General features: G+C 41.5%; 3 protein-coding genes, 1 long non-coding RNA gene and 1 pseudogene across 5 annotated transcripts; 3 read left to right on the top strand and 2 right to left on the bottom strand.

Moving 5' to 3' along the window:
- The first annotated feature begins 884 nt into the window (after positions 1-884).
- On the top strand, positions 885-7,321 carry TM2D2 (TM2 domain containing 2). The gene is made up of 4 exons (XM_007516725.3): positions 885-1,196; positions 2,274-2,361; positions 3,429-3,544; positions 5,295-7,321. The coding sequence occupies exons 1-4, from the start codon at positions 970-972 to the stop codon at positions 5,506-5,508; spliced, it is 645 nt and encodes a 214-aa protein (XP_007516787.1). The 5' UTR covers positions 885-969; the 3' UTR covers positions 5,509-7,321.
- Positions 7,322-8,039: 718 nt separating this feature from the next.
- Positions 8,040-29,296, bottom strand: HTRA4 (HtrA serine peptidase 4). 2 transcript variants are annotated; one of them, XM_007516724.2, is made up of 9 exons: positions 28,577-29,296; positions 26,991-27,090; positions 25,266-25,470; positions 23,172-23,366; positions 22,720-22,752; positions 21,626-21,740; positions 20,907-20,964; positions 18,056-18,151; positions 8,040-10,494 (listed from the first exon to the last, which is right to left on the bottom strand). In XM_007516724.2, the coding sequence occupies exons 1-9, from the start codon at positions 29,046-29,048 to the stop codon at positions 10,329-10,331; spliced, it is 1,440 nt and encodes a 479-aa protein (XP_007516786.1). In that variant the 5' UTR covers positions 29,049-29,296; the 3' UTR covers positions 8,040-10,328. The 2 variants fall into 2 exon arrangements, with proteins under 2 accessions (XP_007516786.1, XP_060038323.1); XM_060182340.1 differs by lacking the exons at positions 22,720-22,752; positions 23,172-23,366.
- On the top strand, positions 10,493-19,856 carry LOC132535644 (uncharacterized). The gene is made up of 2 exons (XR_009547369.1): positions 10,493-11,330; positions 19,552-19,856. It is a non-coding gene; the product is annotated as an uncharacterized LOC132535644 (long non-coding RNA).
- An 84-nt stretch (positions 29,297-29,380) lies between the features above and the next one.
- On the bottom strand, positions 29,381-60,744 carry PLEKHA2 (pleckstrin homology domain containing A2). Its single transcript, XM_060171508.1, has 8 exons — positions 60,700-60,744; positions 58,718-58,948; positions 57,974-58,120; positions 56,545-56,613; positions 55,730-55,800; positions 47,435-47,498; positions 34,494-34,571; positions 29,381-33,484 (listed from the first exon to the last, which is right to left on the bottom strand). Exons 1-8 carry the CDS (start codon positions 60,742-60,744, stop codon positions 33,125-33,127), a joined length of 1,065 nt encoding a protein of 354 aa, XP_060027491.1. The 3' UTR covers positions 29,381-33,124.
- LOC132537356 (small nucleolar RNA SNORA70) lies at positions 54,136-54,243 on the top strand (annotated as a pseudogene).
- Positions 60,745-62,906: the final 2,162 nt, after the last annotated feature.

A 62,906-nucleotide genomic window follows, 5' to 3' on the forward strand; every position in this document is an offset into this window, starting at 1 on the left:
GCAGGTCTGCAGTTCTCTTTCTCTCTCCCTCTTTTCCCTCAATTTCTCTCTGTCCTATCTTATATTAACAAAAAAAAAAAAAAAAAAAAAGGAAAAAAATGCCCACCTCCCCAGAGCCCTACCCCACTAGGGAAAGACAGAGAAAAGCTGGGGGTATGGATCGACTTGTCAACGCCCATGTCCAGCGGAAAATCAATTACAGAAGCTAGACCTCCCACCTTCTGTGACCCTTAGAGATCTTTGGTTCATACTGCCGGAGGCATAAAGAATAAAAAAATCTTCCAGTGGAGGAGAAGGAATATTGCACTCCGGTGGCGCCATCTGTATGAATTGTATCCCTCTTATCCCATAATCTTGTCGATCATTATTAAATCAGCAACAATAAATGAATAAATTGAAAAATGGCCGTCAAGAGCAGTGGATTCGTAGTGCCCCACCCCAGCGACTAAAAAAAAAAGGAATCCGAGCTCCATCTCATCTGCAGGTCAGGTCTAGGTCTCCTCCTCGTGGGCCAGCTCCATCATCTCCCAGCCCCTCCGAGACCCCAGAGCTGGCCGGCTGCGCGCACCCGGGCACGAGCACGTGCTCGGCCCTGATTTCATATTCCGGGATGGGCTCGCCCCCTATACCACGCTCTCCCAGCGGACCTCCCGAACAAAGTCTTAAGTGCAGATAAGCCCCGCCCACCCATCATTGGTTCCACCCCCTTAGCTCACAGACACGCCTACTTTTTAAGGAAGGCGGAACCAAAGGAAGGAAGCGTGACTCCAGAAGGGGAACTGAGAGGGAGGCAAGAGAAGTGCGACCCCGCCCCCTGATCAGCCTTTTCTGATTGGTTGGAGGGTATGGGGCGGGGCGTAGAGATGCGCGCCCATTGGCCGCTTGAGAGGCCTGCCCAGGCTGGGTTGAGTCGGCCGTGCGCATGGGGATCGAGCTGGAAGCTGGGTCCTGTCCCCCGGCTCAGAGAAGATGGTGCTGGGCGGCTTCCCCGTGAGTTACTTACTGCTGTGCGGTCAGGCGGCTTTGCTGCTGGGGAATCTACTTCTGCTGCACTGTGTCTCTAGGAGCCATTCGCACAACGCGACGACAGAGCCGGATCTCAGCTCCGCTGGCGCCGCCCATCCGGAGAGCTCTGCGGGCGCCCCGAGCTGGGAATATGGCGACCCCCAGTCTCCAGTCATCTTTTGCTCTTACCTGTAAGCTACCCAGTCTTCCAGGCGGGTGGGACTGGAGACTGGCTTAGGGATGTGGTGCGACAGTTTAGTGAGAGGGAAAGGGAAGTAGGCTCTTTTTTTTGAGACCCTCTCCATTTGAGCACCTGATCATCAAAACGCAGGAAGTAAATAAAACAAGGTCCTCACGCTTCTCAATCGTGCAGGGAGGGGGGGGAAATACTATGTATCGGTGAAATATCATTTTGGATCTCGAAAGAACAGAGAAGAGTGACATCATGTAGCCATAAATAAATACCTCTAGCAGAAGAATCCACCCTAGGTGTTGGTCCTGAGTGAAACACAGATTTAGTGACTTGTGAGCCCTATCTGCAAGGCGTTTCCTTTAAAAAAGACAATATCATTACTGTTGTACAACAAAGCTATTTCCCTTTTTTTTTTTTTTTTAAGTAGATTGTACCGAAAGAAACTGAGAGGGAAGGAGATAGAGAGAAACCTGCAGCATTGCTTCACCACTTGTGAAACTTGCCAGCCCTTCCTGGTGGGGACCACCTGGGTCTTTGTATATAGTAATGAGTGTGCTCAACCAGGTGCACCACCCCCTGGCCCACCACAAAGCAGTTTTTTTAGTATCTCTTTTTAGTCAAATAAAAAGAATGGGAAAGTCTTCAAGAGAGGGGATGGGATACGGAGTTCTGGTGGTGGGAATTGTACTCTTATCCTATGGTCTTGTCAACATTTCCATTTTATTAATTTTAAAAAATTAAGAAAAAGAAAAAGCATTTGAGAAAAACAGAAAATTTGGACTCATTCTTAGTTAGATTTTGCCCCCTTAGCCTTGTGGTCTGTTTGCCTTGGAAAGAAATGAAGCCATGGCAGAAATAATATCTGTGTAGCATTGAGATCAGGAAAAAAAAAAAAAACCTTCCCTAATGAAAGAATTATTTGGATAACTTATCAACTCGGCCTGCTGCCTTCATTCATTGGCCCCGTGTCTTGTCATTAGAAAGAGTCAGAATTAAGCCCCAGAAACCATTTGATTATGTACATGTCAGTGGCAAAGTCCAGATGATAACAATCAAATTTACTGGCAATTTACAGACCTGATGAATTTATCCTATGTGAAGACCCAGTGGATCATGTTGGAAATGCAACTGCATATCAGGAACTTGGTCACGGTTGTCTTAAGGTGAGTTTTTGTTTTGTTTTGTAATCAACTCTTGCTATACCCATGTATAGGGAAATATTTTCAGTACAGTGAGATTTTGTTCTTTTAAGAATTTTTTTTTTTTTTTTTTTTTAGTAATCATTGCATAGTGATCACTTAGAAAAAGCAGGTTGATCCTATCACTCAGAAGTCTTAGAGACCTTGCGATAGACAGCTAAGCCCAGTGAGAACATGAAGAGTAAGCATTTTTATTTACTAGCTTCTTCCTTTTAAGGAATGTTCCAATGAAAATAGTATTGAAGCATCCCAGGGAGTGGGTACAACAGATAAAGCACTAGGTTTACAAGCATGAGGTTCTGAGTTCAATCCCTGGCACCATGTATGCCAGAATGCTCTGTTTCTCTCTCTTGTGAAATAAGTATATTAAAAGAAGAAGAAGAAGGAGGAAAGAGTAGTGAATACTTAAAGTCCCGGTAGAAAAAGTATAGATGTCCTGCTAGAATGAAGTTACATAAAGAGGTCCTGTTCTGAATTTTTTTTTTTTTTACTGGAGTTTAAATTTGTTTTACAGATGTTCTGTGTATACCTGACAAATCACACATTCATGACCTAAATAAGGTCCAGTCAGGGATGTTCAGAGTTCTTGCCTAATTATTTTGTTTATAATTTATATAAGACAAAACTCTAATACACATTTATTTTGGAAATACCTATTCTCAAATGTTCAGAATATACTCTGTTTTCTGTCATTATAGGATAAAGTACAGTGTCCATCTATTTTAATTGACATTTAATGAAACTACAAATTTAATTTTTATAGTATTTTAAAGAAGTCAGTCATAAAGAAGAAAAATAAGTTTATTAAAACAATGTACACTTAAGACCAACTAACTTAAAAATCACTTGAAGTATGCCAATAAATTCCTTGCTCTTGAGCACAGCTTTACCCCCAACTTATTAGAAGTTATCTTCCTGAGTCAGATTTTATTAATAGAAAGATAGCTTTTGTTTTACGTGCTTTGGCAAATTTGATTTTGTTTGTTTGTCTGTTTGTTTGCTTGCTTGCTTATTTGGTTGTTACTTCACAGTTCGGTGGCCAGGCCTACAGAGATGTGGAACACACTTTGGTTCAGTGCTCAGCCTTAGACGGAATTGAGTGTGCCAGTCCTAGGACCTTCTTACGAGAAAATAAACCTTGTATAAAGTAAGTACATTGAATGGAGTAGTTAGTCCTTAGATAGAGGTTATCTCTTATTGCGATTTTTTTTTTTCATTTTACTTGAAGTATAAAAGGGGCAAGATTGGGAGTCGGGCTGTAGCGCAGCGGGTTAAGCGCAGGTGGCGCAAAGCACAAGGACTGGCATAAGGATCCCGGTTCGAACCCCGGCTCCCCACCTGCAGGGGAGTCGCTTCACAGGCGGTGAAGCAGGTCTGCAGGTGTCTGTCTTTCTCTCCCCCTCTCTGTCTTCCCCTCCTCTCTCCATTTCTCTCTGTCCTATCCAACAACGACAACAACAATAATAACTACAACAATAAAACAACAAGGGCAACAAAAGGGAATAAATAAATAAAATAAAAGGGGCAAGATTACACAATTACTTCTGTGCATACTCTGTAGACAGGAGCCATATGCTTATAATAGAGAGGATACTGAACTTGAGACCAGAAACTATAAATTCCAAAGGCCACTTTCATCAACTAGCAAAGTACCAGTGGGTACCCCAAAATCTGTTCTGTTCTTTCAGCTACAAAATGAAGGAATTGAAACTGACACCCAGTTCTAGATTCCTAAATAGGTATAAATCCTATGATAGTAGTCTTGGTATTTCAGATAGAAGATTCTGTTATGAAATTGGAGGACTGTCTCACAAATTAACTTAAAGTTAAATAATGATAGCCATTTCTATAAGTTCTGTTTGGAGGCATAAAATTTACTTAACCATTTGCTTAAGGGGACTTTTTTTTAAATCTGTTTACTTATGATATTAGGGCAACTGAAATTGAATGTTACCATAGTACATTAGATAGACCTCCCATTTTTAGTTGCCACAGAGAACTACATTAACTACATTAAGATCCACAACTGGGTGGGGGTAGATAGCATAATGGTTATGCAAAGAGACTCTCATGCCTGAGGCTCCACAGTCCCAGGTTCAATCCCCCACACCACCATAAGCCAGAGCTGAGCAGTGCTCTGGTGTTTCTCTCTGTGTCTTTCTCTCTCTGCATCTCTCTCAAAAATAAAATAAATAAAAGACTTTAAAAAAAAAAAAAAATCCACAACTATAGAAAAGGAATAGGACAGGAGGGGGGGGAGGTAGAAATACTTCACTACTGCCAGGGTGCCTCTTTTATAATGTGCTTGATAATTTCTTCTCCAATCCAACTTTATAACTGTTTGGAAAATCTTTTCCATTCCTAAATGGGAATAAATGGAATGCTTATTCTTTTAGTCCTCCATCTTTTAGCATGTCCTCCTTGTTTTAAGATAACAGACCAACAGAAGAATTTTCTTTTGCAGAGTTGGGGCTAGAAGAGTCCACACAGGGACTGCTATGCCATCTTTCATCTTTTCACTTATGTTAATTAATCATTGTGGTTTTTTTTTTTTTAATATTTATTTATTTATTCCCTTTTGTTGCCCTTGTTGTCTTATTGTTGTAGTTATTATTGTTGTTGTTATTGGTGGTGTTGTTAGATAGGACAGAGAGAAATAGAGAGAGGAGAGGAAGACAGAGAGGAGGAGAGAAAGATAGACACCTGCAGACCTGCTTCACCACCTGTGAAGCGACTTCCCTCCAGGTGGAGAGCCAGGGGCTCGAACCAGAAACCTTACGCCGGTTCTTGTGCTTTGTGCCACATGCATTTAACCCACTGCGCTACTGCCTGACTCCCTCATTATAAGTTTTTGTCGTCATGTGGTAAGCATCTTTCTTTTAATTCTTTTTGTCTAGGTATACTGGACACTACTTCATAACCACTCTGCTCTACTCTTTCTTCTTGGGATGTTTTGGAGTGGATCGTTTCTGTCTGGGACATACTGGCACAGCAGTAGGAAAACTGTTAACACTTGGAGGACTTGGGATTTGGTGGTTTGTTGACCTAATTTTGCTTATTACTGGAGGTCTGATGCCAAGTGATGGCAGCAATTGGTGCACTGTTTACTAAAAGAGCTGCTGTCAGGACCCAGAAAGACCAACCTTCTGAGTTCATCTCCCCAGGCTCAAAAGTCTTTAATATCAGACAACCATTGCTTTTACTCTTTGGAGTGACTGAGTTTGTTTAAGACAGGTTGTTGGAACTTTGGATTTTCAGCCCCAGTGGATGCTAGAAGTGACAGAGTTGTGGGCCTCACAATTATATCATCTCTTGTGTACAAAGCAAAGGATAGTGACAAATTTACAAGCTGCAAAAAAGACTTCCTTGTTCTTTATTTCTGCACATTGCAATACCTTGAATCCTTTGGAGCAAGTGGTCCCAGCAGGAATAGCAAAGTGAGTATGTTTAGCCTTTTGCCTTTTGTGACCCTGAATCTTCATGGAGAGGCAGTCTGAAGCTGAACCAATGAAAATCATCAGCAGAAATAGAAATGTTCGTGGACTTTAATATATACTGAAATTCTGATTTACTGACTTTAAAATGCAGAATAAATTCCATCCACCTAGATTGTTATTTGAGTATTTCCAGTTGATCAGGTGAAACTCAAAATTATATTGGTTTTGTTAAAAAAAAAAAAAAAAAAAAAGTTTGAAATAAACCACCTTACTAAGAAGCCTAGTTACTTCATTGTTATGTTTCAAATATATATAAACTACAGTCATTTCTTCATTTCAATTGTTTTGAAAGCCAGCTATATCAGATGTGTCTGCGTTAAGCTACCTTCTTGATGGAATTTTTCTGCTTAAAACATAGTGTTTACCAGTTTAGAAGATTGACATTTATAGGCAGATAAAAATTATTTCAAATAACTGTAAAACTGTTCTTCTCAAGTAGGTAACATGAAAAGCCTCATATAAAAAACAAACAAAAAAACGCCTCCTATTATTACATTATTACTGAGTGTCCGGTAAATTTAGGATGTGATTTATGAGAGAAAAGTGAACCTACGTACATCCTGTCGAAAATATGCATTGTACCAGAAGTTCTCACTGAGTTACACTAGCAAGTCACAGAAAAGTTATAGTCAAGTTACATTCCCAGACTACTGTGAGTAAAGGAAAATAGTACACAAGTACAAGTGATTTTTAAAATTTAGTTCTAATCCTTTCCACATTAAGTTGAAAAGAACTATTAAATTGGGGCCTTTGTAGACAAACCTAACTTAGAGCCTATTATTCAGTATAACAATAAGTCCTAGAAATAGTCAAGGTCTGGGAACAGGCAGTGGCACACCTGGTTAAACACACACATTACAGTGTACAAGGACTCAGGTTCAAGCCCCTGTTCCCCACCTGCAGGGGAAAGCTTCACGAGGTGTGAAGAGAGAGATGCAGGTGTCTGTCTCTTCCCCTTTATCTCTTGTTCCCTTCTCAATTTCTCTATCTCTAATAAATAAATAAAGATTTTTTTAAAAGACAACAACCAAGGTCCCCTGATTGACTTAAAGGCTGAAAGTCACTGTTGAAATAATTCTGGATTATTTAGTGCTCTATCATTTAGAAGCTGCTTTCCTAAGAGTTTCCACTGTCAGAAAACGTCGGGTAGTCAAGCTTCCTAAGAGTTTCTGCTGTATTATCATTGATTACTATGTTTCCTAAGAGTTTCAGTTATATTACCCCTGATTACTATGGTCACTGTTCTTATATTTAGTGGCAATTGTGTACAAATTAAAAACATTCTGGGGGAAAAAACAAACAAAAAAAAAGCTTTGTCCTATTTTGCCTTGAAAGTTATGTACCACATTGGCCTTAACCTTGTCTGTAACAGTCATAATTGGCAATTTCTCATTCATACTCTTATTTGTAATATATTTATTCTAAAGTATTTTTAAATTGTGGGTCATGAAGAAGCTTGACCCCCCCCCCTTAAAAATTATACATACATAAAATTTTGCATACAAGTGAACGAGTGTGTGGGTGTGTGTGTGTGTGTGTGTGTGTGTGTGTGTGTGTGTGTGTGTGTGGCTTTTGGTGGTGTGTGTGTGTGTGTGTGTGTGTGGCTTTTGGTGGTGTGTGTGTGTGTGTGTGGCTTTTGGTGTTTTGGGGAATTGACTCAAGGACCTGAGTCTCAGGCATGAAAGTCCTTACCATTGTGTATAACCATTGTAATCGCTCCCCACCTACACCATCTATCTCCCTTTCTTTCTCTCTTCCTTTCTGTTTGCCACCAGAGTTATCACTAGGGCTTGGTAAACCCACTATTCCTGGTAAGCATTTTTTTCCCTTTTGATGGAGAGAGACAGATAGAAGGAGATACCCACAGCACTGCTTCACAACTCAGAAAGCTCCCTCTTGTGGATGGGGAGCAGAGATTTGAACCTAGGCCCTTGCACATAGAATTGTTCACTCTACTAGGTAAGCCACCACCTGACCCCACTCACTATGTATTTTTCTGAACTGACTTCTAAGAAAAATCTGGAAAAAAGAAACTAAAAATATAGTCTTATTCAAAATACTGCTTTAAGTCACAAATCCTGCTTCATCTCATTTTTTTTTCTTGTTCCCAGCTCCTAAAGATTTTATTTACTTATCAACACAATAGAAAGGGAATCACTCTGGCACATACAGTACTGGATAGGATACTCAAGACTCATGCTTCCAAACCTAATTATCTGGCCACTGTGTCACCTCCTAGGCCACCATTCTATTTCTTTTTCTTCCTTTTTTTTTTTTCTTCTTAGTGGTTTACAATATAGTTTTTTTTTCTTACCACTCCCATCACCAAAGGTCTATGTCCCCATTTCCACCCCTATAGATAACTACTATAGTTCTCCCACAGCCTTAGATATAGATTGACTTTTTTTCTCAAATTTGTATGTTCAGTTCTCTATATTCTGTGTATAAGTGACACCATTTCTGTAGTTGTCTTTCACCTCCTTACTTGCTTCTAAGCAAAATCATCTCAAATTCCAAACACTTTAGCCTATATTCTTTTTTATTGCTGAGTAATACTCCATTAAATATATGTCCCATAACATTTTTATCTAGTCACTTGTCAAAGGGCATTTTGGTTGTCTCCCAAGTTTTTGCTGCTGGGAATAAAGCCACTGTGAACATAAAGGGTGCATACTTCCCTTCAAATCAGTTTTATATCTTTTGAGTATATGCTTAGTAGTGAAATTGCTGGAGCATATTTCCATTTGTGTTTAAGGATTCTCCATATTGTTCTCCTTAATGACTGCACAAATTTGCACTCCCACCAGCAATGTAGTAGAGTTCCTCTCTCTCCACATCCTGTCCAACATTTATCTTCTCTTGTTTTATTGGTGGTGCCCATTCTCACATGTGTGAGGTGGAATCTCAGTGTAGTTTTTTCATTTGCATTTCTCTAAGGATGTGTGAATTGGAACATTTCTGTGTATGTCTGGGGACATGTGTATCTCTAGAGAACCACCCATTCATATCTTCTGCCCACTTTTATTGAGCTGTTCTTTTTATTGAGCTGTAGAGTTCTTTATAGATGTTTGATATTAACCACTTGTCTGAAGTGTAGTACGAAAATGTCTTTTTCCATTTGCTGGGTTTCCTGTTTATTCTTACGGAATTTTCTTCTGATGTGTAGAAGCTTTTCAATTTGATATAGTCCCATTTGTTCATTCTTGTTTTTGTTTCCATTGCCTATGGGTTGGAGTCTCCAAATACACCATTATTGAAGGTTCTTAAATGCTTCATCAATGTATTCTTCTGTGTATTTTATAGTTTCAGGTCTAATATCCAGATCTTTTATCCATTTTGAGTTAATTTTGGTGCATGGTGTTAGGTGATGGTCTAGTTTCATTTTTCTGCATGTGGTTGTCCAGTTCACCCAATGCCATTTGTTACAGAGACTTTCTTTTCCCCATTGGGCTGTTTTGGCCCCTTTATCATATAGAATGTGCCTATACATGTGTGGGTTTAGTTCTGGGCTCTCTATCCTATTCCATTGGTCCATATGTCCATTTTTGTTCCAATACTATACTATTTTAGCTACTATTGCTTTATAATGTAACCTGAAGTCAGGAATTGTCATATCACAATTTTTTTAATTGCTTTAAATGATTTTACTAATCCTTTAAAAAGTTATCTCCTTTTAAAAATGAAAAAAAAAATCCTTGGCAGCTTTTATACTTAAAATCATTAGTGATATCAAGAAAAAAAGTTGGGGTAAAAAGGTTAAAGTTTTTAAGTTATTGAAATAGCTGTTTTATAGAAAATATCCCTTGTCTACAAAGCCAAAAAATTCCCCACTGTACAATGATAAGCTAAGAATCTTTAATTTTCCTCTATGATAATATGCAGTTATCAGTTTCAATTTGACTTTTAAAGGATCTCCATCCTTTTTTGCCCACAAGCTCTGGCCAAATATGACACAACCTAAAAAACTGAATAAAGAGATTATTTAAGTGTTTATTTCCTTTGTACCCTGAATTCAGATTGTTCTTTACTATTTAGAAAATAGACCTATTGTGTGTTATGTCTGGTCTGTGACTAGGCATTACTAAATAGTGAAGTGGCATGTTTTGTTAAGTTAGAAACTGCATGTTTTTTCACTTGTTTCCTATCTTTGAATGAGATCAAATGCATTCAGGGTTGTATGGCTGTAGTGCTTCCTATCTTGTCAGGTTGATACCCTGGCCTCCTATTTGCTTCTTAGCCACAGTATAGCACCCATAACCGAAATGTCCCTAAAGTGTGTAAGTGTGTGTGTGTGTGTGTGTGTGTGTGTGTGTGTGTGTGTGAAAACATTTTTTTTATAAGGGTCCTGAAACCCCTTATCTTTGACATGTCTTCAGTACAAACCAGGAATAGAGTTTTGGCTTTCTTAGATAATTTCTCTTTAAAGTAAGATACTTAATTGATTATTTCAGGTGTGACTGTCAAAATCAAAGTTTTACTTCCCCGACGAACCATGATGGAAAGGAATTCATTGTCTTTAACAGCATCAATAACATCCGTTGTGGTGGAAACAGGTTGCCCATTTATGCTGACAATTACATCATGATCTCTCAATCCAGAGCTTGGAAGAAGAGGAGGGAAAAGGCCACGTAATTAAAAGGGTTTTACTTACCATGATGCCAACCAGACATCCCTGAACAGACAACCCAATTGTTGTTGACACAATTGAACAACCAATGTGTCCTGGAACCCCGCTTCCCCAGAGCCCTGCCCCACTAGGGAAAGACAGAGATAGGCTGGGAGTAGATATCAACCTGTCAATGACCATGTTTGGCGGGAAAGCAGTTACAGAAGCCAGACCTTCCCCCTTCTCCACCCCATAATGACCTTGGGTCCATACTCCCAGAGGGATAAAGAATCGGAATTCTATCAGCGGAGGGGATGAGATACGGAGTTCTAGTGGTGGGAATTGTGTAGAGTTGTACCCTTCTTATCCTATGGTTTTATCAATGTTTCCTTTTTATAAATAAAAAAATTTTAAAGGAGGGAGGGAGTGGGTTTTACTTAGCCAGAATCAACTGTCTATCTTTTATAGCAATACTATTTTGCTCATATTAAACATAAGGACTATGCTAGATGTGCTACAAAATCACTTTGTGACAGTCACTGAACTGGAAGAGATTGATATTCTATCAGAATAATGTAAGTGCTTTTTCTCCCATGTATTAGGTTTAGTTTGAAAGAAAGTTCAGCTTTTCATTTCTGTTAGTCTCTAACCTCTACTAACCTCAAGCATATTCCAAGTCTTATCAGTAAACTGAAAAGCCCAAATAATATATCTTTCCGCAGACAGTTGCACCAAAACAAGCTTGATTTTGACAGTCCATCCACCCGCCCCATCTTCACTCAGTTTATGGAGCTGTAGAGTATGCTGAATCAAGACAAGCTCTACTTCTAGTAAGTAAAAAAAAAAAAACAAGCAAAAAAAAAAAAACTGATCATTCTTCCAAGTTAAATATTTAAATTTCTAATTCTGCGCTACCTTTCCCCAAAGTTGTAATTATATTTAGGCTCCAACATTTATTTCACTTAGAATATATGTTCTAGTGGTCAGGTAAGTAACTCATTGAGCAAGGTACTGGACTTGTATGTATAAAGTTCAAGGTTCAGTTTTTATCCCTGGCCCATATGTATAATGCCATAGTGGAATGGTTCTCTAGCCTGTCTTTCTTGCTCTTTCTCTCTCACTCATAAAAATAAATACATCTTGGGAGTCAGGCAGTTGTGCTGTGAGTTGAGCACAAGTGGCATGAAGCACAAGGACCAACTCAAAAATCCCGGTTCGAGGCCCAGCTTTCCATCTGCAGGGGAGTCGCTTCATAGGCAGTGAAGCAGGTCTGCAGATGTCTGTCTTTCTCTCCCCCTCTCTGTCATCCCCTCCTCTCTCCATTTCTCTCTGTCCTATTCAACGACAACATCAATAACAACAACAATAATGACTACAACAATAAAACAAGGGCAACAAAAGGGAAAAAATAAATATTAAATAAATAAATCTTTTAAAAAGAACATATTCTAGAAACAAAAACCAGCTCCAAATCCTGCCACTTACATGTCAAATAAATCCATGTTACTGACTTGCACGGAAGTTAAAAATAAATTCGAGGAATATTAACTTAAATGACTCCAGGAAACACCATTTAAGAGAAATGGTAAGTCCATGGAAGAATGATGTGGGAGTATCACCAAGATATGTGGAGTTTATTTAAAAAAGGAGGAGGAGAAAGGAAGAAGAGGAAGAAAAAATGAAAAATCTTCAGGAAATTTAAAGTAAGAGAATGTTAGAGAAATCTTCCAAGGGAAAGTTCAAAATAAGTTGAACTGAAGAGGATAACAGAGACAGTGCATACCAAATTTAAGTCATGGTCATTCTGTAAAAAAAAAAAAAAAAAAAGGAAGGTGCAAATTATTACTGAGTTTTGTAAACTATCCACCAACATGAGGAAATGAAGGTCAGCTAGGACAGATAACCTTTCTCATGTCCCACAACTAGTAAGAAGTTAAAGTAGGACTTAACTTGGGTCTTTCAGACTTGAAAACCCATCTCTTGCTACTTAGTCCCTTTGCCTCTCAGAAACAAGAGCAGCAGCCACAAACACAGAATAATACAGGTGTTAAACTAGGTTCCCATATCCCTGACTGCTGGCTGGCTATGTAATTCTTGAACTAACTAACTCTGTACCATAGCTGTTTCCTCTCTAACAGTATCCTTATCAAGATATAACAGGGGGTTCAAACAAGTAGGTAAAAAAAACACTTAAAGTGGTGCCTGACATTATAATTAACATACTGTCTATTGTTATTCTGATAATTTTATCTGGCTTTCTTAAATTTTTTTTTATTTAGTTAGTGGATAGAGACAGAAAGAAATCAAGAGGGAAGGGAGAGATAGAGAAGGGGAGAGACACTTATAGCACTGCTTCACCTTCATGAAGCTTCCCCCTATAGGTGGGGAATAGGAATTCTACTCAGGTCCTTGTACATTGTAATGGGTGCTTTACCAGGTCCACCACCACCACCTGGCCCCAAGAATTAAATGAGTAAAATTCTAAGTAAGTAGAGTCAGGAAGACTAGATCAGATTTTCAGTTTATCAGTGACTTCAAGTAAACAGGAAACGCCACGTTTTACTGTGCATGGTAATCTTGTTTATAATGCAGATTGGGATTCAGGACATGGTTTGCTTTTATTTATTTATTTTTCTATGTTCCATCTCATGTTACTACTACTAGTCCAAAGTCCACATTTTGAGAAGCTAGGATCTGGAAACCAGAAAAAAAGTAACTTTGGCCTTGAACCTGAAGTCAGAGATGCAGGAACTCAGAAAGTCTAGAAAAATCTATGAGAGTTGAACCTAGCTATTCTGAACAGTTAGTACCCTATGATTTCTTCCCCCTACTAAAAGAGTTGCCATAATCTAAGCCAAATGAACTATGTAAAAAAACAAATGAAAACAGTAAAAGAGCAATATTAAAGAAGTATCAGAGAGAAACCCAGAAAAATCATTGTGCCACAAGTTATCCCCTCCCTCAGTTATTAGTATAAATGTTTCAAAACAAGAGTAAATCAATTGGAGAATCTTCAGAGACCTACTCTAGTCTTCACTTTGCTGACAAAATGGTCTTGATTCTGTCTTCTGATGCTGCCAGTCAGAGTTTAAAGAGAAAAGGGTTCTAAAGGGCCTAACATATTTGCTTAAACTTTAAACATTGGATTCTTTTCATTGTTATTAGCTAAGATATCAAAGGGTTGGTTTGGGAATTCCTATAAAGATTAATTTTAAACCTATACTATTAGCTCATATCATCAGTGCTTAAGCTACAGAGGACTCTCCCTCCCCTCTCTTAGCCCCTCCCCCCCAAAATTTATAAGTTCACAAGGGTAAGTCCTCAGCACATGCAGTAGAAATGTAAGACAAGCCATTAGTGATTTAAATTTTTCTAGCAGCTACATTTAAAATATATATATATAATTAATTTCAAGGGAAATAGCAAGGGCAGTAGCATACCAGGTTAAGCGCATCAGGTTAAGAGCACATAGTACCAAGCACAAGGACCTGCGCAAGGATACTGGTTCAAATCTCTGGCACCATACCTCAGAGGGGTTGCTTCACAAGCAGTGAAGCAGGTCAGCAGGTGTCTATCTTTCTCTCTCCTCTATCTCCCCCTCTCTCAATTTCTCTCTGTCTTATCTAATAATTTTTTTAAAAATGGCCGACAAAAACAGTAGATTCATAGTGCAGGCACCCAGCCCCAGCGATAATGCTGGAGAAAAAAAAAAATTAATTTCAATATATCTAAAATACCTTTTTTATTTTAAGTTTTTAAAATTTTTTTATTATCTTTATTTATTGGCTAGAAACAGCCAGAAATCAAGAGAGAAGGAGGCAATAGAGAGGGAGAAACACAGAGAGACACCTGAAGCCCTGCTTCACCACTCCTGAAGCTTTACCGCTGCAGTAGGGACTGGGGGCTTGAACCCGGGTCCTTGAGCATTGTAATATGAGCACTCAACCAGGTGCGCCACCACCCAGCTCTGTCTAAAATATCTTCTAAAACATAATGTCTTTTAAATTACTAATAGGTATTTTATACTCATAACTCACTGAAATTCACTAGAAACAACCTCATTTGCTAATAAATAATAACTACCTTTAGGAAGACAACTGCCAGTCCATCAAAGCTACTCCCCCTCCCCCCAACATAGACACACACATACAAATACAAAGACATTGCAGAGGGCCTACAGTCAAAGTCTTTTCTTAGCCAAACTTAAAGAAACTAATTATCCCCAGAAAAGTAAGCAGTTCCAACACAAAAAAGGAAGAAAGAAAGAAAAAGAAATTATTCTAGCAGAGAGAAGTTCATCAAGGAAAGGACCCCCTCCCCAGTACAAACCACTGAAAAAACAAATCATAATTGGGAAACAGAAAACTTTTTTACCACCAAGAGGTCAAGACAGAAGCCCTGAAAGGAGAGTCTTTTTTTTTTTTTTTAATATTTATTTATTCCCTTTTGTTGCTGTTGTTGTTATTGATGTCGTTGTTGTTGGATAGGACAGAGAGAAACGGAGAGAGGAGGGGAAACAGAGTGGGAGAAAGACACGTGCAGACCTGCTTTACTGCTTGTGAAGTGACCCCCCCCTGCAGGTGGCGAGCCAGGGGCTCGAACCAGGATCATTACACTGGTCCTTGAGCTTTGCTCCATGTGCACTTAACCCACTGTGCTACCGCCTGACTCCCAAGAGAGTCTTTACAACAATGATGTTGGGAAAATTGGATTGAAACACAGAACGAATGAAATTGTACCATCACATATCACCAAGAACAGAAGTCAACTCTTAAGTGGATTAAAGACATGGATATTAGGCCAGAAACTATCAAATACATAGAAGAAAACATTAGCAAGACTCTTCACAACCTCTGTTTCAAAAGCCTTCAAGGATTCCAATCTAACAACAAAGAAAACAAAAGCAAAAATAAACCAATAGGACTACATCAAACTGAAAAGCTTTTGCACAGCAAAGGGTTATCAGCACCCAAACAGGAAGACACCCCACATCATGGGAGAAGATCTTTACACAAAACACCTCAGACAAAGGACTAATAATCAAAATACATAAATAAAGACCTCAGCAAGCGTAACACCAAAAACACAAACAGCTCCATTAGAAGAAAGGGATGAGGTGGTCCACAGGTGGCATAGTGGATAGAGCATTAGACTCTCAAGCATGAGGTCCTGAGTTCATTCACCGGCAACACATGTACCAGAGTGATGTCTAGATCTTTCTCTCGCTCCTATCTTTCTCATGAATAAATAAATACTTTAAAAAAAAAAAAAAAGGGAAAGAAGAAAGAAAATAAGATGAGCAACCTGACATCCCTAGGCAGATTACCCCACCAATGTGTCCTGGAACCCCACCTCTCCAGAGCCCTACCCCACTAGGGAAAGATATAAACAGGAGGTGAATATGGATTGGTCTGTCATCGCCCATGTCCAGTGGAGAAGCAATTACAGAAGCCATAACTCCCACCTTCTGTAGCCCATAGAGATCTTTGATCCATACTCCCAGAGAGATAAAGAGTAGGGAAACTGTCAGTGGAGGGGATGGGATACAAAACTCTGGTGATGGGAACTATATGGAATTGTACCCCTCTTATCCTACTATCTTGTCAAAAAAAAAAAAAATGGGGCAAGGTCATGAACAGAAATTTCACTGAGGAAGAAATTCAGAGGGCTGATATATGAGAAGGTGCTCAAACTCACTGATCATCAGAGAAATGCAAATAAAGGTATCAATGAGATACTACTTTACACTTGTAAAAATGGCATTCACCAGAAATGGCAAATGTTGGAGAGGATGTGGGGAAAAGGGGGCACTTCTGCACTGTTGGTGAGAGTGCATTGTGAAAAGCAGTCTGGAGACTTCTCAGCACACAAGAAATGAACCTACCCTACAACCCAGCAATTCCTCTTCTGGGGATTTACCCAGAGGAAACAGAAACACCTCTCAGAAGAGATCTGTGTATACCTATGTTCATAGCAGCACAATTTTTAATTGCCAGAACCTGGAAGCAACCCATATATCCAACATCAGATGAGTGGCTAAAAAAATTGTGGTATATATATCTATGATGAAATACTACTCAGCTGTCAAAAGTGATGAGGTCATCTCCTTTGTATCATCTTGGATGAAACTTAAAGATACATGTTAAGTGAGATAAGCCAAAAGGAGGATAAATGCCAAAGATCTCACTTATAGCAGGACTTAATATGTGGGGAAAGAGAGGACAGGAACAAGTGAAATGTGGACTGGACAAGATGTATTATATCAAAAGAAAAGATTCTAGGGAAGTAGGGGAAGGGATAAGTTCTCCACTATAAACTAAGTTCACAAAAGAAAAAAAAATATGCTAACCTAACACCACTATGTTGCTTTCACAAGACACCTGTCATCAATTTTTATTGTATTAAAATATTGCATTTAAAATTTTATTTATTTATTTATTATTGGATAGAGACAGAGAAATTGAGAGGAGAGGAGAGACAGAGAGAAACCTGCAGCCCTGATTCACCACTTGTGAAGCTTCCCCCCTGCAGGTGGGGACAGGGGCTTGAACCCAGGTCCTTGTGCACTGTAGTGTGTGCACTTAACCCTCAGCTTAATAAAGGGGAATCCAGGAAATACAGTGTCACACAAACCCAAATATGTATACACCAAGATATATAATAATTAAATTTACAAAAACAAAGAACAAGAAAAAGATCCTGAAGGCTACAAGAGAAAAACAAAGTATCTGTTGTGACCCCCAACAGGAGTTTGGGACTGTTAGCATAGGAATGACGTCAGCCTGAGGCGGGACACACAGAGACGGGAATGTATAAAAGCATGGACCTGGAACAGCTGGCTCTCTTTTGGCTGCTGTTTCTTCTCCTGGTCAGAAGTACCTCAACGAAGATGCTTCAGGTATCCGCCATGGCTACTTCTCCTGGGAACTAAACGTGTGACTTTACTAGCGGGTAAGCTCTTTTAAGACTCTTCCAGCCATGAGCAACCTATACCTCAGCTGATAATTGCTACTTCGGCTGATAATTGTTTATCTTATGGAACTAAACTTTTGGTAACTATCCTCAGACTTTATGGACTTAGCATACTCTTAACCCCTGATGATAATTGCTTATTTTGCCTTTTTACCTGTTTCATCCTAATAAAACCTGTTGTTTAAACCCGGATCCAGCTCCCTGCTGTGAATCCTTAAGCTCTGAAGTCCTAAGCCCCTTTTAAGTCTCTAGTTATAACACAGCCTGTAAACCACCCCCCCCCTTTTTTTTAAGTTAAATTACAACAAGAATTACAGGGGATATTGTCAGCAGAATTTTCTATAGGGACTCTGAAGGGCAGGCAAAATGAATAAAGGAATAAACAAATAAAGCAGGACATTTATAAAATTCTTGATGAGAGAAGCTTCTAACCAAGGATACCCTATGCTCCTAGACCGAATGGAGTCCACTAGGCATGTGTGGGTGAGGCCACTGTACCGAACAGTGCAGGTCTAGATTCTGTGCACATTTATCATGACACACATCTAGTGAAAACAATGGCAAAGGCCTGAGCCTCCCTTACCTTTCCGCAGCTGTTCCTTGAATTACTTCATACACAAAAACCCCAGAACTAACATCAGGGAAGTCTGGATCCTGTCTTTTCATTTCCTGAAGAAGGCTGAGAAAAGTGAGAAGAGATTTTCCATACAAGCTCAAAAATGCAATCACTTGTCCTAAGCCCCTCAAGCCATAATGCCTAAACTAATTGCAATTACCACCTCTCCTAAGAATTTACTGTTAATTGATCTAGCTGGAATCTCCAGCCTGGTAGGTAGATTACCTAAGCCTGATTTTTGTCCCCTTCATTTATAACTTCTTTGTTCCTATAAGTTTTTTCCCCTCTTTGGAGCTTTTTGGAATTCTTTTGTACTTGCTAGATCAGCTGCCCTGATTCATGAATTATCTCATGATGTCAATTAGATTTTTAACTCTGTTGGAGCTTTGTCATTTAACATGGCTGAAAAGCATAATAAATGTCCAGAATTCAGGTCAAAGTTTCCAGTTTCAGTAGGTTTTCTGTTCTACTCAGTGCTTACCAGTAGAGCACATACATTACTATGCAAAGAGGAACCAGGTTTGATCCCCTGGCCCCCATCTGCAAAGGGGAAGCTTCATAAGCAATGAAGCAAAGCTGTAGGTGTGTCTCTTTATCTGTCTCTCTTCTATATCTCTCTCACTCTCTGTCAAAAAGAAGAAAGGGGAGGAAGGGGGGGATGGACCACCATGGGATCAGGCACACAATTACAGTGCACAAGGACCCAGGTTCAAGTTCCTGGCCCCCACTTGTGGGGGGAAGCTTCATAAGGGGAAATGATGGAGCAGTACAGCAGGTCTATCTCTCTCTCCCTTTCTCCCTATTTTTCTCTGTATCAGAAAGGGAAAGGGGAGGAGGGAATGGCCACCAAGAGTAGTTGAGTTGTCATGCAGGAAAGCTCTAGCAATAACTCTGGTGGCAAAAAATTTTAAAAAAGAGAGAAAAAGAATTCCATTAGGGCCAGATAGATAGCATAATATTATTCAAAAGACTTGTATCTGAGCCTACAAGGTCCCAGGTTCAACCCTAGACACCACTATAAGCGAGAGCTGGGTGATACTCTGGTTAATAAAAAGAAAAGGAAAGAAAAGAAAGTTTCACTGTATCAGTCACAATTATTTTATCCTGGAGGTAGTCTGCGTCTCTATACCAAACCCTAGAGCCACTGTACATTATAAAGCATAATCAAAGTGAAATAAACTTCATTGACCCTTGAATAATTTGGGTCATAAGGGTTCAAACCCACACTACACCCATGCAGTCAAAATCCCCTTGTAAATTTTGACACCCCAGAAAACAATTGTGACTAGATGGCTGTTGCTTAGAAACCTGACCAATAAAATAAAAAAAGTAGTGTGTGTGTGTGTGTGTGTGTGTGTGTATGTTGTTGTTGTTGTTGTTGCTGCTGCTATTACTGTTGTTGTTGTTATCATGGGCTTCACCACTCCAGACCAACTTGTTTTTTTTTGTTTGTTTTTCACCAGAGCACTGCTCAACTCTGGCTTCTGGTGGTGCAGAAGATTGAACATGGGATTTTGGAGCCTCAGGCATGAGAGTCTCTTTGCATAACCATTATGCTATCTACTCCCAACTTTTTCAGATAGAAGCAATGATGGGGCAGAGAGATACCAAAGTTTCCTCCAGGATCAACCAAATGCCATAGAACTGGCAAAACACATGTTCTTCCAGGTCAGCTATCTCACTGGCCCTTACCACACATTTTGTATGTTACATACTGTATTCTTTCCATAAAGTAAGCTAGAGAAAATAAATGTTACTAGAAAAGTCATTAAGGAGTTAAAGTATGTTTATAATATTCTACTGTCATTATATCATACATTTACATTGCCTGCTGGTAAGAAAACTCAACATATAAATGAGCCCATTCAGTTCAAATCCATGTTCCAGGGGTCAAATCTACTGAAAAGTACAGTGAGTGCTGATGCAGGCTGAGGAAGGTCCCCACTCTGTGACAAGTACTGCCTTAAATCACTGAGGTACTGCACTCCAAATGCTTTAACTTCCCTATTAAAAATGCCCAGCTTTGCATATAGGAATGTAACTCAACTGAGAGATCACATGACTCTCATGCCTAAGGCTCCTGGTTTGATACCCAGTGACTGTGTACTGGAATGATGCCCTCAATACTCTTTTTCAATTAAAAAAAACTCTCTGATATGAAATACATAAAAATAAATCTTGGAGTCAGGTGGTGGCACACTTGGTTGAGCGGTTATAATGCCCAAGGACCCTGGTTCTAAGCCCCCAGTCCCTACCTGCAGGGGGAAAGTTTCACAAGTGGTAAAGTAAGACTGTAGGTGTCTCTCTCTCTATCTTCTCCTTCCCTTTTATTTTTTTTTTGTTTGCTTGTTTGTTTCCAGGGTTATTGCTGAGGCTTGGTGCCTGCACTATGAATACACTGCTCCTGGAGGCCATTTTTCCCATTTTTGTTGCCGTTGTTGTTACTGTTGTTATAGCTGTTGATCTTGAATAGGACAGAGAGAAATGGAGAGAGGAGGGGAAGAGAAAGATAGACACCAGCAGACCTGCTTCACTGCTTGTGAGGCAAACACCGCCCTTGGAGGTGGGGAGCCAGGGGCCAGAACCGGGAACCTTACACCGGTCCTTGCGCTCACGCCATGTGTATTTACCCTGCTGCGCTACCGCCTGGTCCCCCTTCCCCTTCCCTCTTGACCTCTCTATGTCTCTATCCAATAAATAACTTAATAAAGTATTTTTGAAATTTTTAAATTATAAAATAAATCTCATTAAAATATCCAGCTTTGACTTGTACCACCCCCTCTCCAAAAGACCCAAATATACTCAAACACATACTTACTTCATAGTGAGGGACAGCATTCTCAAACCCAGATATTTTTTCTGTGTAAGTGTCTTTCCTGGAGAGGAAAATCAGAATGCATTACTAATAACTTCTTTCCTTTTGGCAGAGCATAAAAGACTAACAGGTCATGGAATATCCTACTGTTACAACTGCCTGTTCAAACAGTTATCTGCCATGAAGTACATGCCTACAAGACTATTATCATGAGCACAAACACTCTCACCCACCTCTAGCCCATGGGCCTCCTTTCCACAGCAGTTTAATCCAAATACTTCTAGGTACAACAAATGCCTGATTTTATGTCCAGTTCTGCAGTACTACCACTCAAACCACCACAGTAAAGGTGGGGCACCTGGTCGAGCACAAGTATTACATGTGCAGGAACCTGGGTTCAAGACACCTGCAAGGGAGAAGCTTCACAAGTGGTGGAGAAGTTCTACATGTTATCTCTCCTTCTTTCTACCTCCTTCTTCCTTTACCTTTCCTTCTCTCCCTGCTTCTTTCTGTCTTTCACCCTATATTAAAAAAAAAAAATTAAGTGGCCTCTGGGAGCAGTAAAATCTTTGCACAAGCACTGAGCCCCAAGTGACAAAAATAATAATAATAAGGGGAACCAATGGCTCAGTGTTCTACAAAATTCAAATGGCTATCTCCATAATAGCCTACATACATCTGGAAAACACAAGAGGTGAAGGAAAAATCTTAACTCCCCTTACCTTTCAACTGGCGTTCATGATAGTCGGCCAAGAACTGTCGAATTCTATCTGAGGGAATTGCAAAGGAGATTCCTGCAGTCACTTTCAGTGTATTTATGCCAATCACATCACCATCCTGGTAAAGATAGACACATCATTCAATTGTCAGATTGTACCAAAAGAAACAAGAGGAAGAAGTAAAGTTAGTCCTTTAGAATTAGGATATAGCAAGGTAAAAAACAACAACAAAAAAAAAAACAGCAGGGGGAAACAGCATAACAGTTACACAAAAGACTTTCATGCCTGAGGCTCCAAGATCCCATGTTCAGTCTCCAGCACCAACATAAGCCAAAGCTGAGCAGTACTCTAGTTTCCTCTCTGCATCTTTCTCTCTGTACACTCTCTTTCTTTTTTTTTCTAAAAAAATAAAGGAAATAAATACAATATATATACTCTATATGGATGTTACCATATAGAGCAAATGGATAGCAGAAAAGACTATACATGCAAATTTCTGCTGAGGAGTTATTTGTCTAGCTTAAGTTCATTATTAACCTTGCTAAATTACACTGTATGAGATCACATGCCAATAAGATAAAATCCATCATAGATAACCAAATTTCTTTCTGTTTACAGATAAGGCTGCTGGTCCCTATTCGGGTGCCTGATGCCATGCTAGTTTCGAGGGCAGGAGAGAGACGACCAGGGACTCATGGCTGAGCTGGGAACGCAGTTCATGAGCGGGAATGCAGTTCGATCTTTATTGACGAGTGGGGATGCAGTTCAACAATCTAATCTCTAATCACAATTCTGTCCTATTTATCTCCTGAGGTGGAAGTGTCAGGTCAGAAGATGTACGTAGGATAGGGGTTGGGGAGAAGGAAAAAGCGTGTGAACCAGTGGGGATTAAACCAATGAAAACAACGATTATGTAAATAGACCACAGCGTCAAGCAATGCAACAGAAGCGGTCTTAGAAGCAGAATTTAGAAGCAGACCAACAAAGGCAATAACAGAAAAAGCACAATACAATAACCTCTACAAGAGTGATATACAAAACTGTTGTCATGGAATTTACAAAGTTTTTGAAAATTAGGGGGAAAAGTAGCCACTTACCAAGTTCACTAGTGGCCCCCCAGAATTCCCATGCTGAAATCAAAATTTGAAAAAGCAGTCAATATTTTCCTCCTTGCCATGTATGCATAGTTCCTAAAAAGAAGGTTTACCTAAAGCTACCTGCTTTAGGGAGCCCCTGCCCACCCCCCAAAGCAAGTAAAATTGTACCTCTTATTGTCACCAGGGCTAACGTCAAAGTGAGTAAAGAACAGTCGAGGTTCACCACCTTCTACAGCAGTGGTGATACTGAAGTCTAAGACCACTCAGCATAATGGAAGCCAAGTGTCACAGCAAACATGAGGGACCCTGTGGCATTTCATGAATCTACTGAAATTTGAACTAAACTCTGGGCATTCCTAAGTGGCCAGAGAGAAAAGGTGGCGCTCTGAAATGTCCTTCTCATCACCCTGTAACCTCAGGGGCTAATTCTGACCTTCCCTGTAGCAACTTACATTAATAATAGCATCAGTCTGAATATAGTCCATGTCCGAATCTTTGAGACCCAATTCTTTGCCCCCTCGCTGTGTAGTGCTGACAATTCCTGCAGTGACTGTGTTCTGAAGAGAAAACGGGCTGCCCAAGGCTACCACAAACTCTCCAGCCCGCAGGTCAGATGATCTTCCCAGCAGCAATACCGGAAGGTCATCCTGCACAGGGGCAAAGCGGGATGGAAAGGACAGAGGGGTGAAGAACAAATCCAGAAGACAATCAATCACGACCTGCGTACACTATGTAGAACTCAAGTCTCTCATTTTGGCATTCATAGTCCCAAAACAACCCACCACATGGATTCCACAGATGCCTTAAAGCTTCTTCCTCAAATTCTAACGACCAGCAACATCTCACTTGAGATGACCAGGATCATCTCTCCAGTAGAAAAGTTGCTGTTTTGAAATTGTAGTAACTAAACCTGTGATGTAACTGATAAATATAAGTGAACATTAGCAATTTATTTAGCATCATTTCCAGACAAAAGGTTCACAAAAGTAATAAGCCATACACAGAAAGAAAAAAAAAAAAAAAACACCCAGAGCAGTTCTTCAACTTTAGTTACTGGCATGATTTAAATAAAGATGCTGATACAGTAGACCTGGGTGAGGTCTGAGATTCTGTATTTCTACCTTTTTTAATGTTTTTGTTTATTTTTGATAGAGACAGAGAGAAATTGAGATGGGAGGAAGAGAGAGTGAGTGAGAGACATGTAGCATTGCTTAATCATTCATGAAGCTTTCCCCCTGCAGGTGGGGCCAGGGACTTAGATCCTCTGCACTATAATGTATGCACCACTGTCAGAGAAGGAGAGAAAGACCAGAGCACTGCTCAGCTCTGGCTTATGCTGGTGCTGGGGACTGAACATGGGACCTTGGAGGTCAGGCATGAAAGCTTTTTGTGTAACTGTTATGCTGCTTCCCCCTGCTATATTTTATTTTTATTTTCTTTCACCCGCTGTATTTTACCCAGTGGTATTAATATGCTAGAATATACTTTGTGCAGCAAGGCCTGCAGAGTCTTGCTTAGTAATTTTTAATCCACTGAGGTTGTCCCTGGTATTCTACAACAAGCACAGAAATAAGGATCCCAGAAGCAGCATCTGTTGAGAAAGATGAAGAAGGAAAACGGCTTTCTGGATAGTAAATGGAAATTGTTAAGGATATGCAAACAGGGCTGGGGAGACATTATGATGGTTCTGCAAAAAACTTTCATGCCTGAGAATCTGAGGTACCAAATTCAATCCCCAGTACCACCAAAAGCCAGAGCTGAGCAGTGGTCTCTCTCTCTCTTTCTTCCTTCCTTCTCCTCTCCTTTCTTCTTCCTCTCCTTCTCCTTCTCCCTCTCACTCCCCCTCACTTTATCTCTCTCATCAAAATAAAGTTAAAAAAAATAAAGGGTGTCATGGAAGAAACTAAGCAAAAGCTAGGTGAAGAAAAGAATGAAAGAGAAATTAAAGAGTATATACCGAGTGTATGAAATACAACTCTGCAATTAAAAAAAAAAAAGTTGACATTATGTCCTGTGGGTAAAATGGATGGAACTAGGCATGATTACATGATTAGGCTCATTAAAGTAAGTAAAGAGGTAAAAGACAACTACCAGATGGTTTCACTCATGTGGACTCTAGAGAACTAAACCACAATTTGGCAAAACAAAACAAACAAACAAAAAGAAACTTAGTAAACTGTCTCTAAGACTCTGTGAGAATTATGGCAGTTAGTTATTATTGGGAGGGTGGGGAGCACAGAACTTTAGTGGTGAGTGCAACATGGAACTATACCCTGTAAGCTTACAATCTCGTAAACCACTATTAATCACAATTTTTAATGGCTTGTAAAATAGATAAATAAAATGTTTATGTTTAGCTTTACAGTTGAAAAGAAAAAAGAATGGAAGGAAGGTGAGAGAGGGAAGGAGGGAGGGGTATACCAAATTAAAAAACAACAAAAACCCCAGATACCCAGATATGATATGGGGAAAAAAAACACCAGCAAATTGATGAAAAAAAAAACAACCCAAATATGCAGACTGTGATTTGGAACTTTCATACTCACCTTGGGCTCAATCTTTATCAATGCAAGATCCAATTTATGATCAATATCCTTGACCACAGCTTCATACTGGACTCCACTCTGGAGTTCCACCAGGATCCGCTGCCGGTTGGTGAGGACGTGAGCATTGGTGACAACCAGGCCATCCTCAGATACTATGAATCCAGAACCACTAGATGCAGGAATGTCCTTGCCACTGAGAGGTGACCTAGCTCAATAAGACAACAGCATGATCTGAGGTCAGAAAAGACAAAGACTCCACCACTGTCTACAAACACCAGGACCATACATTCATGAATTAAATCTCCACTCTTAGATTCTCAAGACATTTCTACTCCTCATTGGTATTTCCACTCTCTTCTTGTAAAACTGGATTGCATATGAAAAACTGGATTGCAAATGCCCTGACCATTTCATGTATACATAACTTGAGATCTGATTTCAACTCTCCTTTCCTTTTGAAGCTCTTTTCTTCATTGCTTCAGAGAGGCCCCCACAGTAATCATGTAATACTATGGACAAATGTAGATAGACTTAGTGCTACATTATCAATGGCCCTAGCAGGGAGGGACTCCTTGAAATCTGGTTTAGACTTTGTTTCCATAAAAGAGATGTAGGGGGTTCCAGGAGGTAGTGCAACGGGTTAAGTGCACATGACACAAAACACAAGCACCGGCTTAAGGATCCCAGTTCGAGCCCCTGGCTCCCCACCTGCAGGGGAGTCGCTTCACAGGCGGTGAAGCAGGTCTACAGGTGTCTATCTTTCTCTCCCCCTCTCTGTCTTCCCTCCTCTCTCCACTTCTCTCTGTCCTATCTAATAATGATGACAACAATAATAATAACTACAACAATGAAAAAACAACAAGGGCACTAAAAGGGAAAATAAATAAATATAAAAAATCATTAAAAAAAAATAGATGTGTTCTGGGGGGCCAGGCAGTTGTGCATCTGTATGAGCACATGTTATAATGCATAGGGACCCAGGTTCAAATCCTTGCCCCTCCTCTGCAAGAGGCAGAGCAGTGCTTCAGGTCTCTCTCTTTTTTCTCTCTATCTCTTTCTCTCTTTCACCTCAATTTCTGTCTGTCTCTAGCCAATAAATACAATCAATAAATAAAATACTTCTAAAAAAAAGATGTCTTCTGGCTTTTACATCTGATTTCAAACTTTTCTTTAAAAATTTATGAGAGAAATAGGAGGAGATAAAGAGAACCAGAGCATCACTCTGGTACATGTGCTGCTGAGTATTGAATTTGAAACTTCATACTTGAGAGTCCAATGCTTTGTCCACTGCACTATCTCCCAGACTGCTAAAATCTTTTTATTTTTATTATTGAAAGACAGGCAGAAAGAACAAAGCACTAAAGCCTCCTTCAATGCAGTGGGAGCAGGCTCAAATCTGGGTCACACACATGGCCAAGCAGAACACTATTCAGGTGAGCTGTCTCATCATCAGTGACAAGAAATCTTGTTTGTGGGAGATGAAGGGGAGGAAAATACCCAGCTTTTCGTGCTGAGGAGCTGCTCACAGTAGGAAGTGGGAATCCCATCACCTCTGGCCCTTTCTTTGGCTAAGCGATGTTGCACAGATATTCACCCTCTTTGAATGAGAATTCCCTCCTAGCAGTCTTAACAATTATTAACAGTTCTACTTGCAAATTAGCACCAGGCCAGTTGAAAGGAGAAGCTCAGAAACAGTCAACCCTCTTGGATGTTCTCTTCCTTTACCTGTGGAACAGCTGTAAGTGAACCACAGACGGTGCCACCTTCTCCACCACTGTTGCAATGAAGTTGTACTTGCTTCTGAGCTGGCCTGCACTCCTGGTCCCTGTGAAGAAAAGCTCCATCCCAGGAACACAGTGGGACTTTCCTTCCCTGACCAAACCAGGCATCTTGACTCCGATCTCAGACTCCCTCTATCCCACCCCCACCCCATCTCGCCTCCATTCCCCAAGCTCTATTTTTCCTTCCCTCTCTCAACCTGACTTCTGCCTGAGCATAAACTATGATCACCTGATCACCTGAGCATATCCTTTGATGAAACCAGACTTGTCTTTCCATTTGGGGAGAGGGAGAGAGTTGAAAGTGAAGACATTGCTCAACAGGTGTGGAGAGAAAAATCAGGAAGAATCCACCCTGGGTACCAGTATAGACACCCACTTAAGGAGGAAAAGAAATCAGAATGGAGGAGTTGAATGCCTGGGCGAATGGAGCAGGAAAGAGCCCTGTCAACCACACAACTGTGAATTCATTATTTAAGAAGATTCAAGGAGACTTTCATGCCTGAGGCTCCAAAATCCCAGGTTCAACCCCCTGCATCACCATAAGCCAGAGAAGGCTAGTGCTCTGGTAAAAAAAAAAAAAAAAAAGGGGGGGGGGCAGAGGAGCTTCGTGTTAAGTTACCATGTAGTACCAAGTGCAAAGACCCATGCAAGGATTCTATTCTGGTTCGAGCCTTTACCACCCCCTCTCCCCAAATGGTGAAGCAGGTCTACAGGTTTGTATCTTTCTCAAAAAAAAAAAAAGGCTTCTAGGGGCAGTGGATTTGTAGTGCCAGCACAAAGCCCGTGCGATAACTTTGGAGACAAGAAAGAAAAGAAAAGAAAAGAAAAGAAGAGAAAAGAGTGGACTGTGAGGTGGCACAGTGGCTAAAGCACTGGATTCTCAACCATGAGGTCCCAAGTTCAATCCCTGGCAGCACACATACCATAGTGATGTCTGGTTCTTCCTCTCTCTCTCCTTTCTCATGAATAAATGAATTCTTTAAAAAGAGAGAGAGAACGGGGGGGGGGGGGCTGGGAGTTGGTGCCATGGCAAATAAAAATTATTAAGTTCTGAGTTCAATTTCTGGCATGGCATGTGCCAGAGTAATACTCTGGTCCTCTCCTCTCCTCTTCTCTCTCTCTCTCTCTGAAGTTAAATAATTCTAAGAGGAAGAAGAAAAGGAGGAAGAGTAGGAGAGAAGAGGAGGGGGAAGACAACAACGAAAGAAAAGGACAGGAGAAAAGAGGAAAATAAAGGGAGGGGCAGTGGCACATCCGGTTAAATTCACGTTACAATGCACTAGGATCCAGGTTCAAGGACCCCATCCCACCCCACCCAGTCTGCACCTGCAAGGGGAAAGCTTTTAAGTGGCAAAGCAGCGCTATAGATGTCGATGTCTGTCTCTCTCTCTCTCGCACCCCCTCAATTTCTCTGTCTCTATCCAATAAACATAAGAAAAGAAAAAGAGATGAAAAAAGAAAAGAGACAAAGAAAAAGGAAAGAAGAGAAGGGGAAGGGAAGGGAAAAGTTCTAGGAGCGCTGGGGCTCACCTGGGTCTGCACAGTCCCCTTTCTGCACCGGCACGGCCGGGAGTGCGCCTCGGAGGCGCGCTGCGCGGTTCTCGGCGCGGAGCGCGCACAGGCTCGCGTAGGTGCGCCCATCGCTGCCGCACACCGCGGGCCCGGTGGCGGGACAGCCACAGGTGCCGAGCCGGCCACCGCCCAGGCGCTGCGGGGTGAATGGCGCGCCGCACTGCAGCCCGGGTGCGCAGGGCCGGCCCAGAGCCCCGCCGCAGGCCTCGCCCTCCGCCGCGGCACAGACCCCGCAGCAGCGGCAGCGGTCGAGCACCGGCTTCATCCCTCCGGAGCAGGTGGGCAGCGGCGGGCAGCGCGTAGGCTCGCAGACCGCTGGGCAGAGCAGCGAGGGCCGGGATCGTCGAGCATCCACCCTGGTCACTGGTAGCAGCAGCAGCCACAGAAGGAAAAATCGTCCGAGCTCAGCTCGCCATAGAGGTCTACTCATCTTGCTTTCCTCACCCCTGACTTTTCCAACCTTTTACTCTGGATCAACAGCCCTAAAACGATCAACACTTTTCTCTCAACTAGGGTGCCGCCTCCACCAGTTCCCAGACTTTAAGGGGCAGAACCTGGCAATTCCCAACACACACACACACACACATATCCGCCCCCGCCCTGGGGCCTGGCCACCAGGCAGGCAATGATGAAATGTCCCCAAAACAAGTTCTGAGCAAGGGACCTAACCTGTTGTCCCTAACATCCAGAGTGGGAACAGACTGATAGGAGAGAGATCCTCTACCTGCAGACGGTAGGTCAGTATAAGGAAAACACACACACTTCAATATTTCACTTGGTTTTATTACAAAACAAGCAACAAAACAGTTTTTAGAAAAATTATTTTCGCTACACACCAATTAGATCACATAAAATGAGAAGCATAACAATTCCCATGCACTCAGCTCAGTGCTCACAGCGCGTGCATTTCACAGCTGAAACATGCTGCCTCAAAATACAAAACCAGCCCCAGCTTCATTGGGGGAGGGTGTGTGTGTGAAGGACAGACAGTATGTTTTGGCCAGACATTAGCTTTATTTAAACTCTACCATGCACGAATGACTGTAATGGATTGCTGCAGGCAATACTACAGAAAAAAAGGGGAACCTTTTTTAAAGTGACATTGGTAGAAAAGATTTAATAAATTTGCCCATTTCTGACATTTCAAAGCTCATGGACACTTCTTTGGGAAACTCAATTTCCAAGACACTGTTATCATCATATGCCTGTTCATCTGGCTCCAGTGAAAACAAACCTAACAAATCCCACAGCTAATAACTACGGACTCCAAAGTGAATTTACTGAGTTTGTGTGTGTGTGTGTGTGTGTGTGTGTTTGAATTCAGGAAAGGAAGAGCCACTTGTTCAAGCTAACCAATTCTACTCATTAAGATATATATAATGTAACTTTTAGTATTTTGACCTCAAGTCACCCTACTCTATGTATGCTGGTGCAGTTTTGTTTCACAAAAAAACAAAAGGTCAAACGATGATCAACAACCATCAGTGAACACTGAGGAAGAAAATCCTTTAAGGTTTTCAACAACTGTATAAGGTGAATAATTCAGCTATAAAGATCTCCTGAGATATTGTTATAAATACTGGCTTAAGACCACTTCAAATCAGCACAACTCAAAGATTTAGTATCTTATTTCACTCTTTCTTGCAACTCAGATTTATTCCAGAGGCTACTCAATTACTAACCCATACTGTGTCTACACACCAGTTTTCTGTTTCATTTTATACGTTTAATGAGAATACATTTGTGCTTCATTAAAGATAATAATATTTATCTGATGGTGGAACTACATTAACAATAGTCTAACTAGGAGCTCCCAGTTATTTGCCAACTCTACCATCCTTCCATCATGACAACACAATATGAGTTTATAGGTATGTTTAACTCAACAACATTTATTGGGGAAACTGACGATCCTTCCTAGCTGACTGAATCCACATGGATCCCAGTCACTTTCAAAGCCAGCAACAAGCAATCATCAGGCTCAACCTGACGCTGTTGACTGGCTACGGAAGAAGGGCAAACGCTAGAAGAAGAACTCAACAACATATTTTCAAAAATGGGCCTTCCTGAATAAGAAACATTATCAACTTACTGTAAGGCCAATTAATTTATTAATTAATGTAATAGTAGCAATATAACAAAAAGCTTATTAAAAAAAGAAGAGGAGGAGGAAGAGGGAGAGACTGGGGATATAGCCCAGTAGAAGAGCATCTGCTTCCAATATAGGAAGCCCTGAGTTCAACCCCAGCTCCAACCAAAGGAGTAAGAGAAAGAGAAATGAATATAATTTCACAATTTAAAATTCTGAACACTAAAATGTGGCATCTTTCCATGAATTAAGAAATGTTTAAAAAGATAGCCAAAGTTTCTGACTTACTGATATTCTTTCGGTATGGTTTATTGTACACTTCCTTTGGCCTAGCCAAGGGCTTCTTGAAGAAAATTTGAAGATGAAACCATAGGTAAAGGATCTAAGAATATCAAAGTACTTCTTGAGATCAGACCACTTGAGATATGCTTTGACCTCCATCACTCATGATATATTAATTCCTAAACCAAGGATTCCTATGGATAAATGTACAAGTCTGCAGAAAATGTGTGTGTGTGGGGGGGAATGGATCCAGTAATTCATTTCCTTTTTTATAGCAAGACCACTGGGTCAAACTTAATCTAAGGACAGCTCCAAAACAGCACAGCAAAATAAAAAAAAGTTACCAACATAACAGTGACTTCAAGGAAAGAGGAAAGTACACTGTCTGAAAGAAATGTAAGATTTCTGGGCCAGAGATATGATAGCTCAGTCATAAAACACATGCTCCTCAGGTTGTGAGGCCCTGAGTTTGATCTCTGGCATAAAAAAACAGCAAAAAGAAGTAAGATTTCCCCAAAACTATAAAGTATATTCTGATCGTGTTTTCATCTTGATGATAAATTTGGTCATAAGGCGAGGAAGGAAATTACTTGAGTAAAAAATGCTTTTTAGTTTCTTCCTCTAGTATTTAGACTTTGATTTAAAGAAATATAATTAACTGGTCTATCTGATAAAAGTAATAGCTAGGTAAGTTTTCTCTTCCTTTATGGCAATTTATTAAGTTTCTGGTAACAGTTCACTGTATTAACTAGATAAACAAACTCTTCCAGGAACCTTGGAAATATTATCTTCTTGTCAAATAATAAAAGTACACTTTAAAATCTGGAATGCAATTGTCTATGTTCTTCTCCCTGGAAAAATCTAGCCATTAATGTGTAGCCTCCAAATCAATGTTTCAGTGCATGGTTTCTGTTTTATTACAAAAGAGAGATTTTTATATCATTTTGCTATTAAACACTGAAACCTTGTTGCAAGGTTACAAGATGTGATCATGCAAGTACAGGAGACTTCACTCAAAGGGCAGCACAGAGAATGAAAAGAAAGCCAGTCTTCCTAGGTATACAAATACAGCACTTAAAATCAGACTGCTATTGGCACATTAAAAAGAGCAAATGAAGCAAAGATACAAGATACCTTTCTTAAAACAGACCTTTTTTTCTGTCTGGAAAACATGGATTATAACAGCCTAGCCAGAATGAACTATGATCTTTTTCTTCCTAGTATATGCTTTAAAGCAAATCTAAAACTCTAGCAGAGAACTGATCTATTGTATGCCACACATATGAATTATCACAAATTGATCAGCTCTGCACATTCCAAATAACAACTAATCAAGGGAAATGCCTGTTCTGTTCTCAATAGTCACAAGACTGAACACTGATAAAAACCATCCTTGGGGCTGACACACACACAAAAAAAATGAGTAACTTCAGCTGGTCTGTCACACTGACAGTGTTAGGGCCAAAGGACATCTAGAAAGGAACAGAGTAAATCCCCAAATTGCCAGATGCAGTGAAGAACCACACCCTAGACCTGTCCATAAGTCCCTATTTCTTCCCCTAAGGAGGTTGTATGGGGGAATCGACCCCCTGGTAGACTTCCTGAGGACCACTCACCAGTCCCCAGATCTTAACACCTCCTTCAAAATGTACCCCCAGGCAAGCTGCAGCGGGAATCTTTTTCCTTCCAGCTTCCAGCCTCCACCCTATTTCACAGTCAAACTTCAGCCAATAAACAGGAATAGGATAAGACCCAGATAACTGGCCTATGATTCTGTGCCTGACTTAAAAGTTGAAGGGAAAAAAAATGAAACAAGGACAAGGCAATAAATGTTACTTAGCGGCTGAAGTTGGACTTCCAACTTCCTCTTACCAGGAAGATGAGGAAACAGTGGGACAAAGGGCAGCCAGCTCTCCACTGCACATGCCTACAGGCCTAATCTAGTGAAGCCCTCAAATTAAATACTGATATTATAAAACAATAACAAGTCAGCTGGCTGGGCCTCTCCCACATAGCCTTCACAGGAAGATGAATACCACTAAGGCCTATGACTATACTCCAACAGGTAGAGGAACAGAGTCCTGGCCTCATTGCTTTGCCAGCCCCCAGCCTCCCTTCTACAGCACTGTGTGCCATCACACATCAGAGGTCCGTATGTTCTCATCATCCAGGTTGAAAATATATGGTTTCTCCTTGGGATGCTGGGGTTCTGATCTGTGCCTTATGCGGGAGCTAGATAGCATCCCAGAGATGTTGCTCTCCCCAAGCCGAGATGTGAACAAGGAGTCCTCAGGAGTCTCTTCAGCTGGAAGCAGCTTTTCCCCAGCCTGGGGGACAGGTGTCCAAGGCTGCCAGGAAGAGGCCACAGTAGGAGCTTTGCAGAGGGATCTTTTCTCTTCTCCAGGCCTCCCTCTGTTCAGTAGGGAGCTGGGCATAGCGGAGAGACTGGAGCTTCCAGAGCGAGTCAAAGAAGTGGATCTAGAAAAGGACAGTTCCTACAAATGTGGAAAAGAACAAAGGAAAAAAATCATGATCTTTCCACTATTATTCCAAAAGCCCGGGAAGGGTCCCCAGCCCAGGATCACCACCTCGTGGGTCCAGAAACACGTGTCTAGAGAAACCAAATACATCCCATGGGCTTTACTCCAGACATGTTCAGGTCTGCTTGAGAGATGTGCAAAACTCATTAGAAAATCTATTTCGGGGGGGGGGGCTGGGTGGTAGCGCAGCAGGTTAAGTGCACATAGTGCGAAGCACAGAGACCGGCGTAAGGATCCCGAGCCCCCGTCTCACCATCTGCGGGCGGGGGGGGGGGGGGGGGGTCACTTCATGGTCGGTGAAGCAGGTCTCCATGTGTCTAATTTTCTCTCCCCCTCTGTCTTCCCCTTCTCTCTTGATTTCTGTCCTATCCAACAACAACACCAACAGCAATAACAACAATTAACAACAACAAGGGCAACAAAAGGGAAAAAAACGGCCTCCAAGAGCAGTGGATTCATAGTGCAGGCTCCAAGCCCCGGTGATAACCCTGGAGGCAAAAAAAGAAAAAGGAAATCTATCTCTCAGGAACCAGACAGTGACATACTCGGTTGAACATACACATTACTATTCACAGGATCTGGGTTCAATTCCTTCAATACCACCTATGGGAGTGAAGCTTCATGAGTGATGAAGTAGTGCTACAGGTGCCTCTTTCTCTCTCCCTCTATGTTCCCCCTCCCTTTTCAATTCCTCTCTTTCTTATCAAATGAAAAGAAACAAGAAAATCCTGTTTCTCTACCCAGCCCTACATCATTTCCTCCAGCAAGCTCCCAAGAAAATAAAAACAAAAAGTGAAAAATGTGTACCCAAATCAGTAGAAAGAGAAAAAAAACAAGACAGCCCGGGGCTTCAGCTGCATCCAGGCACTGGGCTGCTTGCCTATATCATCAAATAAAACCTACCACTCAAGGAGAATTCATCTACAGGCGTCGGTGACTGTGCACCAGGAAGGAAGTTACTTACTCTGGGTTGGCACTTGAGGGCCTGGACAGCTGCCCCAATTTCTTTAATCCAGCTGTGCATGTCTTCTGGACTGTCTGCCTGCAAAACACCCACAAGAATTACAGAGAAACTCTTGGCACTCTGACCTCAGTTTTCAAGTCTCTGACTCAATTTTAAGTTCATAAAATCATACCATTAGAGCTGGGAGGGAGTCTCATAGATCATTCAGTTCAGAGTGTTCCAGACTTTTGAGTAGGTTTTGTTGTTGTTGTTTATTTTGGGTTTTTTTTCCCTGCAAAGTTTTACTTGACACCAATAAGCTCAAGCTCAGCTCAAGGTGGAGCTGCTCATGGTGGTGATGGTGGAGGTGGGGAGAGGCCATGAGTGAGGAGAAGGTCCATTCTATGAAAGAGTTCCTCATTCACTCTGGAACACAATGGATCTGCCCCAGTTACCCCAGTACATTGAAGCCCAGAAAGTTACAACCCAGGGCTTATGGCTGGTTTTTTTACTTCACTTGTCATAACTCCCAATATGATCTTCCCACTACATGCCAAATAGAATAATCCCATTTTCTTTTTATTATTAAAATTTTTTAAATCTTTATTTACTTACTGGGTAAAGACAGTCAGAAATTGAGAGGGAAGGGGGTGATAGAGAGGGAGAGAGACAGAGAGACACCTGCAACACTGCTTCACCACTTGTGAAGCTTTCCCCCTGCAGGTGGGGGCCAGGGGCTCGAATCTGGGTCCTTGTGCACTGTAACATGTACCCTCAACCAGGTGTGCCACCACCTGGCCCCTTCTTCTTATTATTTTTAATATTTATTTATTTATTCTCTTTTGTCGCCCTTGTTGTTTTATTGTTGTAGTTATTATTGATGTCGTTGTTGTTCGATAGAACAGAGAGAAATGGAGAGAGGAGGGGAAGACAGAGGGGAGAGAAAGATAGACACCTGCAGACCTGCTTCACTGCTTGTGAAGCGACTCCCCTGCAGGTGGGGAGCCGGGGGCTCAAACCAGGATCCTTACGCCAGTCCTTGCTTTGTACCACCTGCGTTTAACCTACTGCACTACCACCCAACTCCCTATTTGTTTGTTTTAATGAGATACAGAGAGGGTTGGCAAAATGGCTTGCTTAAGTAGTGCAACTGCTTTGTCATGTACCCTGTGGTGTTTCTGGAGGAAGTATAATACAAGCTTGAGTCCTACCCCCACTGCACTAGAGAAAGCTGCAGTGTTGTGGTCTTTTTCACTCTTTCTCCCTCTCTGTCTCTATCTAAAAACAAAAAAATTAAATAAAGTCTTTGTAGTTCCCATGCCAGTTGTCCATAGCCCTGCCACAGGCTTCAAGTGATAACTCATGAGGCATTTTATCCCCATTTCTCTAAGGAGAGAGAGAGAGAGAGATACAGAGATAAAGACATACCAGAGCTCAGCTCTGGCTTATGGTTGTGCTGGGGATTGAACCTGGGACTTCAGAACTGCAGGCATTAAAGTCTTTTGCATAACCACTATGTTCCCAGCCCAATAATTCCATATTCAACTCCAGTTCCAGTAAAGCCAAATTCTCTGCAAATCCTCCCAGAAGTGTATTATTTCCAGGTAGGGTTTCTCTCAAAATCAATAGGTAGACTTGGAAGACCCAGTTTAATGACGCAGGACACTGCTGAGTCCGTTATTTTTCTCAGAAATCCTGACCAAAACCATAAGAGGGCAGCAGAGGCTTTGTGGAGAAAGAGAGGAAATGAGGCCAACCCACTGCCCTAGGGCCCTTGAAATTCTGTGGGTGTTTCAGCTGTCCAGGAGTTGAGTTCAAGTGAATGCAGCTAATATTGACGCAGAACATCCAGTGCCAGACACAGAGCTGGGAGCATGACTGAATTCCTGCACTTTTATTAACACCCCCCCCCCCCCACGCACCGCCTTCTACCAGTTCCACTCCAAATCATCAGCCTAACATTTGTGGTGTGTCAGCACCATGCCCAGCCCATGAAATCCCCATTTTGTTCCCTTCACTTTCCTCACCCTCCAAAGGATTCCTTCTACTTGCATTTTGTCAAGATAAAGATAAGTAGTTTCCTTTTCAATCTTCATGTTTGCTTCCTCCTCAGACCCTTTCTGTCACCCCAAAAAACCCTCCTGGATTAGGTATGTGTAGGAGATACTTGAAAGGCGAATCATTTTATAACCAGTTGGCATATACCCATGTTCAGCAGAGAAGTAATTACATAAGCCAAACTTTCCAACTTCTGTACCCCATACTGACCCTGGGTCCATCCTCCCATGGGGTTAAAGAATAGGAAAGCTATCGGGAGGGGGTGGGATATAGGGTTTTGGTGGCGGGAATTGTGTGTAATTGTACCCTTCTTATTCTATGGCATTGTCAATATTTCCACTTTATAAATAAAATTTTAAGAGAGAGAGAGAGAGAGAGAGAGAGAGAGGGAAATGGGTCTAGGACATGGACAGGAATTTCACAAAGGAAGAGATCCAGAGGGCCAACAGATATATGAGAAGGTGCTCAAAGTTACTGATCATCAGAGAAATGCGAATAAAGACAACAGTGAGATACCAATTTACGCCTGTGAGAATGTCATTCATCAGAAAGGACAGAAATGACCAATGTTGGAGAGGATGTGGGGAAAGGGGGGCACTTCTGCACAGCTGGTGGGAGTATAAAATGGTACAACCATTCCAAAAGCAGTCTGGAGACTTCTCAGCACACTAGAAATGAACCTACCCTACAACCCAGCAATTCCTCTTCTGGGGATTTACCCAGAGGAAACAGAAACACCTCTTAGAAGAGATCTGTGTACACCTATGTTAATAGCACCACAGTTTGTAATTGCCAGAACCTGGAAGCAACAGCAGATATCCAACAGCAGATGAGTGGCTAAAAAAAAAGTGTGGCATCTATACACAATGGAATGCTACTCAGCTATTAAAAATGCCTTTACCTTCTCTTTTTCACCTTGGACAGAGCTTGAAAGAATTATGTTGAGTTAAGCCAGAAAGAGAAGGATAAATATGGGAAGATACTACTTATAAACATATGTATTTATCTTTTATGGAAAGTCTGTGCTTTGCTTTCATTTAAAGAAAAAAATCCTGTGGTCTGGGCGGTGGCACAGTGGATAAAGCAAGGACTCTCAAGCATGAGGTCTTGAGTTGAATCCCTGGCAGCACATATGCCAGAGTGATATCTGGTTCTTTCTCTCCTATCTTTCTCATTAATAAATAAATAAAATCTTTAAAAAAAATCCTAAGTATTCTGCCATACCTACAACACAGTATGTTCAAGTTCAAACCCCACCACATTGGAGGAAGCTTTGGTGCTACAATGTCTTTCTCTCTATCTACCTAAAAAGGTTGACCCTGAGCAGTGAAGCCCTAGTGATAACAAAAAGCAAACAAACAAACAAAAAACCTCATAACTATCTTTAAACCACATCACAAAGGCACTTTCATGAACCAAACAGAAAAACAGAACTAAATCTATCTACCCCCTCTTCACTAACTGACGAAAAAGTGCCTAAAACTAATTAGGAAAAAAAAAAAAAAGGAAGTGCCGATTTCATATTTTTTCCTTTCCCTGATATGCTTAATTGAGGAAATTTGTTGTTGATATTTAGTCCAAAAAGAAAAGTGGGGTTTCTACCCTTGAAGGCAGTTTTGAGGTGAAAGGGAAAAGGGCATCAAAATTATTTACTTCTGGCTTTACTGCAATCCAAGAGCTTTTGTTGAGCATCTACCATGAACCCTGGGCTATAACACATAATGCAACCATTTGAAGCAATGAATTCTAGAGGTCATCAATAAAAGACTTTCAATATCTACTTCTGGTTACTAGCACTACAACTGCCCCCCCAATTTTTAAGCAGCTCTCCTTTCACAACAGTTAATGATTTCTGTCCTTTCTCAAAAATCAAGTCAATCTTTAGATACAGCTTTGCCATATATGACTCTGATGCTATTAGACTCTATAGCAAATAGGCTACATTCTAGTCTAAATTAAAACAGTAAGGATCCTAAGAGTTTCTAGCTCAAATACTCTGCAACTGATGGGGAAGATTTCTCAGCATGCCAGGCCTGTACTTGCCACAGGCTTCCACAGCTCATGGCTTAATTGTTCTGCATAGCCAGTAAAGATCTTTAACTTCTCAAACACTCACAAGTGTCATTGGAGCCAAACAAAGCTCCAGATGCCAAATTCCTACCCACCGCCAATTTAATACCTGACGTGAGTGAGGGGAATGGAACTTGCTAAGCATTGTAGCCATAAATCTGCTGAGACTCATTAAAGAGTTATTACTTAAGAGAAACCTTGCAAAAAGAATGTTAGTTAGAGGAGACTTCTGGCTTTACTTCCCCTTATTAGCGATGCCCTGATGTACCTACTCCGTTTGTTCCCCTTGTCAAATCATTCTATTCTTTGCTGACATAAGCTGTCTTAAAATCCCTTTATCTTGAAACAAACTAATAAAAGGCAAGAAACCCACAGATTGTTAATACACCACACACACAGTCCTCCTTAAGGATATAGATAGATGTTAGTCAACCAGGGCTTCTCAAGACCAGACTTGAATCTTATGTAATCATTCATTGTTCTGGTGTCAGAGATTTCAAGTCCATTTCACAAGTCCTACTGCTATAATTTTATAGGCATCTCCTCCCCATTTTGGCAAGTAGGGTATGCCAGTGACCAAAACCAGTCTGTACTACATTTCTTATTTTGAAGAAAAAAAGATATTTCTCTTGATAAACTGTCTAATACCTTCGGACACTGTTGTATGCTTTACATTGGGTTCTAGTTCTCCCCCGCCAAGAGATTTGGATCAGTCCAGTTAGTTTCGCCGGCCCGCTTGGCCCTGCCCCTAGGAACCCCGAGAGAGGGTTCCAAAGTGCCAGAGTTCCAGAGTTCCAGAGTTGAAGAGTTGCAGAGTTGGGGAGTTCCAGAGTTGGAGAGTAAGAGAGAGTGCTTGTGCCGCGCAAAGGGACAGCAGAGTTCTGTTTGGTGATTAGTTTGTCTTAGTTTATAAATCGTTGTTCCTGAATAAAGAAATACAGCTTCCCTGCCCAGCCATTGTCTCCGCGTCTCTGTTACCCGCCCGTGAAGCCAACCCACCCAGCTGGAGCTGTCCGAAATTTTAACAACAGGACACTCTATCACAAGGAAATGGAGAACACTGGTTGTTTGATATTCCAAAGACTAAGACCTCAGAACTGTGAACCACAAGCTTAAATATTTGTTATGAACAGATGAGGCATCTTCACCACCATGACCAACTCTCAAGATAGCCAGTTATTCCAAACTGGTCTTCCCTTCCAAAATCAGACTGTCTCGGTTGAGTTGGCCACATCCATAGTATTCAGGTTCTCCACCAGGAGAACCTGGCTGTTTGTTTTAACTAGAGCACTGCTTAACTCTGGCTTATGGTAGTGACGGATTGAACCTGGGACTTCAGAGCCTCTGACATTAAAGTACTATTTCCCTCTTCATTCAGGTTGTTTTTAAAGAACTCAAATGAACAAAGGCTTCCCATTCAGCTCCTTAATTCACCTGGTTTATAAGTTTGAACAACTAATTTACCATCAGATGTTCCTTTTCCTCATCTGTAAAACAAAGATGACCTCAGACACTGCTGAAATGTTTAGCATTGTGTGTGTAAACTGCTCACTTTATTGTGCCTGGAACATCTAAGTGTCTACTAAATAGTAGCTTTCTCTCTCTTTTTACTAACAAAAGAGACAACTGCAGCATTCTCACAGTGTACAAATCATACTTAAAAGTGACACAGACGGTAAATGAGCAATACCTAAATAGTTGGAATTCAGCCCTGTTGTTTCTCAAATCATTTACGTCTGTCCAGGGAGTTTATATTCTTTACCTAGACCTGCCCTGCTCGTCTAGCTAACTTTCCTAGAGATCCAGGACACACAGACCTCTCAGGAAGATTCATGGAACATAAATTTAACAAATTCTATACACAAAAAAATAAAACTGCTGGCATTGGACTTTCACCACTTGCCCAGTTAGCTGGCAGTCATACGAGGATTCTTTTATAGGTAACTCTCTGCTTTTTCTATAAAGTCTTAAAATTCTGTCTCTGATCTTTGTCATTTTCAGTATTACATGCCTCAGTGAAGTGAGGTTTAGATCTTGTTTGGAACTCTTATTAGTGTTTCTTGGATTTGAGAGTCTATATCCTCCTACAGTTTGGGGTACTTCTCATTTAGTATTTATTTAAATAAGAATTCTGTCCCTGGATGGGAGGTATATAACATAATGGTTATGTAAAGAGACTCTCATGCCTGAGGATGCAACGTCCCCTGTACCACTATATGCAAGAGCTGAGCAGTGCTCTGATTCAAAAAAAAATAAGAATTCTGTCCCTTAGGGGGTCACTGGGAGATGGCTCACCAGTTATAGTGCACACCTTACCATGCACAAGAACCTCAGTTTAAGCCTCCAATATGGCCTAAAAGTACCCGCATGAGGGAAGCTTCACAAACAATGGGGCAGTGCTGCGGAATCTCTCCTTCTCTTTCCCTGTCTCTTACTTTCTGGCAGAAAACAAACAAACAAAAACAAACAAACAAAAAGAAAACCACCCTCACTAGGAGCAGAGGAATCAAGCAGACATGGAGTCCCAGTGACAGCCATGTTGTGGGAAAAAAACAACCACCACCAACAGCAACAAAAACACCTGTCCCTCTCTTGTTCTCTTCTCCATCTGGCATTCTGGTGGTGGAAATGCCATTCTTCTTGATGTTGTGCCACAATTTTTTATATTATCTTCGTCTGTTTAAGTTCAGTTTCCTTTTTGCTGGGTTTTCTTGATGGTTTTCTCTAACTTATCTACTAGCTAATCACTTTGACCTTTGACTTTCATCTTTCTGCTGGACTCCTCTATTGTAGATATATATATATATATGGTCTGCTACTATATTCTCTTTTTTTATATTTATTTATTTATTCCTTTTTGTTGCCCTTGTTGTTTGTTTTATTGTTGTTGTCATCGTTGTTGGATAGGACAGAGAGAAATGGAGAGAGGAGGGGAAGACAGAGAGGAGGAGAGAAAGATAGACACCTGCAGACCTGCTTCACGGCCTGTGAAGCGACTCCCCTGCAGGTGGGGAGCCGGGGTTCGAACCGGGATCCTTATGCCGGTCCTTGTGCTTTGCGCCACCTGTGCTTAACCCGCTGCGCTACAGCCTGACTCCCTACTATATTCTTTTTAAATATTTTTAACTTTATTGATTTAATTTGACAGAACAGAGAGAAATTGAGAGGGACAGACTGTAGAGGGAGAAAGAGATAGACATCTGAAGCACTGCTTTATAGCTTGTGAAGCTTTGCCCTCAGCAGGTGGGGACTGGGGGCTTGAACCTAGGTCCTTGTGCATGGTAACATGTGCACTTAACCAGGTGCACCACTGCCCAGCTCTCTTGTTACTATACATATATATATTCTTTATCACTCTTATTTCTATTAAGAATTCTCTCATATTTTTTCTGGCTTTGTTGATGTTTTGTTCCATAGAGTTTCTCGTGTTGGTGTGCATTCTTAAGACCACTTTTGATATCCTTTCTAGGAGATTTTTTTCTAGGAGGTTTGCCTGCCTGTTGGTGTACTGGTTCAACAGTATGTATACCTTCTTTTATCTTTTCATGTGTGATGTTTCATGAATATCTGTAGCACAGGGGTTGTGTTTGAACCTGTATGTCTCAGGTTCTGAGTCAATAACAGTCATTATTAGTTTGCCATGGGTGGGGGGTGCTTAAGTCTGACAGGCAGTTGAATTCTCAGTGTAAGTAGTGGCAGCACTGTACACATTCTGGACTTAACAGGGCACAGTTCTAGCAGGCTGTGAGCAGAGAATCTACCCCCAGAACCTGTCTCTATGGAAACTGAATTCCAATATGGCATCTCCTGGTGGTTCTGGCAAACTTCTATAATGGGAGGTATGCAACTCAACTTCCACTCTCCCTGCTCATGGTTTCTCATTTTCTGTTACCAGAGAGTAGAGGACACAGGGAAAAGAATCTGGCATTATGGGAGCTGGCTAGGGAATGAATCCTCTTTGATCCCCCCTAGGGTCTATTATTATGGAAACTGAATACCAATATGTCATGAATACCATATGCCATGATCCAGCAAGTTACAGCAGGTGGACTGAAAGTGCTGCATGGCTCCTTCCTTACCACTTTTTAATTTCTCATTTCACATTGTTGTAGAGCTGTAGGAATGGGACTGGAGTGGCAGAATTTCAGTGCAGCCTGTCCTCTACTTGCCATATTAGAGTCCTGTACCTTATAGACAGACCTCTTCTGATAGTAGTGGCTTTTTGCATGTATTGGTGTGGCTTTGCTAGTGACACAGAAGAGAAGAACAAAACTTCCCTATTCAGCCATTGTGCTATGCCCCCACCATTCTAAACTTTGAAGACAAGCACTAGAATTTCAGAAACCTAGTATCCACTTCCATGATCTCAGCAGTTTTTCATATCTAAGGACTGTGTTGAGGGGGCTGGGAGGTGGTGCACCCAATTAAACACACACATTACCATGTGCAAGGACCTGGTTTCAAGCCCCCACTTCCCACCATTAAGGGGGACACTTCACAAATAGTGAAACAGATCTGCAGGTGTCTGTCTCTCTCCCTTTCTATCTCCCCCTCTCAATTTCTCTCTGTCCCATCCAAAAAAAAAAAAATTAAAAAAGGTATCAGGAGTGGTGAATTCATAGTGGTGGCACCAAGCCCCAGCAATAATCCTCATGGCAATTAAAAAAAAAATTGTTGATGATATTGGTTATTAGTACTAACTAATGCAATTTTCAAACTATAAAATAAAATGTGTCAACACTTGGAAGATCTTCATACTTTGGTGAGATCACTCTTTTCTAAATGACCAAAATCTTGTTATAAAATCATGCATGAGTAAAAGGAAACTAGTCAAAATGCAAAAATGACTAACATATTTTTGCTATTTTTTGTTGTGTTTTGCTTTTTGTCTTTTAATGCAGCTTCTAGAGAGTGAACCTAGGATCCCTGACATGTAAAACATATATATATTCTATTGCTGAGTCTCTTCCCTGGACCTTGACTAGATTTTAGTGTAAGAATATAAAATTACCATTTCTCAAGTGCTGGTATATAGACAGAGAAAAATATCCAAAATTATCAAAAAAAAAAAAAAAAAACTAGTGAAATAGTTCTTTTTCCAAGTATATATTTTTGTGGGGAAAATTTCCCTTTTTATTCTTCAGTCCAAACAACATATGGCTACAGACAGAATGTAAAAACAGATATGAGAATCCCAATGCCTTCTATTAACCAAGTAATTTTCATTTACTTTCTATGATGTCATGCTTTGCTATTTTCACAATCTCTACCCCTCCCCAACAGATGTACACTGCTCTGTCTCAATACTAGATCTGCAATCTTAGGCTAAATGTAAAGGACATTTTTAAAGTTTGAATAAAATTCTGTTTACTCATTTTGATTTAAATATGAAGAAAAGTGATTGCATGTTTAAAAACTGAAATTGTTCATTTTGTGATGATTGATGGGGGAGATTTGCAAAAAAATAAAAGTAACTCTTGTTACTTTTTCATTGTAGAGACAGTTGTCTTTAAAAAAGTTCACTTCTGGGCGGGGGAGAGAACATAATGGTTATGCAAACAGACTCTCATGCCTGAGGCTCCTGAGTCCCAGGTTCAATCCCCCGCACCACCATAAATAAGACTGAGCTGAGCAGTGCTCTGGTGTTTTTCTGTGTGTGTATGTGTCTCTCTCTGCATTTCTCTCAAAAATAAAATTAATAAAAAATGTTTTTTTAAAAGTTCACTTCTGTGGCACAAAGTGCAAGGACCAGCATAAGGATCCTGGTTCGAGCCCCTGGCTCTTTACCTGCAGGGGAGTCACATCATAGGAGGTGAAGCAGGTCTGCAGGTGTCTTATCTTTCTCTCCTCCTCTCTGTCTTCCCCTCCTCTCTCCATTTCTCTCTGTCCTATCTAACAATGACAACATCAATAACAACAATAATAAAAAACAAGGGCAACAAAAGGGAAGATAAATACTTAAAGATTTTTTTAAAAAGTTCACTTCTGCAAAAAATGAGTTTGTAGTTGCTAATTTAAAATGAATTAATGTTTATATTTAAGAATTTTAAATCTATACTCTTCTCTATGCAAACAAACTAGAAACTAACTAAAGCTAAACTAACTATAAACAGATTTGTCTATTTACTCATTTTCTTCATATAGGGTGATGTTAGTGTTCTTTTATCCCAGAAATGTAGGGAGCAGAAGACAATGGGAAACAGAGTGATGAGAAACTTCTCATAATGCGCATAACTCACGGAGATGATGCCATATCTTTTGAACAGTTTTTTAGGGGGGTGGGCTTCATAATTTCCAAATCACTATTTCCAATTCAAAGCTCTATCCTGAATTCTTAACTATTATAACTGTTCAATTACCAAATGCTTATTAAGAACATTAATGTGGGGAGTCGGGTGGTAGCACAGCGGGTTAAGTGCACGTGGCACAAAGAGCAAGGATCAGCATAAGGATCCCTGTTCAAGGCCCGGCTCCCTACCTACAAGGGAGTCGCTTCACAGGTGGTGAAGCAAGTCTGCAGGTGTCTATCTTTCCCCACTTTCTTCTTCCCTCCTCTCTCCATTTCTCTCTGTTCTAACAACGACGACATCAATAACAACAACAATGATAACTACAGCAACAATAAAAAACAACAAGGGAAACAAAAGGGAAAGTAAATAAATATATAAAAAAAATTTAAAAAAAAGAACACTAATGTGTCCGACAGTATAAACTGATCAGCCTTCACAGAACATCAACTTGTTATGATTCCTTGAATGTCCCACAGATACCAAAAACAGGGAACCATTAATGCTATTAATGCCTCTGCTCTAACAGACCTGCCTCCATGCTCCTAAGATGGTGACTGTGATACAAGCACCTTAAGAGAGGTTCAGGCCAAACATCTGGGCATGCTCCCTGCCTCTCTTTTCTCCCTCCAGCCAAATTCAACTAAGCAGACTGATAGGTTCCTCACTTTCTTACTCCTTTGTTGTTGTTGTTGTTGTTTTTAAGTTTCTTTTTTCAAATCTTTTTATTTTATTTTACTTATTCATTATTGTATAATCACAGAGAAATTGAGAGGGGAAGGCAGAGATAGAGAGGGAAAGAGATAGAGAGACACATGTAGCCCTGTTTCACCACTTGTAAAGCATTCCCCCTGCAGATGGGGACCAGGGGCTTGAAAGCAGGTCCTTGCCACTGCAATATGTGCGCTTAATCAGGTGCATCCCTGCCTAGCCCCATTGTCTCTCCCTCTTTGTCTCCCCATCTCCTCTCAATGTCTCTCTATCCTGTCCAATAAAAATAGATGCATTGAAGAAAGAAAAAAATCTGTTTAGTGCAAAAGCTGGAAATTCTTTTGCCATACTTAGAGATTAAACATGTCAGCAGTTGGAGTTGATATATTGTACCAAAGTAAAAGACTCGGGGGTGGGTGGTGAGGGGAGAGAAAGTTCAGGTCCTGGAACATGATGGCAGAGGACTGAGTGGGGGTCATATTGTTATGTGGAAAAATGAGAAATGTTATACATATACAAACTATGGTATTTACTGTCAACTGTAAAACATTAATCCCCCGGGAGTCGGGCGGTAGCACAGCGAGTTAAGTGCACATGGCGCAAAGTGCAAGAACCCGCTTAAGGATCCCCATTCAAGCCCCCGGCTCCCCACCTACAGGGGTGTCGCTTCACAAGCGGTGAAGCAGGTCTGTAGGTGTCTTTCTCTCCCCCTCTCTGTCTTCCCCTCCTCTCTTCATTTCTCTCTGTCCTATCCAACAAGGACGACAACAATAATAACTGCAACAATAAAACAACTAGGGCAACAAAAGGGAATAAATAAAACTTAAAAAAATAAAATAAAATAAGACATTAATCCCCCAATAAAGAAAAAAAAAATGTCAGTGATCTCTGTTCTAACATCCTCTGGCAACCATTTCTACTGACCCCCTACTCTGTCTGATCCCGATGGCATGAGCTCTTCTGCGTGAATGGAAATCCCAGGTGGCTCCTGCCGCTTGCTAGTCTGCTGGGCCCCAGGCAGGAGGACCAACTTGGAGGGACTCAAGCTAACACAGTACTATTGCCCTAGAGCCCAAAACAGGCGAGACCCCTGTGGGAAGGAGTCTGTTTAGTGGAGAATTGCATTCGGGACCAAGAAGAAAAGGATGCCAGAACCCTGAAAAGCTTTGGTTAGAGGGCCCCAGTTTTAAACCAACACACTGCAAGGCAGTTTTAAAGCTAGACATGCAGCATTATTTCTCTACTGGAAGAATCAAGGCATGCTCTGTGGACTGCTAGGCAGGATGGGATAGGAACTTGGCCCTGCTCAGCTAGCTGCCTTTCTAGCTCCTTTAATTTTAGGAAGACTTGGGAGAACTCCAAAGCTGTGGGTGGAGGGGAGAAGCTTCTGATAGCTGAACCATCATGGCCCAAACAATGGCATTCTCTGTGCAGCTGGGCTCTGCACCTGGTGCCTGCACAGGGCCCTCTGTGCCGGAGTCCTTCCGCAACACAGTGATGTCCACACATAGAAGGAGCTTATAAATACCACCCAAAGGAGAAGTGAAACCACTGACCAGTTCTTCTTTTCTCTGCTTACTCGACACACAGTAGCAGCCAGCGATTGGTACGAATTCACATTCCCCAGTCCAGTGGCTCAACCTGCTCTTATTTTATGGTTGGGAAACTTTTGGCAAACATCCTGTTTAGGCCTAAATGGGACTCAAAGGGCTAAATTTATCACCTAGAAACTTCAAACAAAATAAGAGAGAAAACAAAGGAAAGGGCAGGGCTAGTGGGTATACCATTCACAGAAATAGAACACACATCAAAGTCTTTGAGGAGGGAGCTCTTTACCTGCACATAGAAGGTCCGGGAGCTTGTTATTATTTCAAAGAGGTTGTCCCTCATTAAGAGATCTCTAGACGGAGAAAGAGAAAGAAAGTTACCAGGAATGCTAGTACACATAGAACTTGATCTGTCCTTAAATCTTTAAGACTATGGAGAACAGGCTCTTATGTCATTCTTTTTTTTTTTTTTTAATTTATTTCTTTATTGGGGAACTAATGTTTTACATTCAACAGTAAATACAATAGGTTGTACATGCATAACATTCCTCAGTTTCCCATTTAACAATACAACCCCCATTTCTTATGTCATTCTTCACTCAGCTTTTGCCACAACAACATTGCAGAGGTCTCCAATAACCTTACTTTTAGATGATGCTGGGAGGTTTTGATATCTTGGTGGACAAAACAGCCCCCCCCCCACACACACACACAGTCATACCAATTCTATCAAGATACAGTTCCTCTCCCTCTAAAATCTCCTACCTAAGATCTACTACATGCTATATAGACTACAGCTGTGTGTGTGTGTGTGTGTGTGTGTGTGTGTGTATTTAGTGTCTAAGATATGTGAAGTGCTTTGTGTAGTTTTGAGAGTCTTCTTTGAAATTCAAGGACCTGAAAATGTCACTGGTTTTAACCATAGAGAGAAAAACTGAGATAAAATGACATAGGTTAATTTCAGTAGTACAATATGAATAATGTGTATACATTGTCTTAAAAAAGACTAATTAGCATCATCTTAATTTTTTTCTTGTAATGAGAATTTTTAAGATCTATTCTCCTAGCAGATTTCAAATATGCAATATAGAACTGTTAACTATAGCCACTGTATTTATTTCACATCCTCGAACATATTTATTTTACAACTGTAAATACTTTCATCCATTTGGGGGTAGCCTCCAAAACACACCCCCCACACACACACACAACAGCCTATCTATTCCTTGAGTGACTTTTTTGTGTGTGTTCTTCCATCTGACCTTCACATCAATCCAAGAAGTCACTGAATACTTTCCCCATTTTATGGATGAATAAATTCTGGATCAGAGAAGTTCTGTGATGTGCCCATTGACAGAATTAGGAAATCCCTGAGCCAGGATTTGAATTCAAGTCGGATTTCTAAATCTACATTTTAAATGAATTCCGTCTGCTTCTAATCCTAATGGGGCCAAACTCCTCATTTCTAATATCTTCTTCCATGCAAGCAGCAATCTTCTCAGCTTCGTTCAGTCCATGATCTGTGCTCATTACACAGAACTGAGGTGACAGTACACTGAAGAAGAGCGAAAGTAAGAAAAGAAAAAAGAGACTTTGGTCTGGAGGCCAAGTTGTGGCACACCTGGTTGAGTACACACATTACCATGCTCAAGGATTCCCGGGAGCTTTAAATACGGCTGCAAGTACTGCTCTCTCTCCCTCTCTCTCTCCCCTCCCTTCTCAGTTTCTCTCTGTCCTATCAAAATAAAAAGAAGTAGTCACCAGAAGCCTTGGTTCATTGTCTAGACACTAAGCCCCAGTGACAATCCTGATAGCTATTAAAAATACAAATGATTTGGTCTAGGTGTGAGATTTGGAAGAAGAGGGATCCTGAGTTCAACAAGGAAAGGGAGAAGGAGTAGTTGAGACTCAGTAACAAACCTCAATCAGCTGAAAGTATTAACAGTAAATTGCTAAAAGCACGTGAATGTCCCCTGTTTGGAACCAGTCACTGTGAGGCATAAATAAGGAGTAAAAAGATCTATAGCCTAATATGAGAACATAAACTATATAATCAGGAGTTAGACAGTATGTTATTTTGCCAAGGTCAAACAAACGTCCACAAGGGGCTGATCACAGATGGGTTTATCTTCATGACTGAGGACTTGGAAGGGAAGGGCCAGTTGTACTGACACTTGAAATTGATATTAAAGACCCACCAGGGAGTGAACAGCAAGATGAGGGTCAGGCAGACCTGGAGCCAAATTCTAATTCCAATTAGTAAAAATGTCTTTTAGGAATATATATACTTAAATTTTTAATGTATATTTTTAAATTTTATAAGCTATAAAATGAATTGAGAAGGGCTGGATTGTGGTGTACCCAGTAGAGTGCACATGTTATCATTCATGAAGACCTGGCTTCAATTCCTCATTCTGTGTGTGTGTGTGTTGGGGGAAGGTGAGGGAGTCATGAGCGGTAGAGCAGTGTTACAGGTGGCTCCCCTTCTCTCCTATACATTCTATCAAAAAGGAAGAGAGGATAGATGGATAGACGGATAAATGGACAGATGGAAAAGTGATCACTGGGTGTGGTGGTGGAATCATATAGGTACTAAGCCCCAGCAATAACTATGGTAGCAAGAAATACACACACACACACACACACACACACCTCAAACTCCTTCTGGGGACTGGTGATCACAAAGATCAATGACATACTCTATTGACATAAGGCATCTGGTGCAATGTATATAATAGAGTAGCCACTTGAAGCACATTGCAGCTGTAACTTTCTGAGCTTTTTTTTTTAAATATATTTTATTTATTTATTTTTATTGTTGTTATTGATGCCATTATTGTTGGACAGGACAGAGAGAAATGGAGAGAGGAGGGGAAGACAGAGACGGGGAGAGAAAGATAGACACATGCAGACCTGCTTCACCACTTGTGAAGTGACTCCCCTGCAGGTGGGGAGCCGGGGGCTCAAACCGGGATCCTTAACGCTGGCGCCATGTGCGCTTAACCCACTGTGCTACCACCCAACTGTTGGTATGCTTCTAAAAACCCCTTCTGTTTCATTAGTTTAATCCCCCCTGCTTAACACTATTCTATTTACATAACCACTTCATTCCATTTACATAACCGCTGTTAACAAGCACCACCCTCCCTCCCTCCAGGGCATTGGTGGTTCAGTGATAGAATTCTTGCCTGCTCCGCCCCCTCTCCTTGTCATACCCTGATTTTCACCAGTCACTTTTCTCTCCACCCTCTCTGCATCATCCTGTTCCCACCCTACTGGGCTCGTATATTTATAAGGACAAGATTGTTTGTAGTGTTTAGTTTAGCTTAGCTTGGTATAGATTGCGCTGCGTCCTGCATGAATAAAGAGATACTGCATACAACCCAGCCATGAGTCCCGGGTCGTCTGTTACCCGCCTGTGAAGCCAGCCCAGCGAAAACAACATAATGGCGCCTACAACGTGGGACCAGACCTGTGCAACTCCCAAATAAGTGAAGACTTTGCCTACTTATGCACTATGGTCTTCTCTTCTACTTATGAAGAGGTTTGCCAATGCCTCTACTGTTACATCATGAGACAGTTACTCTGTCTCTGGAACATTTTGCTCTGGGCCACACTTTGTTTCCCTGACCGGGAACTTTGGTTTCTTGTGACCCTAATCATAGAGCTTGGGAGATGCATGGAGATTTCTCCTTGGACTTTCTGGATTCCCTCTCCCATGTTTCCTGAGGAAAAGGACTACATTTTGCTCCAGGCCACAATTTGGTTCTTTATGACCGTGATCGTAGACTTTGGGATATGCATGGGGATTTCCACTGGGACTTTCTGGACTTCTTCTCCCATGTTTCCCCGCTGAGAAGGACTACTCTAGTTTGAGGTGCATTCTCCAGTACCTTGGCAGTCCCCAAGAATGGAGACACGTGGTTAGTTCTACTCTCCTGATTGGATTCTTTCTTCGATGGGAAGACGCTTTTAAAAATGGGTGTCTGAAGCAATCCTGCAGGAACAGTCAGAAGCACCCCAAATGGAATTTCGAGGAGCTTTTTGGACTAGGACGCCCTCCGGGGACTCATGATACTACATAGTGAGATCTGTTTCATAAAAGAGTGATTTAAATGACTGAATTTTTGTATGACATTGACTTTAAAAAAATGCTAGACACAGCCATGATTTCTAGAGACATCCAGAAACAATCCAAAAAATTGTTTGTTCCTCCTTTGATTTCTTTTTTGTGTCTTGGCATAAATCTGAAATGTTTAATCCTGAAACGGTATGAGTTATGGGCGGGGCAGATAGTGCAATGATTATGTTAATTATTCTCATGCCTGAGGCTTCTACCGTGGTTCTTCTGTTTACCTTTCCACATTTTATTGAGTTTAAACTGTTTAAACAACCTTAAAATCATACTAGAAAGGACTTCCAATTATAATGGAGTTATCAATTATAATAAACTTCTAATCTGCTACAAGTTTTGTTTGACAAGTAAGTGAATTTCAGCTGTCAAGTCTTCACATGAAAAAGCATCTACTCAAATGGAATTCCTGGAAATCCATTTGGATCCTGTTCTCTGACATCGCCCACAAGATGGAATGACTACAACACACCCCCGGAAACCAATGATGTGACCTGGCACGACCTGAAGAAACAGATTCACAGACTTCAAAGATCACTCTCTACAGAAAAGCAGAATTCTGGTGGCTGACATTCCCCATTGAGACAGACATGCAGCATTTCATCCCTTGGCATTTTCTTCTGTGGTCAGCTACTTTGGACTGACACCTCCATCGGACTTACTGGTACACGCTGCTGTGTTTCTCAAAGACTAACTTCAGCCAATTGCCTTGAGACTTTATAGACCATGTTCCCTCGCCTGCAGGCTCTGACCCCAGAGTAAGAAAACTCTCCTTCCTTACTAGATTATGCCCACAGAGGCAGGAAACGCCCTTTGAGGCAAGAGATGCCCCCAGAGGTATGAAGCGCTCCCAGAGGCAAGAAACGCCCTTTCGCCTGCTAGGCCTTGCCCTTTGAGGCAAGAAACGTTCCCCTTGGCATCACACTGGTTATTGCTGCTCGCCTATTTTGTTTTCCATGTCTTATGCCAGTTCTTTTGAAAACGCCTGTACGATATAGGTTTTTGTTCACCCCACAATCCTGATACTATGGCCATTAGTCAAAAAGAAAGGGGGAATTGTTGGTATGCTTCTAAAAACCCCTTCTGTTTCATTAGTTTAATCCCCCCTGCTTAACACTATTCTATTTACATAACCACTTCATTCCTTTTACATAACCGCTGTTAACAAGCACCACCCTCCCTCCCTCCAGGGCATTGGTGGTTCAGTGATAGAATTCTTGCCTGCTCGGCCCCCTCTCCTTGTCATACCCTGATTTTCACCAGTCACTTTTCTCTCCACCCTCTCTGCGTCACATCCTGTTCCCACCCTACTGGGCTCGTATATTTATAAGGACAAGATTGTTTGTAGTTTTTAGTTTAGCTTAGTTCGGCTTAGATTGTGCTGCGTCCTGCATGAATAAAGAGATACTGCGTGCAACCCAGCCATGAGTCCCGGGTTGTCTGTCTCCTCTCGCGAAGCCAGACCAACACCCAACTCCCACTTTCTGAGCTTCTAAGTAGAGATGGCTCTTCTTTCTTTCTGGCTAACATGTATTCTTTTTTTTTTTTTTCTTTCTAATTTCCCTTTAAATTCTTCAGGCATGGGCCAGAAAGATAGCTCATTTGGTTAGGATAGCTTCCTTTGTCATGGACACAACTCAGCTTCAAGCCCAGCTCCCCACCACACTGAAAGAAACTTGGGTTCCAGGGTGCCTTTCTCTCTTGCCATCTTGTTCTCTGTCTTTCCATCCACAAAAGTCAGCCTAAAGAAGTGAAGCCCCGGTATCAACAACAGGAATGTAAATTAACAATCAAACTCTTCAGGCACATTAAGGAAGGGAAAGCAAAGGAACAAGTCCCCACTTTTCCACGTCCACTCCAGAGACGACATGTCACTTTTCAGTTTGATTCAATGCCATACAGTCTCACAGGCAAGGAAACAGCAGAGCTTTGAAGATTACTTTCCCTGATGATCTTCAACTTTTTCATTCTTTCAGTCAGAACCCACTCTGACTCTGGTAGTTAAAGAGCTAGGCAAAGTGCTTATCACCCCGAGAATGGCCTCTTATCTGGGCTTTCAAAGCTGTCCCCACATACCCAGGTGACCTTACCTCTATCTGTACAATTCCGCTAGGTTCAGAAACCATTCATCTTCAATAACCCAGTCCTGCCCAACCTTTTCTCCTCACATAACCTGTCTCTAAAACCACACTTCCAGAGCTTTTGTCAATGACTACTTTCACTTACTAAAATTGGTCAGTGTGGACTTGTCTAATTTTCTCAGTTCAGAGCCTACTTCCTTGGACCATCCAGCACTTTGAACACTGAACTTTTTTAAATTTAATTTTATTTATTATTTATTAGAGACAGAAATTAAGAGGGGTGTGGTAGATATAGAGAGACAGAGAGACATCTGCAGCACTGCTTCACCACTCCTGAAGATTTCCCCTGCCAGTGGGGGTCGTGGTTTGAACCTGGGTCCTTGCACACTGTAACATGTGCACTCAACCAGGTATGCCACTACATGGCCTCTCACACAGCACTTTGTTTCCATGTCAGACCTTCCCATGCCTTCATGTGAAGACAATCTGACTATTGTCAGCAGTTTCTGTGATGATGTTGGCTTGACACACACACACACACACACACACACACACACACACACACACTACCTGTTAGCTGGAGAGATTTAACATACAGTCTTTAAAAACTTCAGACAGACAGCATAATGGTTATACAAAAGACTTTCAAGGATGGGGTTCCAAAGTTCCAGGTTCAATTCCCAGCAACACCACAAGCCAAGCTGAGCAGTGCTCTAGTCTCTCTCTCTTTGTATTTGTTTCATCAAAAATAAATAAAATATTAAAGAAAAAAAATAACTACAGAGTGAAAGTCAATGAGGCCTGGTGTGTATAATGGCTGCCTCCTAGGTAGTTTCTGCAGCAGGCTGCTTGTACAGGCTGCTCTCAGAGACCTTGGAGACAGTCCTGCACACTGAATATTCACTTCATGCCTGATCACCTGCTGTCTCTAGTCCTGGGGTCCAGACAGGTATGTGGAGTGCCTGTATAATACCCCAGGGAATAGTGGCCAACATTCACACTGGACAGGTCATCATGTCCCTCTCTACCAAGATATAGAACAAGAAGTATGCTATAGAGGCCCTACACAGGGCCAAGTTTAAGTTCCCTGGCTACCAGGAGACCCTTATCTTCAATAAGGGTGGTTTCACCAAGTTTAAAGTAGACGAATTTGAAGACATAGCGGCTGAAAAGTGCCTCATCCCAGGTGGTTATGGGGTCAAATACTTCCCTAACTATGGTCCCCTGGATAAGTGGCAGGCCTGTACTAAGAGCCTCAGAGCCACCTCTTCCTTAATCACATTCAATATATCTACATCCTATCTAAAAAGAAAAAGCAAAAAAGGGCTGGGTGGTGGTGCACTTGGTTGAGTGCACATGTTACAGTGTGCAAGGACCAAGGTTCGAGCCTCTGATCCCCACCCACAGGGAGGAAGCTCCACAAGTGGTGAAAAAGTAGTGCAGGTGTCTCTCTGTCTCTCTCCCTTTCTATCACCCCTTCCCTCTCAATTTCTGGCTGTCTCTATCCAATAAATAAATAAAGATAACCAAAAAAAAATTTTTTTTTAAAAAGAATGCCAATAAAGAATTAGATTTCCTTGGCATTTTTGAAGTTTAATTCCAGGGTGCCCCATATCTGATGTTAAGTACATAGGTGAATCCTAGTCTAGGGGCTGTGGTCCCAAAATCACTCTATGCAACTTAACACTTGAAAAAGCAACCATTTCCTGCTGCAACCACACCACAATAAAAACACTTGCTTTTTAGGGTGGGGGAAGATAACATAATGGTTATGCAAAGAGATTCTCATGCCTGAGGCTCCAAAATCCCAGGTTCAATCCCTGCACCATTATAAACAAGCTGAGCTGTGTTCTCTGCTTAATTGGAGCTGCTGCAAATCACTTTTGTGTTGATGGGAAACAGGGATTTTGTCAAAAGGAAAAGGGAAAAGGCACAGGAATTTCAGGTAAGAGGCACTGGCATAAGCCATGATCAATACTGTCAGAAGAAGTAAAAAGTGAGCCACTGAGGGCAGTCCCCCACTCTAAGCCCCAGTCCTCCCACGGAATGAGCATCCAACTCACATGTGAGAAACAGTTTGACACCACTCTCTTCTTCCCTCTTTCTTTTCCCCCATCAGATAATTGTCATGTGAGCTCACCTCCTCAAGAATCAGAGTGAGTTAATGAATGGGAAGAGGGTGGGTTTGCCTCCTGCGATCTCCTAGCTGCATCAACTTTGATGTGGTGAAGTCAGGACCCCACTCCTGGCCCTTGGAATAAGCCTCTTGAAAAAGCTTCCTCACAAGAGTAGTATATAAAACTGAATATTACAAGTGAAGTAGGGGTCGGGATGGGGGTTATGATGAGAAAAGAGCAACAGAAACAATTACCCAGACTTGACCAGACACTCGTGGGTCTTAAGAACATCCTTGAGAAAGATAGTTCGCAATGGTTCTCTGTCCTGAAGGGGGAAAAAAAAAATGAAAAGGCAAGTAAGTAAAACTGTTATAAAGTCATGATCTAAGCTAGCTTGGCCAATAATCCCCTTGTCAAGAAATGATGGGTTAAAACAAGATTGCAGATAAGGCAAGGTCTCAGAATAACCATCAAGAGAGGGAAAAGAAATAAAATGAACACTAAGATGATGTTTCATGGCTCTAACCACAGAGCAGCTCACGGTGTGAAGGGACAGTTTAAGATCCCTTTAACAGTGCAGGTAGGAAAACCGACTATAAGACAGATAGTTTTTATCTCTGTATGTCTGTGTCTCTGCTCTTGCACACACACACACACACACACACACACACACACACACACACACACACACACACACGGCTGCACACCCATGTGTCTCTGGCTTTATGATCATTTTAGAAAGGTCCTTGATGGAAGTCAGGTGGTAGCGCAGCGGGTTAAGCGCATGCGGTACAAAGCTCAAGGACCTGAGTAAATTTGAGCCCCCGGTTCCCCACCTGTAGGGGAGTCCCTTCACGGGCGGTGAAGCAGGTCTGCAGGTGTCTATCTTTCTCTCCCTCTCTCTGTCTTCCCCTCCTCTCTCCATTTCTCTCTGTCCTATCTAGCAACGATGACATCAACAACAATAATAACTACAACAATGAAAACCAACAAGGGCAACAAAAGGGAAAATAAATAAATATTTTTTAAAAAAATTTAAAAAAAGAAAGGTCCCTGATATACTACCAACCTGCTCACACTTGAAGTAGCAGATGGTGAAGTCATCAAGTGCGAAGAAACGTCGTTTCCAGCTCTTGCGCTGAAATAAAAAGTTCAAAAGCAGAACATTAGAAAGTCAAGTGGCTCCATGGTAGAACATGTACCTTGGTCTCTGGCACCACATGTGAGCAAGAAAGATGAAAGCAAGGTGTGGCTGTGGTGTAAGAGAACGTTATTTCGCTCTCTGCAGTCAGCTAGGAAAAGCAACAAAAATCACTTGAAAATGCCAACAAAATACAACTCGGATTTCTTTGGAAACTCCCCAAGACACAGGGGAGTCCAGACACATGTGGCTCATGGACAGAAATGGGGTGAGGAAGAGATTCATGGTCTAAAAGGCTGCACTCAGGGGCAGCTGACACCAAACTGAGAGAGTGACAGCTGAGGCGCGCCACTTCCGGGTCTGAGTCAAAGAAACAACTGTTAAAAAAAAAAAAAAAGAAAGAAAGAAAGAAAAAAAAAAAAGGAAAAAGAAAACCACCTAAGTCACAGGGGAGTACAGACATGTGTGGCTTGTAGACCGAAAGGAGTACGGGATTGATTCCCAGGACTAAAAACTGGTGCTCAGGGACAGCTGGTACCAAGAAAGATGAAAGCATAACTCTATGGATGGTAGAGTAGTGCATTAGTGTCTCTCTCTGTCATAAAAGTTAAATAAATTAAGCTCAGGGGAAACAGCATAATGCTTATGCAAGAGACTTTCATGCCTGAGATTCTGAGGTCCCAAGTTCAATCCCCAACACCACCATAAATCAGAACGAAGGAGTGCTAGAGCTTGCCTTGCCTCGCCTCGCCTCGCCTCGCCTCTCCTCTCCTCTCCTCTCCTCTCCTCTCCTCTCCTCTCCTCTCCTCTCCTCTCCTCTCCTCTCCTCTCCTCTCCTCTCCCCTCCCCTCCCCTCCCCTCCCCTCTCCCTTCCCCTCCCCTTCTCTTCTCTCTCTCCCCCTCTCTCAACTCATTTAGATAAATAAAATATTTTTAAATATCTATACCTAAATGTCAATATTAAATCCATTTTTAATTACAATATTAGGCTAAGGAAATAACTCAGTAATACAATATCCATTTTATGTGTAAGGCCCTGGGTTTGATCCCTGGTATCTTACATGGAAAGTGAATATGTGAATTTTAAGTTTTTTTAACAAAGTTTAGAAGAAGTGGAGTATGGTGCTTCTAAACCTCCTGGGGACTCCCCATAAAGTCAAGATACCACATTCAGTATTGGGGAGAGGGAGGGGGCAAAAGTTTCTTCCTATCAGGGTCAAAGTCACTTTCCTGAATGGGCAAATGTCTGGTCCTAGAAGTATAACTAGTTTGGGTAGTGGCCAACACTCCTCCTTTTATCCTTTGCTGTGTCCCAGGAGTCACCAGCACCTGCTCCAGCCCCAATGCTGACACTTACCACATTCCCTTGTTTCACACAGTAGCCGCTTTTAATGAGGGGGGGTCCGCTGGGAACACGACAGCCTGTTGTGGGGATGTAACTCTGAGACCTTCGGAGGATGGCATGGGACACAGGCTCGTTCCCTTCCTGCCCATCCCCACCATTCTACGAGGAAACAGCAGCAGAATTAGCACCTTCCACTGCTCCTCCTAGAGTCATACTTCTGACCCTACCCAGCCTTATTTGGCCAAATCATCTCTAACTCCTTTGCCCACCATGTCAAAGAAAAGATAAGCAACAAAGGAAATTGACTTTGTTCCCAGCAAGCACCATGCCATATTTCCACAGAGCAAAACTCAGGAAGGTTGGGCAACTCTAAGAGAAAGAGGACAGAAACATCCCTACACACACACACACACACACACACACACACACACACACCTTCCAAAAAGGGTTTTCAGTCTTGAAAACCTTGCCTTCCTCAGTCCAATTTCCCATGAAGTTAACACATGTTTGTCCCCTGTGCATAGAGTGGAACCATGGTGGCTGCACAACTTTAAGAAGCAGGGGCCTCAATTTCTGCATTGCCATAATCCACACCCACTCCAACCTATGCTTTCTTCACTTCCCCGTCTGCACTGGCTCCCTCACTCCCTTCCACCACTGTCTCAGTGCAATGAATGCTCCAAGCACATAGCTGGCCCACCACAACACCACGTCCTTCTCCCTGCCCCTGTAGCCCCAGGCCCCAGGCCCCAGCACCTGGTTGATGGGTGTGTGCACCACCACTCCTCCGATGATTTCAGTTTTGTAGGCCACTTGAGGTTTCTTCTCTTGTGCTGGAGTTGCTGCAAGGCTTTTGAGAACTTCTGTAGTCAGGGGCAGATTCCCAACTTTGGGTACCTTGGGAAGAATGACAGCATGGTCAACAGGGAACAGAAGACTTGGGCAAAGTAGAGTGTCAAAAGTAGGGAGGGAGGAGGGGGAGCAAAGCTAATGGACCATATTATAAATAAATTGTCCCTCTCTTCCCATTTACATTCCTGCCAGGAATCCCACAATATATGTGGGTGTACACCCCCCACACACAAACATAACACATTTTCTCCCCACCCTCTCTCTCTCTATATATATATATATATAATCTTTTTTAATGAAAAAAATTAATTGAGCAATGAGGAATGGAATCATAGAGGTGTGAGGTCCTGGCACCACATACACACACACACACACACACACACACACACACACACACACACACACACATTCAATTAATAAAAATTTTTTTAAAAAAAGTTCAGGTCAGAGGGTATAATGGTTATGCAAAACAGCCTCTCATGCCTGAGACTCCAAAGTCCCAGGTTCAATCCCCGGCACCACCATAAGCCAAAGCTGAACAATGCTCTGATTAAAAAAAAAAAAAATGTCCAGAACAGTCTAGTATAGTCTAGTCCCAAAGCCATGATTAATAACTGCACAGAGAATAGACCTTAACTCCCATCCCATGTGGGTTCCACAGCAATGATGAACATCTCCTTTGCAAGAAGATCAATAAAAAATAATGGCCCTTTCTACTTCTTCCATAGCCTTAGGAGTCAGAAAGAACTAAGAACCTAGGCTTCTCACTGACTCACAGCTAAGGATCATATGAGAACTCTGCCAAACTTGAGGACCCAGGACTACTGGATCTGCTCAAAGAAGATGGCAGTGATTAAACTGGAGTACCAGAAAGAAAGACACTGAGGGGCCAGGCGGTGACACCCCTAGTAAAGTGCATTGTTCATGTTCTCACCTATATGGGGGAAGCTTCATGAATGGTGAATCTGGATTGCAGAGTTCTTGCTCTTTCTCTAACTCCATATCCCTCTTAATCTCTCTCTCTCTCTCTATTAAAAAGGGAGAAGGAAAAAAGGGGGGTGGGAATGACCACTGGAAACAGTGAATTTACCATACAAGCACTAAATCCCAGTGTTGATCCTGGTGACAGTAAATAAAAATATAATAATAATAAATACACTTTTCTTTTTTATTTCTTTATTGGGGAATTAATGTTTTACATTCGACAGTAAATACAATAGTTTGTACATGCATAACATTTCCCAGTTTTCCATATAATAATACAACCCCCACTAAGTCCTTTGTCATCTTTCTTGGATCTGTATTCTCCCCACCCACCCACCCCAGAATCTTTTACTTTGGTGCCATACGCCAATTCCAGTTCAGGTTCTACTTGTGTTTTCTTTCCTGATCTTGTTTTTCAACTTCTGCTTGAGAGTGAGATCCTTCCATATTCATCCTTCTGTTTCTGACTTATTTCACTTAACATGAATTTTTCAAGGTCCATCCAAGATCAGCCGAAAACGGTGAGGTCACCCACCATCTTTTATAGCTGAGTAGTATTCCATTGTGTAAATATACTTTTCTTAAAAGGAAAAAGACTAATTCTCAGCCATTCAGTTTGCACTGATGAAGGTGACCTTTGCCCACCAGTTCTCTAATTCAGGACAAAAGTCGACCTGCTCTTCTCCTTCTGGTTGTCCAAAGGCAACAGTAGTTCCCATTTCTTTATCTCTCATCCCAGATGAAATGGGGGTTAGGGGTGGGGTGGTGAGGTTTAAGTGCAAGGCAATGTGTGAAAAATGTTTTCCTGTGTTTATTTCTGATCTCAAGGAATCTTCATAAATCACCATTTATTTTCTCCATTGTATAGAAGCTAGGCTGCTGTACTGCTTCCCAGATCTTACCAGCCAACCCAGAAAACTGCTGTCAATATTCAGACCTTGCACCATGGCATGCTTCTGACCAAACACCTGAAGCTGTTCCAGAAATTTGCCTATGTTACTGGATAAAGGTCTAATTTTTTCCCCAAACTTACATCTTTCCTTCTTCTTCTTACCCTTCTTCTTTTTTGTTCTGTATTTTTTTTGCCTCCAGGGTTATTATTGGGGCCCAGTGCCTGCACTACGAATCCACTGCTCCTGGAGGCCATTCCCCACCCCCCATTTTGTTGCTCTTATTGTTGTTATTGGTGTTGGTGTTGTTGTTGGATAGGTCAGAGAGAAATTGAGAGAGGAGGCGAAGACAGACAGGGGGAGAGAGATAGAACTGCAGATCTGCTTCACCGCCCATGAAGCGACCCCTCGGTAGGTGGGGAGCCAGGGGCTCGAACCAGGATCCTTACACTGGTCCTTAAGCTTCATGCCATGTGCACTCAGCCTGCTTTATCTTTAAGGAAGGAATTCACCATTCAAGTCAAATAAAAATGAGAGTACTCAGTGAGTTAGTTCAAGCAAACTTTTATTGATTTAATTTTTTATTTACCATTACAGCTATTGCTGGGGCTAGGTGCCTACACGACTGCTCCTGGCAGCCATATTTATATTATTACTGTTTTCGTTTCTTCTCTTTCTTTCTATTTTCTAATATAGACACAGAGAGGAACTGAGAGGGAAGGGGGAGAGCAGAGGGAGAGAAAGAAAGACACTTGTGTAGCGCTATTTCACTACTTGAAGCTTCCCTCCTGCAGGTGGGAGTAGGGGGTCTAAACCCAGGTTACTGTGCATGGTAATGTGTCTATTCTACCAATGAACCACCACTTGGTCCTTCTGGTATACTCTTTATTTTTAAAAAAAATCTATTTATTTATTAATGAGAAAGGAGAAGAGAGAGAGAACTAGGCATTACTCTGGTACATGAGCTGCCAGAGACTGAACTCAGGACCTCATGCTTGAGAATTCAGTGCTTGATCTCCTGTACCATCTCCCAGACCACTCCAGGATACTTTTAAGAAGAAAAACTTTCCACGAAAGACTAGTGAATGGCTTTTCTGGATAGCCAAGAAAAATCTTTTTTTTTTTTTTTTTTGCATCCAGGCTTATTGCTGGGGCTCAGTGCCTACACCATGAATCCACTGCTCCTGGAGGCCATTTTTTTCTCCTTTTGTTGCCCATATTGTAACCTTGTTGTGGTCATTATTGTTGTTGTTGATGTCATTCATTGTGGATAAGGCAGAGAGAAATGGAGAGAGGAGGGGAAGACAGAGAGGGGAAGAGAAAGATAGACCAGGCAGACCTGCTTCACTGCTTATAAGCAATTCCCCTGCAGGTGGGGAGCCAGGGGCTCAAACCAGGATCCTTACACTGATCCTTGTGCTTTGCGCCACATGCACTTAACCTGCTGTGCTACCGCCCAACCCCAAAATTTCATTTTTATCTTAATTAGAGTGAGAGAGATCCTTCAGAGTACTCTTTCACCATTTTATAGGGTACTCTAAGTCACCTCTCTGTCTCCTCTCCAGTAATCTCTTAAAGTAAGAAAAGTGTATGTATTTCTATTTCACATATGTATCAGACCTATGGTGAGAAAGACATTTGTTGAATACTTTCTTCTTTTTTAAATTTATTTTTTATTATCTTTATTTATTGGATAGAGATAGCCAGAAATTGAGAGGGAAGGGGAGAGAGAGACAGAGGCACCTACAGCCCTGCTTTACCACTTGTGAAGCTTTCTCCCTGCAAGTGGGGACTGGGGGCTTGAACTCCAGTCCTTGCACGCTATATTGTGTGCACTTAACTAGGTGCGCCAACTGTTGAATACTTTCTAAACTGATTTAAACTTGACTCATAAATGCATGTTTTATTTTCTCCTTTAAAAATTAGCTTTTGGGCTGAGGAGAAAGCATACTAGTATGTGCAGAAGACTTTCAACCCTGAGGCTCTGTGGTCCCAGGTTCAGTCCTCAGCACCACTATAAGCCAGGGATGAGTAGTGCTCTGGTCTTATTAAAATAAAATAAAAAGTTTAATGACCTTTCATTTATAATGATGTTGATAAAGAAGAGTATTTTATCCATAACCCCATCAGCACCACAACCACCAAAGCTGGAAAACATTTCTGACTTCATATATATATATATATATATATATATATATATATATATATATATATATATA

The sequence above is a fragment of the Erinaceus europaeus genome, chromosome 2 (genome assembly GCF_950295315.1).
Source record: "Erinaceus europaeus chromosome 2, mEriEur2.1, whole genome shotgun sequence".
NCBI lineage: Eukaryota > Metazoa > Chordata > Mammalia > Eulipotyphla > Erinaceidae > Erinaceus > Erinaceus europaeus.

What these genes read in the sequence shown, in the direction of transcription:
- TM2D2 (XM_007516725.3), top strand. Translation starts at nt 970, where the DNA reads ATGGTGCTGGGCGGCTTCCCCGTGAGTTACTTACTGCTGTGCGGTCAG. An exon ending in GTCATCTTTTGCTCTTACCT is followed by an intron (nt 1,197 to 2,273) that starts GTAAGCTACCCA and finishes GGCAATTTACAG; the next exon opens with ACCTGATGAATTTATCCTAT. An exon ending in GAAAATAAACCTTGTATAAA is followed by an intron (nt 3,545 to 5,294) that starts GTAAGTACATTG and finishes CTTTTTGTCTAG; the next exon opens with GTATACTGGACACTACTTCA.
- HTRA4 (XM_007516724.2), bottom strand. Translation starts at nt 29,048, where the DNA reads ATGAGTAGACCTCTATGGCGAGCTGAGCTCGGACGATTTTTCCTTCTG. An exon ending in AGGGGACTGTGCAGACCCAG is followed by an intron (nt 27,091 to 28,576) that starts GTGAGCCCCAGC and finishes TTTTCTTCACAG; the next exon opens with GGACCAGGAGTGCAGGCCAG. An exon ending in CACTTACAGCTGTTCCACAG is followed by an intron (nt 25,471 to 26,990) that starts GTAAAGGAAGAG and finishes TTATTGAGCTAG; the next exon opens with GTCACCTCTCAGTGGCAAGG.
- PLEKHA2 (XM_060171508.1), bottom strand. Translation starts at nt 60,744, where the DNA reads ATGGTGCAAGGTCTGAATATTGACAGCAGTTTTCTGGGTTGGCTG. An exon ending in TGCACACACCCATCAACCAG is followed by an intron (nt 58,121 to 58,717) that starts GTGCTGGGGCCT and finishes GTTTCCTCGTAG; the next exon opens with AATGGTGGGGATGGGCAGGA. An exon ending in GCTACTTCAAGTGTGAGCAG is followed by an intron (nt 55,801 to 56,544) that starts GTTGGTAGTATA and finishes TTCCCCCTTCAG; the next exon opens with GACAGAGAACCATTGCGAAC.